This window comes from Zingiber officinale, chromosome 4B (genome assembly GCF_018446385.1).
Source record: "Zingiber officinale cultivar Zhangliang chromosome 4B, Zo_v1.1, whole genome shotgun sequence".
Lineage (NCBI taxonomy): Eukaryota > Viridiplantae > Streptophyta > Magnoliopsida > Zingiberales > Zingiberaceae > Zingiber > Zingiber officinale.
In genome coordinates, this window is record NC_055993.1 from 82,304,422 (window position 1) to 82,376,510 (window position 72,089).

Consider the following 72,089-nt stretch of genomic DNA (forward strand, 5'->3'; position numbering starts at 1 on the left):
AATTAGTTACCTACCGATCATACTAAGTCTTGGGCAATTTAACCAAAGCTAACTCAAGGCGTAGTATGATGTGGATCTTGTCCCACTTGAATTATAGAATTCAGTGGGAGCATCATTTAATTAAAGGTCTAATTAGATGATTAAGTGGAATATGATATTTATTTTTCTGCATTTTTCTGTTGTAGATTACCATGTCGTCAAACACGAACTCCTTCTCCCTGCGTTCTGTCCTCGATAAGGACAAGCTCAATGGAGCTAACTTCCTGGACTGGTACAGGAACCTGAGAATAATTCTCACATAGGAACGAAAACTGTACGTCCTGGAGCAGCCCATTCCTGAGGCACCTCCTGCCACTGCCACGCGAGATGATCGTGATGCTTACAAGAAGCATCAAGATGACGCATTAGATGTGTCATGTCTTATACTCGCGACCATGAACTCTGAACTTCAGAAGCAACACGAGTTAATGGGCGCTTATGATATGGTTGAACATCTTCGTCAACTATATCAAGGATAAGCGAGGCACGAGAGATTCGAGATCTCTAAGGCACTGTTTCAGTGCAAGATGCAAGATGGGACTCCCGTAGGCCCATATGTACTCAAAATGATTGGGTACATAGAAAACCTACAGAGGTTGAGATTCCCACTTGGCCAAGAGCTGGCCACTGACCTGATCTTGTAATCCTTGCCAGATAGTTATAGTCAATTTGTTCTAAATTATAACATGAATGAAATTGACAAGCCACTGTCCGAGCTGCTTAGCATGTTAAGAACTGCTGAGCTCAACCTTAAGAAAGTTAAACCCAACTCTATTCTGATGGTACACTGGCCAAGGGCAAGGGCAAGTCCAAAGGTAAGGGAAAGTCCCAAGCCAAGGGTAAAGGCAAGGCACTAAAACCCAAAGGAGGGGTTGCTAAGGATGCTACCTGCTTCCATTGCGGTCAGACCGGGCACTGGAAGAGGAACTGCAAAGTGTACCTGGAAGATCTTAAGAAGAAGAAAAGTGAGACTTCCACTTCAGGTATATATGTTATAGAAGTCAATCTATCTATTTCTTCATCATGGGTATTAGATACCGGATGTGCTTCTCACATTTATATTAATGTGCACTGAGAAATAGCAGGGCATTGACGAAGGGTGAGGTGGACCTACACGTAGGCAATGGAGCACGAGTTGCTGCTATTGCTGTAGGAACTTATTCTCTATCTCTACCCTCTGGGTTTGTACTAGAATTGGATGATTGTTGTTATGTGTCAGCTTTGACTAAGAACATTATATCAATTTCTTGTTTAGACAAGAAAGGCTTTTCATTTATAATAAAGAACAAATGTTGTTCAGTTTATTTAAATGATATGTTCTATTGTAGTGCACCTCTGATGAACGGACTCTATATTCTAGACCTTGAAAACCCTATCTATAACATAAGTACCAAGAGGTTCAAGTCAAATGACATGAACCAAACCTATATCTGGCACTGTCGCTTAGGTCATGTAAATGACAAACGCTTATCCCATCTCCATAAGGTTGGTTTGCTAGACTCATTTGATTTTGAATCATATAAGACATGCGAGTCATGCCTACTGGGCAAGATGACCAAGATTCCCTTTAGTGGACACAGCGAGAGAGCGACTGACTTGTTAGGACTTATACATAGTGATGTATGTGGACCTTTCAATGTCGCTGCTAGGGGTGGTTATAGGTACTTCATTACATTTACTGATGATTTCAGTAGATATGGTTATGTGTATATGATGACACATAAGTCAGAATCCTTTGAAAAGTTCAAAGAATTCAAGAATGAAGTACAAAACCAGCTTGGCAAGAGTATTAAGATACTTCGATCAAATCGAGGTGGAGAATACCTTAGCCATAAGTTTCGTGACTATCTAGCTGAGTGTGGGATCCTATCTCAACTCACTCCTCCTGGAACACCACAGTGGAATGCTGTATCCGAAAGGAGAAATCACACCTTATTAGATATGGTACAGTCTATGATGAGTCTCATAGATCTTCCCATGTATCTTTGGGGCTATGCTCTAGACACAGCAGCCTTCATTCTCAGCCGAGTTCCATCTAAGGCTGTAATAAAGACACCATATAGGATATGGACCGGGAGAGATGCCCAGGTGTCTTTTATGAGGATTTGGGGTTGTGAGGCTTACGTTCGACGTCAAGTCTTGGATAAATTGGGACCCAAATCCGATAAGTGTTATTTTATTGGATATCCTAAGGAAACGAAGGGATATTACTTCTACATTCCCAGTCAACACAAGATAGTTGTGGCTAAGACTGGGGTATTTCTAGAAAGGGATTTTGTTTCTAGAAAGACTAGTGGGAGTACATTTGATCTTGAAGAAGTTCAAGATGTGGACCATAGCACTGAAGCCTCGATGGAAGTTGAACTGGAACCACAAAGTATTGTGGATGATGTTGTTCCATAAGGAGTTGAGGAACCACAACCAGTTCAAGTAGACCTACCTCTTCGCAGATCTCATAGGGTATGTCGTCAGCCTAAGAGATACTCATTTCTCTTGTCTGATCATGATGACGTTGTGCTCATTGAGGAAGAGCCTACCTCCTATCAGGAAGATGTGATGAGACCAGATTCCGAGAAATGGCTAGAGGCCATGAGATCCGAGATGGAATCCATGTACACTAACCAAGTCTGGACTTTGGTTGATCCACCTGAAGGGGTCAAACCCATTGGATGTAAGTGGGTCTTTAAGAGAAAGACTGACATGGATGGACTTATTTATAAGGGTCGCTTGGTAGCTAAAGGTTTTAAGCAAATTCATGGTATTGACTATGATGAAACCTTTTCTCCAATAGCGATGTTTAAATCCATTCGGATCATGCTTGCTATTGCAGCGTACCACAATTATGAGATCTGGCAGATGGATGTTAAAACCACGTTTCTGAATGAAAACTTGCTCGAGGATGTGTACATGACACAACCTGAGGGTTTTGTAGATCCACAGCATACTGGCAGAGTATGCAAGCTGCATAGGTCCATTTATGGACTAAAGCAAACTTCTCAGAGCTGGAATCTTCGATTCGATGATGTAATCAAACAGTTTGGTTTCATCAAGAATGAAGATGAACCTTGTGTCTACAAGAAGGTTGTTGGGAGCACAGTTGTCTTCCTTATATTGTATGTGGATGACATACTATTCATTGGGAAAGACATCTCTTCGCTGCAGTCTGTCAAGACTTGGCTAGGGACTTGTTTCTCAATGAAGGACTTAGGTGAAGCATCCGACATTCTAGGCATACAGATCTATAGAGATAGATCTAAGAGATTGCTTGGCCTAAGTCAGAGTACATACATTGACAAGGTATTACTTCGGTTTGCCATGCAGAACTCCAAGAAGGGATTTCTGTCGATGCCACATGGTGTGAGTCTTTCGAAGACTCAAAGTCCCTCTTCTAGAGAGGAGAGAGACCGCATGGATCAGATCCCTTATGCTTCGACCATAGGACCTATCATGTATGCCATGTTATGTACTCGTCCTGATGTCTCGTATGCTTTGAGCATGACGAGCAGATACCAGTCAGATCCAGGTGAAAGTCACTGGATAGCGGTCAAGAATATTCTTAAGTACTTGAGAAGGACTAAAGAATATTTCTTGATATATGGAGGCGATGACGAGCTTGCTGTAAAGGGTTACAGTGATGCTAGCTTCCAAACTGACCAGGATGATTATCGATTGCAGTCTGGGTTCGTGTTTTGCATAAATGGTGGTGTTGTGAGATAGAAGAGTTCAAAGAAGGACACAGTCACTGATTCTACAACAGAGGCCGAGTATATTGCTGCATCAGAAGCAGCAAAGGAGGTAGTTTGGATCCACAAGTTCATTACTGAACTTGGGGTGGTTCCTAGCATAGCTGATCCCATAGAGCTCTATTGTGACAACAATGGAGCAATAGCACAGGCTAAGGAACCTCACTCACACCAGCGGACCAAACACATAATACGGCGCTTCCATCTCATTCAAGAGATCATCGATAGAGGAGATGTGAAGATTTACAGAGTACCCACTGAGGCTAACATCACAGATCCCTTGACCAAGGCTTTGACACAAAGAAAGCATAATGGTCATACTAGGTCATTAGGCCTTAGAGCCTATACTGATTGGCACTAGTGCTAGTGGGAGATTGTTAGTTAGAGCCCTCGATCCAATCATTTGATGATTGTTATATGGACTCATTGTATCATATTTCTTATGTATATAACGACATTTGTTTATGGTTATTATGCTTACTTGTATTGGTGCCAAATAACTAAGTATAATAGCGTCCTTGAGTAGAAGGTTCTTACCTATATCAATCGATTGGTTGAATCGATAGTGAGATGATATAGGGAGCACTACTCTTAATCATTCCTAGTCAAGACTTAACATTCAGGGACAATGTTAATACGACGAGACTAGCATGTAGGTCAACTCGATGACTTGATCTCACAAGTCATGGATATGGAGATATCAAGTTGACACATGAGTATACATTGGAGAATGTATACTGAATGACCCGCCATGAGAAAGTATCATGGATCCTTATATGAGTGTCATATACTTTCTCATGTGGCTATTAGTATGACTATTAGTCCTTAGACCTGAAGTCACCATGGTTCCCTACATAATGAGTTACATACTTTGGCTTCGTCAAACGTCACCCGTAACTAGGTGGACTATAAAGGTGATTACTGGGTATGTAACAAATTATACGGAGGGATGTGAATGATGTAGATGGGATCTATCCCTCCTATATGATGGGAGTGACATCATTATTCTTGATAGAGTGAGACCACTAAGTGCATGGTCATGCCCAAATGAGTTAATATGAGATGTTGAGCTCATTTGATTGAGTGAGTCTACTTGGAGTTCAAGATTTAGATTGATTAGAGGATGACACGGTCTATGCCTCACATTGATCAATCTAGATGTCTAGGATAGAAGGACATTATCATATATTGTGAAGAGTCACAATTAGTAGTCACAAGGTGATGTTGGATCTCAACATTCTTGTAACTTGGGTAATGATGTATTGCTAGATACCGCTCATTGCTTATGCTTCTAAAAGGGTTTAGGAGCATTGCCAACGTTACAAGAACCTATAGGGTCACACACAAAGGGCAATTAGATGGAGATTAGGTTCATTTGATGAACCAAGAGGATTAGGTTCATGTGATGAATCAAATTGGATTAAGAGTAATCCAAAGTAAACTAATTGAGTTGGACTCAATTTGGTTCATGTGTTAAATGAGTCTAATTTGGACTTAGACTCATTGAGCCAATTTAATTCAATGAAAAGAGATTCATTAAATTAAAATTGACTTGAACCAATGGTTAGATTTGATCAACCATGGGAGAGAAGTGGTCAAGTTTGACTTGACTTGAGAGGAAGATAAAAGGTCGAGTTTGACTTGACCATTGCCACCTCATTTGTGAGTTGACATTAAGTGGGCCAATGATGATGTTCAACATCATCAAGGTTGGCTTATGTGTGTGCCACATCATGAGGGAGATCAAGAGTTGTGACTTTTGATATCCCATGGAGGTATATAACCTCATTTCAATGTGGCCGGCCATTTTATGTCATTGTGGGAGTTTCATTTTGTGTGTGTAACCTCCTTCTTCTTCCTCTCTACCTTTCTTCTCTCCCTCTCCTCCACCATTGCTGATCCTCTAAGGTTGCTAGCACATCTTTAGAGGTTCTCTCCATTGACTTGTTCGTGTGGATACACATAGAGGGTTGTACACTTGACAACCTTGAGATCCGGCAAACCTTGGATGAGCGAGATACGCGAAGGGCTTCACTACAAAGGTATAAGTCTCTTCCTTGTAGATCTAGGCTAGAAAACATGTACACGAAGTTTTTACAAAATTTTATAACTTCGCACGGATCCGGTGGCATGGGATTCGGGGTTTTCTCAACGTAAAAAGCGGTTTTTGCGGCCCGAAAAACCCAACACCTCTTCCCCTTCCTAGATCTATGAAAGATGGCTTCTTTTTTGTGGACGGAGGAGGTTGTGCTACGGTGTTGCGGCAGCAAGCGTTTCGCCAAGGAGCTCACCTCCGCCTCACCGTTTTCCGACTCCACCATGCAATCCAGTCCTCCTGCGGGATCAGGTTCAACAAGGTCGCACCTTTGCTCCCCTCTTCTCTACTCTCGATCACCCTCGCTGACCCCTTTCCTTATCTTCTAATTCTTCAGATCGACGTCGCTGGATGGCTCGAGGCCTTCGCGGCTCACCGGCCGATCGGATCCATCTCTCCCTCCGTTTCGCAGCCACTTTTCTTCCAATCCCTCTCATTCCTTTTTCTATTATGGAATTCTTTTAACTTTTTATTGTTGGCCGGATTAGGTGGTCCAAGGAAGAACAATCTGCTGCAATGGCTACTGCCAATGATACCACATTGCAGGTGGATCTGATCATGTTCCCCTCTTTATTTTAGAGATCATTCTTTTAATTTGAGATTTGAATTCTTTTTCTTTCTTCAAACTGTAGGAATTGGTGGACTGGAATATCCGTTACCAAGAGAAGTTTGGGTTGGTGTTCCTCATCTGCGCCTCTGGAAAGGGCACGCTGGAGATCCTTGTTGAATTGAAGATAAATTGCTAAAAGAATAAGTTTAGTTTGGTCATCTCTTGTTCATGCCTCACGTTTCAACTTCAGAAAAATGGTTTGGTTTCACATTTACTCTTCAAACACAGTAGATTTGAATGTCGGGTAAGACTATGGTTGTATCTTAAGGTTGAAGCTCTTATAATATCTTAATCTTCACAATATAATTGTTATCTTAATAACAAGATATATATTACATGTAAGCCATGATGATTATGAGTCTAGCTCACCTCCTATTGTCCATTTTACCATCTTGGAGAATCGACTAACTAAATTTAGATATCAAACGATGCAGACTTCGTCAAGCTTTGCATAGAAATTGGAAATCGTGACTGAGAGAAGCACCTTCTTGATGTTATAAATCAGCACAATATGCTTATTTTTCTGGCTGGCTAGATCATCTTCTTAACATTATCATGCTATATGTAAGCCATGATCGACGCCCCTTCCTCTTCCCCTTCCTAGATCGACGCCGCCACCACTTTCCTCCTCGCCGCTGGCATTTCGGTAATTTTTCCTTTATCCATCGTCGCTACTGAAGTCCTTCCTCATCTTCGACAGTTTCATCTTCTTGATCTCTTGATTGTAAGTATTAATTGATTGATACATATAATGTGTTTGATGAATTTCCTCAAACACTACCCTGAGTTGATTTTATCATTTTTGTTTGCTAGATTGAGGAGTTGTTATTTCCTGTTGCTAAGTTGGTTTTATGTATTCCTTGAACTATCAAGTTTCTTTTATGTATATGGTAATTTTTTTCACTGATATGCCATGTTTTCTGGTTTATAAATTTACCTCTTTTTGTTGTTGTTGTTTCTATAGGATTTGTGTGTTGGGCTTCTTAGACGCGCTACATATACAACTTAAAGGCTTTGATTATTAAGTGAGTATTTTCTTTTAACCTTCTTGATAAATTGATTCATGACCAACTTAATTATGATCATTAAGGATTCGCCAGCCTCTCCCTCAGCCGCGGCGGCTCTAGCCGGGACCACGGATGGGCCTGCCAATGACGAAGGGAATCTCTCCTATGCCAAAGGGCTTGCCAAGGAAGCTGCTTTCTTGTTCCAGAACCGACGGTTCCAGGAGTGCGTTGAAATATTGAGCCAGATTTTTGATAAAAAGAGAGGTGATGTGAAGGTGCGTCTAATTTATCTTTCGTTATACTGTGATTCTGTTGTCTGGTACATTTCTGGTTAGGGGGATTCTGAATACTAATTCTCAATGGAAAGTGCTGCTCAAATGACGACTTAACCGTTTGTAGAATAGATAACTGAAGAAGACAAGTCTCTCTTGTCCAATAATTACTTCAAGCATTTATACCAATCTTCTAGCATATGTAGATGCTACTACATATCCAAGCTATGAGCAAACGAAAGGTCCTTTATGATGAAAAATATATAAGATTTTGGGGCTTAAAAAATGGTGAAAAGATGAACAGAGCTTGCACATGGCTTAATGACCTAAGGATATCTTTTATGAAATTGCAGCAAATGCATGACAGCTGTAATTCTACGGTGAAACCAACAAGTAAGAGCAACAGGATTTTAACTTTCTCTATGGTCAACCTTGCATAACGAAACTTGTAGATTCCTACTCTGTGTTGTTTGCTATGAAGAAGAGTGTACTGTAATCATGTGTGAACTGTGGATATTGTTGATTTCAGAGTCAAAGTCATCAGCCTGCATTAACTTTAGCGTCCAAATATTAGATGCTAAGTTGTTAAGATTAAACCTCAAGGGGCCCTCCTCACCTTTTCTCGCACCTGACCTTTCATAAGACTTCAACTCCTAGTGTGTTTAGCATTTGCATTCCAGATTCATTACATTTCATGTGCAACAAGCTTAGATTCTTTACCACAAATAAATTCTTAGATTTAGTGTTTTTAGAATGTTTAGGTTCTGTGAACTGTTGTGATAATGGAACCTGTTGTCTAGTTTATTTCTTCACTTTGATTATCATTTATCATTGATTTAATCTGTATTTTAGTTGAAATATAATTCAACATCAACTCTTAAGGATTTTACACTGACTATATTTTACTTAGTTCTTCTCCATACGAAAATCAGTTGACCAGTTATTATACAAATCAAGAATGTAAATTCCTCAAATTTGTTCTATTTTAATTGAAATCTCATTGCTTCCCAAAGATGACAGTGATCTAATGATTCTTTGCTGGGTTTGATATGAAAGAAGAAATTGCATATTTGGTATCCACACTTCTATTTTTTATGCGAAGGCTTTTACACTGTTTGTCTTTAGGTCTCCCTAATAGTTGCAACTCAGGGTTTGATGTTGTTTCTCCATGTCAAAATGTATTAATTGGCTGCTATATGAAACATGTCTATTTTTTCCTCTAATTATTTCTATTTTAACTAATATCTTACTCATTTTTAAAGTACATGATGATTTGTTGTTGACTTGTATACAAAAGAAGAGAAGTTTATTTACTATGTGTAGTTCTTGTTTGTGTGAACCTTAATCATTTTCTTTTTATTTCAGGTTCTTCATAACATTGTTGTTGCAGAATACTTTTGAGATGGTTGCACTGATCCTAGGAATCTCCTTGATGCATTAAACAAGGTTAAAGTAAGTTTACTGAATCACAGGTACTTGGTTTTTTGAATTAATTTATGAAGATAAGTTCTCATCTTCATACTGACATTCTTGAGGAAACAAATTATTAAACATTAAAGCTATAATCATATTAAACATATGATATTATATGACATGATTATACTTAACATGTATGATAAGGTTAAACATGATCTTTAGAATCATCCATTCTTTTATAGCAGAAAAGTCTGCTGTTCCTTGGGAATCATGTCTTCTCCAAATCATGGTATTTTGAATATTGCTAATATTTTATTATCTATTTCATGTAATTTCACCATTTTCTCTATCTTTTTTTTAAAGTTGGAAATAATTTAATCCATGTTTATCCATTCAGTCAATATTCTATGATTTCTTAAACTAGCATTGTTCTTGCAACTGAAAAGATATTTTACATGCACTCTTTGATTAATAACTATATTGGTTATAGGAGCAGAGTGAAGAGCTTGCACATACTTTTGTGGACCAGATTGACTCTGAGAATAGCTGCCTAAGCTATATGGTTTCAGGGTCTAAAGCTAATAGTGCTTCAATTCATCAAAGTGCTGATATAAATAGCGGTAGAGTTGTCCGTGCCCAAGAGTTTGATGTTTCAGTAACAATGTTGAATATTGTATGAAGTTTAACGCATTTTGTCAAAAAATTTCTTTCCATAATTAGTGAATGAGTTAATAAATTGCTCTCTCCTTAGTATTTTTGTTAATTTGGTTCTTCACAGGCAATCATTCTCTACCATATCCATGAGTATGCATAGTCATTATCTGTTCTCAAAAAGCTGTTCCAGAATATCGAGCCAATTGAAGAGGTATGCCTTAATTTAATCATCTTATGAGTTATTGATAAGATGATTCTTTTTATTCTGCCTTGCTATTTTTTCCTATGCAGCAAATAGCTCTCCATGCATGCCTTCTTCTACTGGATGTTGCATTAGCTTGTGAAGATATTTTACAAGTCTCAGTAAGTTTCTTTGTAATCAACATCTTTTACTTTTTTATTTTCCTCAATGATGTCTCTTTTATTTTTTTTTAAATTCACAAAATGAAAGTGCTACAATATTTGTTTTTATGTGTTGTTACAATTTATAAATCTCAAGTACTCCAGAGTTGAAATTGATGAAGTACGGTTTGAGTGGGCTGAATATAGAGCCGTCAATTTGGGTTGGGCCTATTGGGTTGGCCCGCCCCGCCAAACAATTTAAGCAGGTTGGGTTGGAATTTTATCAACCCAAGTCCGTCGTGGGCCGACCCGCCTAGGCCCGCGACCCGCGCGGGTCGGCCCGCTCGGGCTTGGGTTGGCCCGTGGGTTGAAAAACACATGTAAGCTAAGTTTTAGGCCAATTTATTATCTTTCTTTGTTATAATTTTGAAATAAAAATAGTACTTTTCATCCAACATAAGTACTCGTTTGTGTTTATTTATATTTAAAATACATGTTTATGTATACATTTAATTGTAGAAAACTTTTTTGAAGTAAAATGTTGAAGATATGAAATATTTTTTAATTTTTTAAAAAATTTTTGATGGGCCTGCGGGTTGGCCCGCCAAACCCCCAACCCGCCTTAGAATGGGTTGGGTTGGAAATTTCCCAACCCGCCAAGTTGGCGGGTTGGCCCGCCCCGCCCTGCCAAATGGTTAACCCGCCACGGGTTGACCCACCCCGCCACAGGTCGACCCGCCCCGCCACGGGTTGACCCGTTTGACATCTCTAGCTGAATGCATGCTAGATTACATTTGAGTAGGAAAGGTATTTGATTTTTGAAAACTTTAGATGATGCATGCATTTGCATGGAATGTAAATTGCGGATGCTACCTTGATGTATAAAATATCTATTACCTTTTGATATTGTAAAAAGAATATTTGTGTAATTTATGGATACTAACTTGATGTGTACAATATCTATTACCTTTTGATGTTGTAAGAAGAATATTTGTGTAATTTGTAGATACGGACTTGATGTGCACAATATCTATTATCTTTTAATGTTGTAAGAGTAATATTTATGTGTTGGTTACATGGATATTGACTTGGTGTGTTTAGATACACCGATGTATAATAATATTAACTAAATTTTGTACTATTAAAATGTTGTATAATATTGGGGTTTCACTGTTTCAGAAATTGAATCGGTGTTGTTAAACAATACTGATATTACATCGGTTTTCCACCACTGCCAAAACCTGTGTCATTAATTGATATTACTCAGTTTTACATCGTTGATGGAATTGGTGTTGTTAATATTACATCGGTTGTAAACCGCTGCCAAAACTGGTGTTATTAACATATATTACATCGGTTTTACACCGTTGCTGAACCGATGTCATTAAGTGATACTACACCGGTTCATAACCGATTCGAAAACCAGTGTCGTTAAGTGATACTACATCGGTTATAGCCCGATGTCTAAAATGGCAGACCTTTTACATCGCCTTCATAGACATCGGTCGATTTTGTAATAGACAGCGGTGGAAAACCGTGTCTATAAGGGTTTTTCTTGTAGTGAAGCCTTGGGAGCTTGGTTAAGGTTGATGAAATTGGACTTGGTTAAAGTCTAATTAGTAGTCAACAAGTGATCAAGAGTTCTTTGTGTTCCAAGAGGTCTTGGTGAGTATTGTGGTGTGATTTCTCCACTCATAAGGAGGCTTCAGCTAGCCGGAGGTTCCGAGGACTAATCCACCGACTGATTGAGGGATCGTCCATCTTATGGACAGCCGTGGAGTAGAAGCAAGTTAGATCAGGTTTGGGATACCGATCTAATGTCTCCAATGCTAAGGGAAAGTCTTATGCTAGGGTTGCATATGACTATAGAGAAGTCAATAAATGGCAAGGGAAAGTCATTTAAAGATAAGGAGAAACTAACCAAGGAAAAAGTGTCTAGGGTTAAGAAGATTAGGTTTGTAGGCCAAGTGTCACCGGAGGTGCACCGATGTGGCCTAGCAATTGTGGAGGAGTCACCTAGGGAGGTGACCAAGGTTAAGAGCTCTAGAGGGAGTTCAAAGAGTCAATTTGGGACCCATGACAAATGGATCTCAAGTGGATTTTACTTGGGAGTTTAGATTGAGTCATGAAATGTGCTAACAGGTTTGAAGATGGATTTGAGTCTCAACCTTAGGGAATTGACACAATTGGGTTGTGTTTCATGCAAGGAAATATGACATTGGAGTCATATTGCATGATAATTAGTTTTGGATGTATAAATGTCATATAAACCAATGCTATGGATGCATTGTGGTTTAGTATGAGCAAATGCATCAATAGGAAGTCAAAACTAGGACATTAGGTCAAGATCCTTATCGCCGAAGAAGTCAAATTCTATCCATCGGAAGGCGCCTTCCATAGCACCGAAGGCGCCTTCCATGAACAGTATGAAGGTGTTCCTTCCAATACTTAAAGGTACCTCCAGTACTATTCACTCAAGGCTTCATTTTCTTCTTTTACCCTGCAAGTTAGGTTAGTCCAACAAACTAAATAATAACCTGCAAGACAATATTAGTACAGTAATAAGCAATAATAATTAGTTCATATCTTCTCAGGACCAAGAACTAGTCAATGTCTTAGTTTAGGAATCTAAAATAGACCTAAATTGGACCGACGCCTACTGTCCCTCAATCGGGATGCATCCTCACCGAGTCACTCTCCTCTAGTGACTTACCTTCACTTACCAACTTGTAGTCGGTTGACTAGCCTCTCTACCCACCAAGTCTTCATGCTAGTTGTCAGGTCCGCAGATCCAACTGGATTTCGGCTAACTGTCAAGCCCCACAAATCTAGCTATACTCCCTGCCAGATATCAGGTTGACCCTTTGACATATCTAGGCTTCGTACCAGCTATCGGGTCCTGCACACTTAGTTGAATTTTAGTCTAGTGTCAGGTCCTCTAGACCCATCAACTCCTACATACTTTGTAAAGAAATTAGACCACAATAACATCTAACTTAAATCAATTATCATTCATCAAAACTTTAGTTAGACCGTTGTCCAAATTGCACCAACAGAGGGGTCCCACTAAAGGTAGGTTAAATCAAGGAAGATCGATTGACGCGGAGGCCAGGGGTCAAAAATGGTCAAAGGTCGGGTTGGTCGGCCGAACCGGATGACTGGACGAGCGGGAAGCCTGATCTGTCAAGCAAGGATGCCGAATGACTCGTCCAATGACGGTAGATGGAGTCGAGAGGTAAACGATGATCCGCAACGAGTTGGTCTTGCCGACTGGGTGATATGTCTATTTGTATGAAGGTAACCAATGACAGTCGGGAAGTAGGGAAAGAGACGAGCCAGGAGATCCGAAGGGCATGACTGAGTGGGGGTGTCTTGGCTGAGTGACTTCCATTCGGCCTACAACAGGACCTACCTGCGTATCTCGTCGTATACTTTTGGAGGTTTGCACCACTCACAAAGGAGCATGTTCCGAAGGTAAATGGTACTTTGGAAGCTTTCAAACTATCACATCAGCGATGGGCATGTTCTCTTAAGGAAAGGTGTCAGGGGCACTTTTTGCCTTGTCTTTTCATAGGACACTTGGAAAAATGTGCACATGCTTTGAGATGCTTGCATAAACACTACAGTGGTGCTATAAAAGGGAGGTTCCCATCTACAAGCGAAGGTATGCATAACTTCATCATCCTACACACTCTTTACTACGACATTCTTGCCACTTTCTATATCGTCGAAAACTGACTTGAGCGTCGGAGGGCCAACGCTGGGAATCCCTTCCCAGCCCGACACTGATGCTTTTGTGTTGCAGGACTATGCAGAGTCTTTGCTTCATCAACCTTCAAGCCACATTCTTAGCTTATCATATTCTCTGCTTTCGGACAAAATCATCTGCTAAACCAGACGATGACCCTAGTGACAATATGAGAAATACGATATTGAACTCAGATCAAGCAACATAAACATTGATGCAATATAAAACTACTGCTCATAACAATTGATGTGTATATATGCATGTACATATGAACATATTAAACAAAATTCAAGGATTCGACTAGGAAATACAACCATTAATAAAGGCAGCAAAAAATAAATCACATGAATAGAAATCTGAACTTGAGTGGGACCGGTAGCCAGGAACTCTGAGTGATACAACACATGAAGCAGAGTCTTTGCTTCATCAACCTTCAAGCCACATTCTTAGCTTATCATCTTCTCCGCTTTCGGACATAATCATCTGCTAAACCAGACGATGACCCTAGTGACAATATGAGAAATACGATATTGAACTCAGATCAAGCAACATAAACATTGATGCAATATAAAACTACTGCTCATAACAACTGATGTGTATATATGCATGTATATATGAACATATTAAACAAAATTCAAGGATTCGACTAGGAAATACAACCATTAATAAAGGCAGCAAAAAATAAATCACATGAATAGAAATCTGAACTTGAGTGGGACCGGTAGCCAGAAACTCTGAGCGATATAACACATCCTCTACCTCTAACCTAGGAATAGAGAAAAAAAAAAGATAGCGAGTACAACAAATTAGTGGGTATAAGAAGATAGTGACACGAGACATCCTCTGCCATAACCTCTACTATAACCAACAACGTAATTCTTCACTGACCTGCTCCACCAAGTATAGCCGATAAATCAGTAGTACATACAGTACATCCAAAAACCACATGCATAAACTTAACAAAAAAAGCATATAACAAGTACTGACTGATCAGGAGAGATCCTGACCGATCAGGAGAGATCCTGACCGATCAGGGAACCTCCTGATCGGTCAGGGAATACCCTGATCGGTCGGTGGACCGATCAGGGAACCTCCTGATCGGTCCCTGGACCGATCAGTAAACAAACAGAGAGTTCTGGATCGGTCGACAGACCGATCCAGCCTCTCCTGATCGGGCTGTAGACCAATCAGTGTCTGACAAATTGAAGATTCTCCATTCAGTAACTGAAATTCGTAGAAGTTTTCTATCAAAAATTCTGAAGATTCAGAACTCAAGAAGTTCAGAAACTTCCAAATTCAGAACCTAGAACCTGAAGAATCTACAAACATAAATATTTCCGAAAGATGAGCTCTTACGGTCTGAAATTGTTCAGAACCGGAAGGTTCCAAACATTAAAAAAAAAAAAAAAACTCAGACCAACTTCAAACGCATAGAGTTCAGGCGTTTTGAACTTTAAGGTTTCAAAACCAGAAAAACTTCTGAAACTATCATCTATAGTGAACCAAGGTATTAATCAAGACTCAGGCTATTTATTACCTGGTTCAAAACACATCCTTGCTATGATCAGTTTCGAGTTTGTTAAAATATATCCAAATTGCTATCATTACTTCAACAACTTGTCCTATTTTCAATCAAAATCATGAAAGGTATCGATCAAAGGTATCAATCAACACATCAACCAAAGTTAGATAATTTCTAGGTAAAGGTCCAACCAAGTTTCCTTGGTTGGAATATATGAGTAAGATCTAGGAACCAAATACACATGAATTATGTAATGGTCTTCCCCATACTCGATTTATGTCTCTTCAACCTAATTATTCAAGGGATGCATGATACATTTTGAATAATTTGGCTGATCCTAGCATCTCACCCCATTTCTAGCAAACAAAAATAATTTGTTAAACCTTATAGTTTGTGTGAGATGTCCCCAAGTTGCCCAAATCAATTTCCCAATTTCTCTTGTCGTTTTAATTGTCCTTATTGATCATGATGAAGTCCTAATGGCCTATTGAGCCAAACACATTCCCAATTCTCTCCTTAAATGACTAAATTCATTTTCCGGAAGGGGTTTGGTGAAAATATCGGCTAGGTTTGATTTTGACTCAACATATGTGAGCGCAATGTCTCCCCTAGCTACGTGATCTCTAATGAAGTGATGACACACTTCAATGTGTTTAGTCCTTGAAAGATGGACTGGATTTTTCATTAGGTTTATTGTGCTGATGTTGTCACACAACACTTGCACTCCCTTATACGAAAGCCCATAATCTTCTAGGGTGTAGATCATCCACAACAATTGTGATACACTCTCTCCCATGGCAATGTATTCAGCCTCGGTCGTGGAGAGAGCAATGCAATGTTGCTTCCGACTTGACCAACTAACCAATGATGAACCTAAAAATTGGCAACCCCCACTAGTGCTTTTTCGATCCAATTTGCACCCAGCATAATCAGAGTCGGTATTGTAGGACCGTTAGATTCGATAGAGGGGCGGGATGAATATCGATTCGAAAAATACAGAGTATAAGCGCAGCGGAAAAGTAAATGAACACAGTTGTTTTTACTTCGTTCGGAGCCTGTGACGACTCCTACTCGAAGGCCCGTGGTCCTTGACCACTTTCGTTGGGCAATCACTAGCAATTCGAATATAATTACAAGATGAATACAGGAAATGTTAATGAAACAAAGTAATACCGACAAGGAAATTAACTAAAAACTGAAGGAGCACTTTGTCGGAGCTTTGTTGGCGTCGCAGCAGAGCAGCAGGACCAGTAGTAGAAGAGTTCTCAGATTGATGATTGATTCTCTGAAGCTCCTGCCTGGGGCTTCTTTTATATGTTGTTCCTGGCGCCTGGATTCCTTCCGGGCACCTGGAATGTGACGTAGCTGCTCAAACCGTGATGCTCCACGTGGTGACGACTTGGCTGGATATAATTTGCCTTCCAGGCGCCCGGATCCCTTCCGGGCGCCCGGACCACCTTGTTCCAGAAAACTCCCTTTTCCTGCAAAACAAAGTTAGTCCGAGGCAATATATAACCTGCAACATAGATTGTTAGCACATTTTATAATAGTATTAATTAGCACAAATAGTATGACTTAGATTCCGTCTTTCCGAGACCGGAATCTAGTCACGATCTCGACTTAGATATCCGAAATTGATCTAAGCCGGATCGACGCCTAATGTTCCCTTCCCGGGAACGCGTCCTCGCAGTCACTCCCCTCCAGTGACTTACCTCACTTACCTGCCAGACGTCCGGTCAGCCCGTCGACCCGTCTGGACTTCTCGCCAAGCGTCCGGTCAGCCCGTCGACCCGCTTGGACTTCTCGCCAGCTATCCGGTCAGCCCGTCGACCTAGCTGGACTTCGTGCCAGACATCCGGTCAGCCCGTCGACCTGTCTGGACTTCTCTTGCACACTCGATCAAAGTGTCAGACAACAACAAAACTAACTTAACCTATTTGTCATTCATCAAAACCTAGGTTAGACCGTTAGTGCTACCCGCACCAACAATCTCCCCCCTTTTTGATGGAATGACAACCTGGTTAAGTTAGAGAAAGAACGCAAAAACAGGTACATCGGTTTTAAAGTTAGTTTTAGTGTTTTCAATTTGGTTTATCTAACTTAACCGCCTAACCCTCCCCCTTTGGCATTCATAAAAAAAAACAAGGGTAAACATAGTGTAGAGTTACTATAAAACAGCTGATTTTAAAAAATATCTGAGTTTGGTTCAAAATTCAGAGAAAAAGATAAAAAATCCAAGTAAAAGAAATCAAGTTGACTTGGGGGAGACAAGTTGAAATTTTGAAAAGTATAAATTTAAAGTTAATCAAGTTTTAACTTTTCAAGCGTGTAAAATTTTTAAATCATGTTTTTCAACTTTTCAAAAGGTAAATTTTCTTTTCAGGTTTAAGTAACATTTACTTTTCAAAAGGTAAATTTTCAACTTCAATTTTTCAAAACAAAGCAAAAATTAATTAAGATTAAATTTGCCAAAATAAATTTTAAGGCTAATTTGATAAAAGTTAAATTTGGAAAGTTTAATTTTCAATAGTCAACTTTTTAAATCAGGTTTGAAAATTAGGTGGAATTAAACTTCCAAGTTTTTTCAAACACTTAGTTAAATTTAACTTTTTGTAAACTAATGTTCAAACATAAATTAGTTTTAAGACGCATTTTTCAAACACACAAAATTTTAATTAATTTCTCCCCCTGAACTTGATACTTAAATTTAACCAGCTGTCTAACCAATTAGGTACTAACTAACTATCAGAAGATAGTAGCTTTCACTTGGTTAGTCAGATTAAGTTGATTATAAGCAGTCAGTGTTTGACTTGACTGATGAACTTAATCTGATTAATATCTGAGTTGTATTTAACGTCCAGACTTATGCTGATGCATTGAAATAAGCATCTTAAGTCCAGATAGTTGGCCTATGCATCTCACCCCTTTCTATGTTTGTCAAACACAAGCAAGGTAAAACCTAAGGTGTTGGTGAGATGCTCAAAAACTAGGCCTATGGGTACATACTTTCTAAGGATTCAAAACTAGTCTAAGGCCAAAACTGTTTTTGAAAATCTAAAAATGGAAAGCTTTGAAAACAAACAAGTTTAACTTATAAATTGATAAAACCATTTTTGAAAGTATTTTTTTGAAAAATCCTAGTCTATTAAGATAGAACATAATCAATGTAAGTATGAAATATCACTAGATAGATCCAAAATATTTTACAGGTAGTGTAGCTACAGAAGTGAGTCATAACTAGATCTACTGAGATGATGAAGGGGGTGGTCCAGATCCCAAGGATCGGAGAAGGGCCATCAGCTCAGTGTGTCGGGTATCCCCGGCAGATCGTAACTCGGCAACCTCTCGCCGAATGTCCCGATGAAAATCAGAGTTCTCCTGCTGGAGACTCGCCATAGCTCTCTCTAGTCCGGTCATACAGTCGGCTAGAGTGCGGGGAGCGTGACGTGGTGCACGAGCTCAGGGCGGTGGTGGAGCCGGTGCGGCTTCCTCTGGAAATAGTGCGAGCATGAACTCGTCCACCTGTGCGTCTGGATCAGGCTGGTGCTATGCCCCCCTCCGCCAAGACATAGTCCCGTCATTTCTATCTATCTGGACACCAGCTAGGGAGAAGTTCTGAGCTGCTATAACATCGAACTCGGTCATATGGGCAATGTCTCCTCTAGTGACATCAATGTGCAACGAGGACATATAGGCTGTCAGAATGTGACCAAATGGCATATGGACTCGTCTATCTGTAACGAATCCAGCCGAGTAGATAATGGTGGAGAAGATATGTAGGCTGATGTCAATATCTAACCTATGACTCAGGGCATAGAGTAAGAACGAATGGAATGGGCGCATCACAGCGATGTCCCGAGTAGTCAGTGGTAAAATGCAAAGGACTAAAACCCTATAAAGAGCGTAGTCCTAGACTCGAAGTTCTACCGACCTAAACTGTGTCACAGTGGGATCTCGCTCTCCTCCAAAAAAATACGAATAAATCGTATCGAGAGTAATATGTGAGTAGGGATCTCCGAATGGTAGATCCCTGGGAGGATAGCATAAAAAGGAACAAGTATATGGACGCAACTCTAAAAACTCTCGAATAGTCGTAGGGGAAAATGTGATATCAGTGCCCGCTGCCCTAGTGGTATAGGTGAGATCGTCTACTTTCACTAGGTTATTGCAAAATTCGGCACACAGACTTATGTTTATTGAACTGGTACATTCGACAAGGTTCTTTAAGTTATAGTGGTCTATAACCTCTAAAACGGAGGGACATGACCCTAGAAAGAACGATCTATCTATGCAGCTAGTCCTAATGACCTTATAAATGGTTGACTCAAACTTAATCCTTAGTTCTTCTGTGGGAAACCTAGGGTCAGTGCTAGCATTAGAGGGTCCAACACCAGTATTTGTTTGTTTCCTACTGTATATATACAAGAAATATTCTAAAAAATTTGAGAAGTTAAATTCTAAAAACTTTTAAAAAGGGGAAGAGATTTTACCGAGGAGCCATCGACAAATATAGATCTGACGACCTCGGTTGAATCGCAGCAGCATTCACCGCAAGAAAATTTTGATTTAAAGTACTTTCGCACTGAGGTTCGGAGTGAACCTTGGCAAAAGTGAGAATTTGTGGGGCAAAGGTTGGGGGCGCCTGCTGCCCCTTATTTATAGGGGACTCCGGGCGCCCGGGGTTGATTTAGGGCGGGGCGCCCGGATCCCCATCCAGGCGCCGCGGAGGGGAATACCAGGGGCAAGCGCCCCAGGTTTTTGACCTTTTTTTTTTTTTTTTTTTTTTTTTTTAAGATTAGGTTTGAAGTTAAGTTTTGAAATAGTTTTTTTTTTAAGTTTAAAATTTTGAAATTAATTTTTAAGTTTAAAATTAAAATTTTGAAATTAATTTTTAAGTTTAAAATTAAAATTTTGAAATTAAATTTTTTTTTTTTTGGTTTAAAATTAAAATTTTGAAATTAATTTTTAAGTTTGAAATTAATTTTTAAGTTTAAAATTAAAATTTTGAAATTAATTTTTACGTTTAAAATTAAAAATTTGAAATTAATTTTTAAGTTTAAAATTAAAATTTTAAAATTAATTTTTAAGTTTAAAATTAAAATTTTGAAATTAATTTTTTTTAGTTTAAAAATTAAAATTTTGAAATTAATTTTTATGTTTAAAATTAAAATTTTGAAATTAATTTTTAAGTTTAAAATTAAAATTTTGAAATTAATTTTTAAGTTTAAAATTAAAATTTTGAAATTAATTTTTAAGTTTAAAATTTAAAATTTTGAAATTAATTTTTAAGTTTAAAATTAAAATTTTGAAATTAATTTTTAAGTTTAAAATTAAAATTTTGAAATTAATTTTTAAGTTTAAAATGGAAATTTTGAAATTAATTTTTTAAGTTTAAAATTAAAATTTTGAAATTAATTTTTAAGTTTAAAATTAAAATTTTGAAATTAATTTTTAAGTTTAAAATTAAAATTTTGAAATTAATTTTTAAGTTTAAAATTAAAAATTTTAAGTTTAAAATTAAAATTTTTAAGTTTAAAAAAAAATTTTGAAATTAATTTTTAAGTTTAAAATTAAAATTTTGAAATTAATTTTTAAGTTTAAAATTAAAATTTTTAAGTTTAAAAGTAAAATTTTGAAATTAATTTTTAAGTTTAAAATTAAAATTTTGAAATTAATTTTTAAGTTTAAAATTAAAAATTTTGAAAATAATTTTTAAGTTTAAAATTAAAATTTTGAAATTAATTTTTAAGTTTAAAATTAAAATTTTTAAGTTTAAAATTAAAATTTTGAAATTAATTTTTAAGTTTAAAATTAAAATTTTGAAATTAATTTTTAAGTTTAAAATTAAAATTTTGAAATTAATTTTTAAGTTTAAAAATTTTAGCCTTATTCATCTCACCCGATCTATATTATCAATCAGGGAATCCTATGATTTTGTGAGATGAAATTGGTTTGGTTACAGAGTTTGGTTTAACTAGCATTAGATTCAGGTTTAGTTTTGGTCTCTACAAACAGGCATTCTTCGGATAAACTTCTAAGCTTGGTGAGTCACATGGACGTCATTAGAAGTAACCAACCTTTCGAGGTTTTCCGAATAGTCCTATCCACGGAGCTTAGTACTCAACCTTGGTCTAACTGATTAGGATCCATTTAAGGGTAGCTTCGGTCAGTTCCACTTGGCCAAATGCACCAGATCGAAGCCATATCTTTCTAGACATGCGATGCCCAAGCTTCCCTAACGTACTATCATCCAAAAATTTCACCAGTACCATGATTCAAGTTAAACTTGGTCTCTAATCCTAATTACCCTGCCGGGTTAGTTTGTTTTGGGTTACCCTGTCGGGTAAGTTAGTTTTGGAGGTGCCAGCTATTCTGGAGCCTCCCCCTGAATTATTGGCCATTAATTTTGGTTTTAGGTTTGTGTCGATTCTTTTTATAGTTATGGTTAACTTGGTGATAATTTTGTTGATTTTTAAAGTGTTTAGATTTTGAATTTGATTTAGGTTTGTATTTTGGAGTTTGGTTTGGTTTATTCGATTTTATATAATGTATTTTTTTCTTTAGGTATATAATATTGATTAAGTCCTATTTGCGTGGTTAAGCACGCTTTCGGAACCCAAGCTAGATTGGTTGATTTGTGTTGAGTTATTAATGATTTGAAGGTTTTATTTGAATTCGACTTATATCCTAGTCCGGTTTTATTATAGCATGCTTTTTGATTATTTAGGATTAAGTCTAGATTTTTTGATCTTGTTGTGAATTTTTCTAACATTTCTTTTAAATTGTTAATCTCATTTTTTAGTGATAAATTCTCCTCCTCAAGTGTTAGATCTTGAGTTGGATTTGAATTTTTGATTTGTTCCTTGAGGTTTTGATTTTCCTCAAGAAGTGATTTGTTTTCATTTTCTATTTTAGTTAATTTACTATTTAAACAGGAAATAATTCTAAAATTTTTTTTGTTTAAATTAAAATATACCTCATTCGGGTCTTCGGAAACGAGTACGGACTCGTGGCTTGTTTCGGTTCGACTGCCTTCATCTTCCGACTGCCTTGCTTGCTCATGAGCCATGCTGTGTGGCTCGATGTTTCGCCTTCTTCCTCCGATTCGTCCGAGGAGTCGTCCCATGTTGCTTTGAGTGCCTTCTTTTGGTTGGCTTTGGTTTGTCGAACTTCGGTTTTGGGCATTTGCTCTTGTAGTGTCCCTTTTATTGCAGCAAGTCACGTTCTTTTGTTCCGAGGAGAACTGTCTTTTGAAGATCCTTTTGCTGAAGCTCCTTTTCTCTGGTGAACATTTTTCTTACCAAGTTCACTGGGTGTTCTTCGTCTTGAGAATCTGGTCGGAATCTTCTTCAAATTCAGGCTTGCTTTTCTTTTCTTTGGTGGAACTGCAAATAAGGCTATACCTTTCTCGCCTCCAAGATTAGTTTGTTCATGTAATTCTAATTCACGGAAAAACTCATCTAACTTTAACTTGAAAGATTTTTAGAAATTTTGTAGGCATCCACTATTGATGCCCACAAACTATTACGTGGAAAAGCATTTAATGCGTACCTTATTAAGTCTCTATTTTCCATCCGTGGCCTATCGCATGAAGCCCGTTGAGGATATCCTTGATCCTTGCGTGGAGCTGATTCGCCTCACCTTCCCGCATTTTATATTAAAAATTTTATTTAATAGCAAGTCTCGTTTGGTTACCTTAGCGTCGCTGGTCCATCAATTTGTCCCACAGCTCTTTAGCGTTTTTGTGTGGACCGACTCTGTTTAGTTCTTCTCTTGTTAATCCGCACTGTAGAGTGTTGATTGCTTTATTTTCTGTTGACGCCTTCTTCTTCAAATCAGCTATCCAGTCTTCAGGATCCAGTATATTCCCGGAAGTGTCTGCTGGAATTTTGTAGGGTCTCGTAAAGCTCATCCACTGGTCGAAGTCTGTTTTGAGGTAGACCTCCATGCGCTTCTTCCAGTATGGAAAATCGTCCCCGTTGAAGAGTGGAGGTCATACTGTGCTGAAGCCTTCTTGTTGGGACATCCTGTACACAAATAAATAACCGAAAAAAATCCCAAGACTTGGTCTTGGATTAGTAGTGCGGGAAGAGAAAATAGAAGAAAAATCTAGATTGGTGTTGCACCAATTTAGATTTAATTGCAACAAAAAAATATAAAAAAAAATGATAAACCAGTTTTGAGTTTTAAGTGTAAAACTGAAGACCGAGAAAAAAAAAGGAAACAAAAAATTTCACCCCAGTCTGATTGGTGGTTGCACCAAATCAGAGCGGTACCTGCTCTGATACCACTTGTAGGACCGTTAGATTCGATAGAGGGGGGGTGAATATCGATTCGAAAAATACAGAGTATAAGCGCAGCGGAAAAGTAAATGAACACAGTTGTTTTTACTTCGTTCGGAGCCTGTGACGACTCCTACTCGAAGGCCCGTGGTCCTTGACCACTTTCTGTCACGCCCCCAGGTAGTCCCTGTCCGAAGAAATTTCGGCAACATCTCCCCTGTACGGCGGACAATATGAAGCTCAGTATACATATATCTCTATACCTCGGCCACACACGGCCGGAATAATACAATACAAATAAGAAACAAACCACGCAGTTTATATCAACATTCCACACAGATATAATATATGATCAATCCACGCAGTTTAATAAGGAAAGACGGTATAGAACCTCGAAGATATATGTAAACAGCCTACTCCACTACAACGAAGAAACAAATCCACGAAGTAATGGAAATACAACCGCAGCGGAAAACAAAAGTAGCAAACCCGAATGTTCAATGTAAAGTCCACAATACCAACCCACAATACAAGTATATAAGATGCAAAAGCAAAATATACTCCGACAAAGAAAATCCTCGCGATAATGGGGCTAGCGACTGGAATCTCTCCTGACGGCCTCAACCTGAAAAGTAGTAACAACGGGGTGAGTTCAAAGAACTCAGCTGGTAATCCAATAGACATGTACAGCAATATATAACTACCAGTAATATCTTAAGGTACAGTCTCCTAAACCATAGGATCAATAGTACAATTCTCTAACCATACAACCTACGGTATAGTCTCCTAACAGTTCAACAGATATGCAGAGCTGAAACAAACTGTAGTAACCCACAATATGCATAAATCACAATCTATAGCAAGAATAATAAGGAACTGCATAACTGTAATAAACTGTACTCACCTGCGAGGCTTGGGCGAATGACTGTGGACATACACAGATAAAGATAGTCAGAACAAATACGCATGTATCCTGTATGCATGTCAATCATATGCCACCCAAGTGCATCATCCAATATGCAACAATCACAATAAATGCAACTGCATATGATGCGATATGACATGGTCACCCGACGCTAGTCACCGCCCCACACGCTGGCGGCAGATCGAGTAGGTAGGGTGACACTGCACTCGTCGTCACTACCCCGATGAGTGACCGAGTGGACGGGATGTCGGAGTACACCTATCCTCCTACCTCAAACATAGTGAGGGAGCGAACGCCTCAACTCCCGACGCAATGACGGGAGGGATCCCTGTCCGCTACCACCGCAACACACTACCCATGAGCGAACCACGGAGCACCGAACAAGCGCCATACACACCCTGGTGCCGTGCCACTACCCATGCAGTGGTCACGTGTGTAGGCCCATGTAGCCGGCCGACGAGCTCAACAATAATGGAGTCGTCAATCGCCCAGCATGCAATCATGCGGGATGGTGCATGATGCTACAGTATGTCATACCTGAACATAGCCTCCTCCATATATGTGTGTGCCCAAAAGGTAAACGCATATATATAACCATGATATAAACAGCATAAACCCAAAGACATCACATATAACAATGATGTAAGTATCATGAATCCAAGAGCATGTATCACACATGTAAAGCAACTAATCCAGTAGAGTAGAGCACTATAAATATACATCTCTATGAACATATATATACATGGCAAGAGATAAAATATCCAATCCTGAAGTAAAGCAACTAGTAGATGAAGTATGTGATAGGTATCAACTAACCCTAAATCCAGGGGAAGTGTTGAACTACCAATCACTAGTAACCGTCTACAAGTATCGAATAACCTATAACCAGGGAAGTGCTAAATCTACCAATCACTAGCAAGTATATATAAACTGCACATATCAAAAGACACTATCAAGAGATAAGTCAAAGGGTACCCGCCTCAAATAGAAGGTACAATCCAGTCCTAATCCAATGTCGAGATGCTCGTCTCGAATCAGAGTCCTGTGTAAATAAATACATTTACATTTATTTAGCTAAAACACAAACAAATAGATAAATAAATCCTAAACAGAAATTTAGGGACAAACCCTAACCACACAACCTCAATCTACATAATTAAATCTAATGGTTAATTAGGATTAGTTACCTAATCTCTAATCACCAATTAGATTAGAAATCCAATGGTTGACTAGGGTTAATTACCTTAACCCTAATCATCCCATTAGATTAATATAAAGAAATAAATCTAAACATAATCACTAACCATCCAGTAATCATGTAATCCAAATCATACCTAACTCTACACCTAAACCTAATTCAATTCTACACATGATCAAGTAATACAACATAATCCACATGTATCAAAATCCCTTCACATACCTCGATCCATAGCCCTGTTGATTGCTGGATCAAGGAATGCTGCTGGAATTCACCTCACTAATCCAAAACCTTTGTCAACAACACAGCAACAGAACCTCACTGCTTTAATCAAGTTACTGTTGAAACAAGATGCTGCTGGAGGAAGGTTCTGCCGAAACCCAAGAGAGATGCTGGATCAAAGAAACCATAGAACACAGATTGAAATCCACAAAACAAATCCTCACTGGATTCAGTCGGATCAAGAAGGAATCAAATTGATCAAGAAAGATCAAAAGATCCCAGATCAAATAGGAGATCAAACAATGGAAATCAAAGATCACACATCCTAATCTTACCTCAACAGATTAGCCAGCAGCAAGGAAGAAGAAATCACCCAATCGGAAGATCATCACTGATCAATTACAAACCAAGCAAAATAGAACAGAACCTCCTCTCTGTCCCGTTCGAGCTGCTGTCCACCAACCCCACAACACAACCTACGGGAAACCATCTCATGGCTTGAATCAAGCATAGAAGATCCAAATTCATCAAGGCAACCTAAAGAAAAACCTAGGAAGATCTCTTACCTTCAATATTCCGCTAGGGCACCCTTGTGCACCTCGCCGTCAGCCAGAGAAGAGATCGGGGAATCACAGGCAATGCTAGGGCACAGATCGGAGAAATAGAAGGGATAGGGTTCGAATTGCTTACCCTTGAAGCCCTAATTGCTCTTCCACATCAGCGACCGAGTGGATCTCGCTTGATTCAATGGCCTCAGTGATCGGCGCAAGAAGACGCGAATGTCTGTAGCCCGGAGATGAAAGGCGTCGGCCGAATCTGAGCTCAATCCAGCAGCTTCCTCCTCAAGTGACACCAACGATCGCCGGAGCTGGAGCCCTAATCTTGTCAGCGTCAGCGTCGGCTGTCCGCAAGAGAGAACAGAGAGAAGGGAGGGGATTCGGCTTCGAGTAGGGGGAAGATCGGGGAAGGAGTTTGGGATCGGCGTTTTTGGGGAGAAAATAAAAAGAAAAGGAATGTATATAATAAAAATATTTCCTCACTTAAACGGGTATCCCAAACAAGCTTTATCTGTACCCGGAATTAATCCCCTCAAAACTCGTCGTACGAGCTCCGATAAATTCCCAGAAAATTTCTAAAAATTCTGGAAAAATATTGTAAGACTATTTCTGAAATAACCCTATCTATTTAAATTTTCCGAGATCTCACATCCTCCCCTACTAATAAAAATTTGGTCCCCAAATTTCGCTATAACTAACAGCAAACACTAAAATATCACCAAACAGTATAAATGCTGAAAGGAACTCTAACCCACATACCTCAAGTAAAAAGATGAGGGTATCGAGCTCGGATCGTATCCTCCAGCTCCCACGTAGCCTCCTCGTCAGAATGATGCTGCCATCCGACTTTAACCAGTCGGACAGTCTTGTTCCGCAGCTGACGCTCTCTACGGTCCAGAATCCGTACAGGAACCTCCTCGTAAGTAACATCAGGCTGAATAGGAACAGATATATCTGACCGAACATGTGCCGGATCGGATACGTATCTCCTCAGCATAGATACATGGAATACATCGTGAATGCCAGCTAGAGATGGTGGTAGCGCCAGACGGTAAGCTACTGCTCCAATCCTCTCCAAGATCTGGAATGGTCCAATATATCGGGGAGCTAGCTTACCTCGGAGACCAAATCTCTTCACCCCTTTCGTGGGTGAAACTCTAAGAAATACGTGATCACCAATGGAGAACTCCAGGGGTCTCCGTCTCTGATCAGCATAACTCTTCTGACGGTCCTCCGTCTGATAGTGCGAACCAGCTCTGCATCCTGCTGAGCTCTCTGAGGTCCTACCAACTGAGCCTCCCCAACCTCTTCCCAGAGGATGGGTGTCCGACAAGGCCTACCATACAACGCCTCAAACGGTGCCATCTGGATAGCCGAATGATAGCTGTTGTTGTAGGCGAACTCCACTAATGGCAGGTGGTCCTCCCAACTGCCTCCGAAGTCCATGACACAAGACCTCAGCAAGTCCTCCAATGTCTGAATAGTCCGCTCTGACTGCCCATCTGTCTGCGGATGGAATGCCGTACTGAAACGAAGCTGTGTGCCCAAGGCCTGCTGCAGACTCTGCCAGAATCGAGACGTGAACCGTGGGTCTCTATCTGATATGATGCTCAACGGAACTCCATGCAATCTGATAATCTCTCGACAATATAACTCTGCTAATCGATCCAGAGAATCAGTCTTCCGAACGAAGTGTGCCGATTTGGTTAATCGATCAACGATTACCCAATCGCATCATGGCCTCGCCGAGTCCTAGGTAGTCCTACCGTAAAATCCATAGTAATATGCTCCCACTTCCACCGGAATAGGATCCTCAAGTAAACCAAAGATATCTCGTGCTCACCTTCACCGACGCACAAGACATCTAGCTACAAAATCTGCGATGTCTTTCTTCATGCCGCTCCACCAATAGGAACGTCTCAAATCGCGATACATACGAGTCCCACAGGTGGATAGCAAATCTAGAACGATGAGCCTCAAGTAACTCCTCCATGACCGGTGAGACCGAGGTACACAACCGCCTCGAAATAAACAATACCCTCGCCATCTCGTAAACTCACCGTCCGAAGCTATCCGTCGCTAATGAATCAGAATGCCTTGATCTCCGCCCGGGCCTCTCGAATCCTCATCCCGATCGACGATGAGCAACCATGGTAACGAATACCTCGCTCTGTCCGTCCCTGCTCCTCAAGGCCCAGCTCGGAGAATCCCTGAATCAAGTCTGTGACTAAAACTCGATGACAAGCTAAAGTCCCTTTGGACTTCCTGCTAAGTGCATCAGCAACCACATTAGCTTTACCCGGATGGTAGCTAATAGTACAATCATAATCCTTCAGGAACTCCATCCATCTCCTCTGTCGGAGATTGAGTTCCTTATGGGTGAAAATTATTTGAGACTCTTATGATCAGTAAGAATCTCAAAAGTAATACCATAAAGATGATGTCGCTAAAGCTTCAAAGCAAAGATAATAGCAGCTAGCTCTAAATCATGTACTGGATAGTTCTTCTCATGCTCCTTCAACTGACGAGGAGCATAGGAGACTACCCTACCGTGCTGCATCAAAACAGCGCCCAAGCCCTGAAGAGATGCGTCTGTGTAAAGTACGAATCCGTCATCACCAGAAGGTAAAACCAAAACTGGTGCTGATACTAATCTCCGCTTCAGCTCCTGGAAGCTGGTCTCACAAGCCTCTGACCACGTGAACTTCACGTCTTTCCTAGTCAGACGTGTCAATGGCATAGCAATACTGGAGAAACCCTCTACGAATCGTCTGTAATATCCAGCCAGTCCCAAGAAACTGCGGATCTCCTGGACTGACTTCGGCTGCTCCCAGCTAGTGATAGCCTCGATCTTCTGTGGATCTACTGAAATACCTCGGCTAGACACCACATGTCCCAGAAAACCAACTGAGGATAGCCAAAATGCACATTTGCTGAACTTCGCATACAGATGATGTCGTCGAAGAGTCTCCAAGACTATGCGAAGGTGCTGCGCATGTTCCTCCTCGGAACGTGAATAGATCAATATGTCATCGATAAACACAATCACAAACTGATCTAAATACTCCAAAAAGATACGGTTCATCAAATCCATAAATACTGCAGGAGCAATGGTAAGCCCAAATGGCATTACCAAAAACTCGTAATGTCCGTATCTGGTGCGGAATGCTGTCTTCTGACTCTCAGCTGATGATATCCAGACCGCAAATCAATCTTGGAATACACTGATGTATCTCTAAGCTGATCAAATAAATCCTCAATCCGTGGCAAGGGGTACTTATTTCTGATAGTCCCTGCATTCAGCTGTCTATAATCGATGCACAACCTCAGAGTACCATCCTTCTTCTTGACGAATAGTACAGGAGAACACTAAGGCGGAATACTGTGGGGTTCTCCACAAGGACATTGGAATGCTCCTGCACGTGCATGCCATATGCAGCTGCTACATGGGGAGCTGTCCTCTGCTGACGATGCGAAGATTGAGCTTTCGGCCCACCTCGCTAAGTCCCGGACTGACCAAACTGTCCTCCCGGAACAGAAATCCCGGGAGCTACATGCTGAGCCTTCAGCGAACAGTCTCGGCTCAAGTGCCCAGGCAGTTTGCAATAATAGCAAACTGACTGTCCTAAGGTGCATGCAGAGGTGATGTGATCTCGGGATCCGCATCGGGTGCAGTGCGAGTCATCGATGGACTGTTTCCGGTTCTGCTAAGAGGACCGGGAACGTCCAGATGAAGATCGTCCTGACTTCCGGGGTCATCCCGATGACCTCGAAGTTCTCTGACCCGTCTGAGTGCGACTGCTCTGCTGCTGTCCCGTAGTCTGTGGCTGCTGGATCTGTCCGGAAGTCCGATCAGTCTGCTTCCTCTTCTTATCTGCATTCACTCTCTGATGAGTAGACTCAATCATGAGAGCTCTATCCAGTGTCTCAGTGTATGATGACGTACTAAAACCAGACATCTTCAGCTGAAGATGCCCGTCCAGTCCCTGGACAAACTGAAGCATACGAGATCTGTCATCGGCCACTAACTCAGGACAGAATCTGGCCAACCGATTAAATCCGGCATTATACTCCATCACTGAGCGATTATTCTGCCGAAGACTCAGAAAATCCTGCCGACGTGTCATCTGATACGCTCGGGGAAAATACTGACTCTCGAATGCCTCCCTAAATCTCGTCCAGGTAATATGTTGTTCACCTATAATCGAGCGCTGCGTGTCCCACCAGATCTCCGCCCCGTCTCGTAAGTGGTAAGCAGCCAGTTCAACCTTCTCCCACTCGGAGCAGCCCTGTAAAAGAATGTTCACTCCATAGACTCTATCCAAGATTGAGCCACGCTCGGATAAGTCTCCCAGCGAAATAGCGTAAATCGATCTTTTCACCGACTTCGCTAAGGCTGGGATCCGTGCCAGTGCCGCAACCATATCCGTAGATATCGCTACGGAACTGGACAGAACCACTGGAGCTGATCCTATGGGTGGTACTACTGGATAAGTTGGAGGAGGTACTACTGGTGCTGCCGCATAAACTGGGGTGGGTACTGCTGGTGGAACTACAGGGTAGACATAAGTACTAAAAGTATGGTGGGCAGTATCGGGTAAGAAGTAACCGGTACTACCAGTGTGGGTGCCTAGTATATAGTAACCGACAAAGGTATCTGTAGTAATACCGAGTACGCAGTAACAGGCATGGCTAGAGATGGTGCCGAGTATACCGCGAGTACTACTGATGGGGGAGGTGCCGGATATGCCGACGGTGGTACCACTGGTGGTACAGTCGAGGTAGGTACCTCTGAAGTCTGAACCGTTGAGGTCTTATAATCCGACGTGCCTATAATATCCTGACGAGTCTGTCCCTGACGGACAGGCTCGACCCTAGCAGATCTCTCTGGAGACTCTGTCCCCGGAGAATCTATCGCACTCATACGTGGCCGCCCACGTCTCGGTGCCGGTACACGTGTAGGTAGCATATCTGTAAAGAAATGTTACCCAAATATCACTACAGGTATAAGAACTGAAATTTTTTACCTAATTTACCAAATTGCCGTCTGGAGATATCCTGTCGCTGCTTAGCCCCAAATAGATCCAATAAAACTTCGTCAAAATACCTCGGAATTCCGAAACGAGTAAGTCGACGAAAATCCATACAAATCCAAAATACCGAGAAATGCTCACGAAAGTAAGCCTCGTAAATCCGAAACCCGACAAGTAGGTACCGCAAAACTTTGCTCTGATACCAAATAAATTGGTATCAGAAAAACCTCGAAAATCCAAAACGAAGAGCAAGTATCGTGAACCTGGCTCTGATACCAAATAAATTGTCAAGCCCCCAGGTAGTCCCTGTCCGAAGAAATTTCGGCAACATCTCCCCTGTACGGCGGACAATATGAAGCTCAGTATACATATATCTCTATACCTCGGCCACACACGGCCGGAATAATACAATACAAATAAGAAACAAACCACGCAGTTTATATCAACATTCCACACAGATATAATATATGATCAATCCACGCAGTTTAATAAGGAAAGACGGTATAGAACCTCGAAGATATATGTAAACAGCCTACTCCACTACAACGAAGAAACAAATCCACGAAGTAATGGAAATACAACCGCAGCGGAAAACAAAAGTAGCAAACCCGAATGTTCAATGTAAAGTCCACAATACCAACCCACAATACAAGTATATAAGATGCAAAAGCAAAATATACTCCGACAAAGAAAATCCTCGCGATAATGGGGCTAGCGACTGGAATCTCTCCTGACGGCCTCAACCTGAAAAGTAGTAACAACGGGGTGAGTTCAAAGAACTCAGCTGGTAATCCAATAGACATGTACAGCAATATATAACTACCAGTAATATCTTAAGGTACAGTCTCCTAAACCATAGGATCAATAGTACAATTCTCTAACCATACAACCTACGGTATAGTCTCCTAACAGTTCAACAGATATGCAGAACTGAAACAAACTGTAGTAACCCACAATATGCATAAATCACAATCTATAGCAAGAATAATAAGGAACTGCATAACTGTAATAAACTGTACTCACCTGCGAGGCTTGGGCGAATGACTGTGGACATACACAGATAAAGATAGTCAGAACAAATATGCATGTATCCTGTATGCATGTCAATCATATGCAGTCACCCAAGTGCATCATCCAATATGCAACAATCACAATAAATGCAATATGTGCATATGATGCGATATGACATGGTCACCCCTGACGCTAGTCAGCCGTCTCACACGCGATGGCGAGACCGAGTAGGTAGGGCTGTGACACCGTGCACTCTGACGTCACTACCCCTGATGAGTGACCGAGTGGACGGGATGCTGTCGGAGTACACCTATCCTCCTACCTCAAACATAGTGAGGGAGCGTAACGCTCTCAACTCCCGGTACGCAATGACGGGGAGGGATCCCTGTCCGCTACCACGCTGCAGTCACACTACCCATGAGCGAACCAGCGGAGCACTACAGAGCAACTGCCATACACACCCTGGGTGCTGTGCCACTACCCATGCAGTGGTCACGTTGTGTGCAGGCCCATGTAGCCGGCCGACGAGCTCAACAATAATGGAGTCGTCAATCGCCCAGCATGCAATCATGCGGGATGGTGCATGATGCTACAGTATGTCATACCTGAACATAGCCTCCTCCATATATGTGTGTGCCCAAAAGGTAAACGCATATATATAACCATGATATAAACAGCATAAACCCAAAGACATCACATATAACAATGATGTAAGTATCATGAATCCAAGAGCATGTATCACACATGTAAAGCAACTAATCCAGTAGAGTAGAGCACTATAAATATACATCTCTATGAACATATATATACATGGCAAGAGATAAAATATCCAATCCTGAAGTAAAGCAACTAGTAGATGAAGTATGTGATAGGTATCAACTAACCCTAAATCCAGGGGAAGTGTTGAACTACCAATCACTAGTAACCGTCTACAAGTATCGAATAACCTATGACCAGGGAAGTGCTAAATCTACCAATCACTAGCAAGTATATATAAACTGCACATATCAAAAGACACTATCAAGAGATAAGTCAAAGGGTACCCGCCTCAAATAGAAGGTACAATCCAGTCCTAATCCAATGTCGAGATGCTCGTCTCGAATCAGAGTCCTGTGTAAATAAATACATTTACATTTATTTAGCTAAAACACAAACAAATAGCTAAATAAATCCTAAACAGAAATTTAGGGACAAACCCTAACCACACAACCTCAATCTACATAATTAAATCTAATGGTTAATTAGGATTAGTTACCTAATCTCTAATCACCAATTAGATTAGAAATCCAACGGTTGACTAGGGTTAATTACCTTAACCCTAATCATCCCATTAGATTAATATAAACAAATAAATCTAAACATAATCACTAACCATCCAGTAATCATGTAATCCAAATCATACCTAACTCTACACCTAAACCTAATTCAATTCTACACATGATCAAGTAATACAACATAATCCACATGTATCAAAATCCCTTCACATACCTTGATCCACAGCCCTGTTGATTGCTGGATCAAGGAATGCTGCTGGAATTCACCTCACTAATCCAAAACCTTTGTCAACAACACAGCAACAGAACCTCACTGCTTTAATCAAGTTACTGTTGAAACAAGATGCTGCTGGAGGAAGGTTCTGCCGAAACCCAAGAGAGATGCTGGATCAAAGAAACCACAGAACACAGATTGAAATCCACAAAACAAATCCTCACTGGAATCAGTCGGATCAAGAAGGAATCAAATTGATCAAGAAAGATCAAAAGATCCCAGATCAAATAGGAGATCAAACAATGGAAATCAAAGATCACACATCCTAATCTTACCTCAACAGATTAGCCAGCAGCAAGGAAGAAGAAATCACCCAATCGGAAGATCATCACTGATCAATTACAAACCAAGCAAAATAGAACAGAACCTCCTCTCTGTCCCGTTCGAGCTGCTGTCCACCAACCCCACAACACAACCTACGGGAAACCATCTCATGGCTTGAATCAAGCATAGAAGATCCAAATTCATCAAGGCAACCTAAAGAAAAACCTAGGAAGATCTCTTACCTTCAATATTCCACTAGGGCACCCTTGTGCACCTCGCCGTCAGCCAGAGAAGAGATCGGGGAATCACAGGCAATGCTAGGGCACAGATCGGAGAAATAGAAGGGATAGGGTTCGAATTGCTTACCCTTGAAGCCCTAATTGCTCTTCCACATCGGCGACCGAGTGGATCTCGCTCGATTCAATGGCCTCAGTGATCGGCGCAAGAAGACGCGAATGTCTGTAGCCCGGAGATGAAAGGCGTCGGCCGAATCTGAGCTCAATCCAGCAGCTTCCTCCTCAAGTGACACCAACGATCGCCGGAGCTGGAGCCCTAATCTTGTCAGCGTCAGCGTCGGCTGTCCGCAAGAGAGAACAGAGAGAAGGGAGGGGATTCGGCTTCGAGCAGGGGGAAGATCGGGGAAGGAGTTTGGGATCGGCGTTTTTGGGGAGAAAATAAAAAGAAAAGGAATGTATATAATAAAAATATTTCCTCACTTAAACGGGTATCCCAAACAGGCTTTATCTGTACCCGGAATTAATCCCCTCAAAACTCGTCGTACGAGCTCCGATAAATTCCCAGAAAATTTCTAAAAATTCTGGAAAAATATTGTAAGACTATTTCTGAAATAACCCTATCTATTTAAATTTTCCGAGATCTCACACTTTCGTTGGGCAATCACTAGCAATTCGAATATAATTACAAGATGAATACAAGAAATGCTAATGAAACAAAGTAATACTGACAAGGAAATTAACTAAAAACCGAAGGAGCACTTTGTCGGAGCTTTGTTGGCGTCGCAGCAGAGCAGCAGGACCAGCAGTAGAAGAGTTCTCAGATTGATGATTGATTCTCTGAAGCTCCTGCCTGGGGCTTCTTTTATATGTTGTTCCGGGCGCCTGGATTCCTTCCGGGCGCCTGGAATGTGACGTAGCTGCTCAAACCGTGATGCTCCACGTGGCGACGACTTGGCTGGATATAATTTACCTTCCGGGCGCCCGGACCTCCGGGCGCCCGAATCCCCTCCGGGCGCTCGGACCACCTTGTTCCAGAAAACTCCCTTTTCCTGCAAAACAAAGTTAGTCCAAGGCAATATATAACCTGCAACATAGATTGTTAGCACATTTTATAATAGTATGAATTAGCACAAATAGTATGACTTAGATTCCGTCTTTCCGAAACCGGAATCTAGTCACGATCTCGACTTAGATATCCGAAATGGATCTAAGTCGGATCGACGCCTAATGTTCCCTTCCCGGGAACGTGTCCTCGCAGTCACTCCCCTCCAGTGACTTACTATCGACGCCTAATGTTCCCTTCCCGGGAACGTGTCCTCGCAGTCACTCCCCTCCAGTGACTTACCTCACTTACCTGCTAGACGTCCGGTCAGCCCGTCGACCCGCTTGGACTTCTCGCCAAGCGTCCGGTCAGCCCGTCGACCCGCTTGGACTTCTCGCCAGCTATCCGGTCAGCCCGTCGACCTAGCTGGACTTCGTGCCAGACATCCGGTCAGCCCGTCGACTTGTCTGGACTTCTCCTGCACACTCGATCATAGTGTCAAACAACAACAAAACTAACTTAACCTATTTGTCATTCATCAAAACCTAGGTTAGACCGTTAGTGCTACCTGCACCAACATGTATAACCTATCAAATCAAAAGACTTAGTACGAGGGTACCAGAGACCTACTCTAATTGTGCCCTTAAGGTATCTCAGGATTCTCTTAACTGCAATTAAATGAGATTCCTTGGCACATACTTGATATCTAGCGCACATGCCCACAGCAAAAAGTATGTATGGTCGACTAGCTGTGAGATATAGAAGACTACCGATCATGCTTCTATATTGCGTTAGATCAACTGGTTTTCCATTCTCATCATTGTCAAGGCGAGTGTTTGTCGCCATTGGAGTGGATACTTCCTTAGAGTCACTCATTTTGATTTCTTGAGCATCTCTTGAGTGTATTTTGTCTGATGGACATAAATGTCATCTCGAGTTTGTTTGATTTCAAGTCTAAGGAAGAATGTCAATTCTCCCACCAGACTCATCTCAAACTCACTTTCCATGTGAGTGATAAATTCATTCAAATAGCCCTTGTTATTTGAGCCACAAATTATGTCATCGACATACACCTGGGCTACAAATATGTTTTCACCATCTCTACGCAAAAATAGTGTTGGATCTATTTGACCTCTTACAAAACCCTTTTCTAGTAAGTAAGTTGACAACCTTTCGTACCAAGTCGAGGTGCTTGTTTAAGCCCATAAAGAGCTTTCTTGAGCTTGTACACGTGGTTTGGAGCTTCGGTATTCACAAACCCCGGTGGTTGTTCAACAAAGACCTCTTCTTTAATGAAACCGTTTAAGAAGGCCGATTTAACGTCCATTTGATAGAGCTTGAAGCCTCTATGTGCAGCAAAAGCTAGCATTAAACGAATGGACTCTAATCGGGCCACGGGAGCATAAATCTCATCATAATCGAGGCCTTCGACTTGACTATAGCCCTTGGCTACAAGTCTTGCCTTGTTTCTTACAACTTCTCCCTTTTGGTTTAACTTATTTTTGAAGACCCATTTGGTTCCAATAACGGTGGTCTTCTTAGGTCTAGGAACTAAGTCCCACACTTGGCTCCTTTCAAATTGACCTAACTCATCTTGCATAGCTATGATCCAGTCAGGATCGTGCAATGTCTCACCAACTAATTTTGGTTCGATTTCTGAGATCAAGGCGACCTCATTAGACTCATTTCTAAAGAATGATCTAGTCCTAACCCCTTGTTGGATGTCTCCAACAATCTGGTCTTGGGGATGACTAGACGCTATCCTAGATTGCCTTGGTGTTGGCGGTGTCTCATGAGTGGTCTCACTAGGTACAGGCAAGGACTCAGTATCAGGCAAGAGATCAGCCTGAGCCCTTTGTTGCCTTTGCTCATCATCATCGAAGTCAACTTCAACTCTTTCTATGTTTTGATCATTCAAACTTAGACTTCTAAATTCAAATTGAGTTTCTCCTACATCCCTCGATTGATCATTTGATTTAGGGATTTCTTCAAATGCTACATCCGAGGATTCTTCAATCAATTTAGTCCTATTGTTGTAAACTCGATAGACTTTGCTGATGAGAGAGTACCCGACCAGTATCCCTTTATCAGCCTTAGCCGTGAACTTTCCAAGATGATTCTTAGTGTTCAAGATAAACACCTTACAACCAAACACCCTAAGATGTTTAATTGTAGGGGGACTTCCCAAAGAAAAGTTCATGGGGAGTCTTTCCTAAAAACCTATGTATCAAGACTCGATTTTGCACATAGCAAGCTGTATTTACAGCTTCAGCCCATAAGTAGCTCGGTAGTGAGTACTCATTGAGCATGCTTCGTGCAGCCTCTTGCAAGACTCGGTTCTTTCTCTCCACAACCCCATTTTACTGTGGGGTCCTTGGAGTAGAGAACTCATGCCTATATCCTTTTTCTTGACAAAATTCTAAAAATATATGGTTTTGAAATTCTCCACCATGATCACTTCTAATTGTTTTAATTGTTGTTTATTTTTCATTTTCAATTCTTCTACAAAAAGAAACAAAAATATCTATGGTTTGATCCTTATTTTTCAAAAAGAAAGTCCATGTATATCTAGTAAAATCATCAATGATCACTAAGCAGTATCTACTTCCATTCAATGAAATGACATTACTGCAATCAAATAAATCCATATGCAATAAATCTAAAGCAGTAGATGTACTTACAGTGCTTTTACCTTTATGAGACGCTTTTGTTTGCTTACCCTTTTGACATGCATCACATAATTTTGTCTTTTGGTACTTGATGCTTGGTAGGCCTCGCACTAATCCTTTGTTGGCCAGCTTTCAAATATTCTTCATGTTCACATGGGCCAACTTCCTATGCCAAAGCCATGATTCTTCTTCTTTTGACATGAAACACTTAGCAGAGGCATTAGTAGCACTTTTAAAAGATACTTGATAAATGTTATCTACCCTTGTGCCTACTAGTACCGTGTCAAGTGTGTTAATGTGTTTGACCAAACATTGACTTGAATGAAACTCAATTGTGTAACCCGTATCACACAATTGGCTGACACTTAGGAGATTAAAGGTCATCCCCTTGATTAGAAGGGCATTCTTGATTTGGAGACATTCGGATATATGAATGTCTCCAACTCCTATAACCTTAAGGCTACCATTATTATCAAACGACACATTACCTCTATTTTTGTTTTGAAGGGTAGTAAAGAGTGACTTGTCCCCGGTCATGTGCTTGGAGCATCCACTATCAACGAACCAAGTTGATAGATGCTCCCCCTTGACCAATGCCTACAAGACACGAAAGATAGACGTTTTAGGTACCCAAATCTTGGGACCTAATGCATCTACAATGAGTGACCTAGGAACCCATGCCTTGGTCACAACCTTCCTAGTCTCATGAACCCTAGAAGCATGTGATCTATGAAATTGGGTTCTAGACACTAGCGAAATGAAACTAGACTCCTTAGGTTGATATCCTAACCCAGCCTTATTGTAGACCGCCCTTTGGGCATTTAGAATCATATCTAAGGTCTTAGAGCTAGTTGAGAATTTTTCAAGCATTTTCTTGAGTTTCTCAACTTCATCCTTTAAGGCTTTGTTTTCATCCTCAAGGGCCTCTTGATGTAGGTCATCAACCTCATCTTCCCTAAGGGTCCTCAAGTGCTCTACTTCATCTTTTAATGATTTAATTTGAGTTTTTGATTTCTTAAGTAAAGTAGATAAATGTGCAATGGTTTTATAACATTTTTCTAAATGAGGAGAAGTTACCTCTTCATCATCCGAAGATGATGAACCCGCGGCTGAGGTATCACTCGTGTCACCATCACTCCCGGAATCCGATTCCTCCCTTGCCATGAACGCTAATTGACGTGTGCTTTTCTCCTTCTTCTCTTCCTCCGATGAGCTTGAGGAGGATTCATCCCAAGTAGCTTTGAGAGCTTTCTTCTTCTTGGCCCTTTCCTCTTTCTTCTTGAGTTTTGGACACTCACTCCAATAGTGTCCTTTCTTGCTACACTCAAAACAAGTGACATTAGTTTTATCAACATTTTGATCGATAGATTTACCTTTCCCTTTGTATCTCCGACTCCTTCTCATGATTCTCCTTACAAAGTTGGCCATCTCGCTTGATGATGATCCACCTTCATCATCGGACTCGGAGGAGGATGAGGATGAGGATGAAGGAATCTCTTTTTCCTTCTTCTTTTCTTTCTTCCTTCTTCCATCTTTGCTCTTTTCTCCTGCAACTAAGGCAATACCTTTCTCTTTTTGACCCTTGTTAGCAAATTCATGGAGTTCCATTTCACAAAAAAAATCATCTAATTTAACAATTGAAAGGTCCTTGGAGACCTTGTAGGCATCTACCATAGATGACCACAAGGCATTCCTCGGAAAGGCTTTGAGAGCATACCTTATAAGATCACAATTCTCTACGCGTTCATCTACGGAATGAAGACCATTGATAATTTCTTTGAACCTTCCATGTAGTTCACTTACCGTCTCGTTCTCCTTCATGGTGAGGTTTTGTAATTGATTTAAGAATAAATCTCTCTTGGCGATCCGAGAGTCTCGAGTTCCTTCTTGGAGCTTGATGAGCTTGTTCCACAAGTCTTTTGAGCTCATGAATGGACCTACCTTGACGAGTTGATCCTTGGCTATCCCACATTGTAGAGTGACCACTGCCTTGGGATCGGCTTGTCCTTTGCGAGTTTGCTCGGCGGACCACCTTGATGAGTCTAGTTCCTTGCCTTCTTCGTCCTTCGGAGGTGTAAACCCATCCTTGACGGAGAACCACATTGAGATGTCGGTCTTGAGATAATATTCCATGCGGCTCTTCCAATATTGAAAGTCCGCTCCATCGAAGTAGGGTGGATGATTGGTGCTAAACCCTTCCTTCATAGCCATCTTCTTGCTCTTTAGGGTGTTAATCCGAATGAAGAGAACCTTGCTCTGATACCACTTGTTAGGATCTTCGGATGGCTAGAGAGGGGGGGGTGTGAATAGCCTCCTCTAAAATCTTAAAGAATTTCTTCCTACAAGTCGTTAGCGCAGCGGAAATATGCAAACGAAAATATAATACAAGAAAGAGAGACAAACACCACTAACACCAGTATGTACGAGGTTCGGGGATAACTTGCCCCTACTCCTCGGCGTGTCCGTAAGGTGAACGATCCCTTGATCTTTTGGTAGATCACACCCCGGATAGATTCCGGCTAAAGATTTCCTCCTTCTCGGTGGAGTAACCTCTCCATAAAGTCTCAGAAGATATGTAAATAAAGCACGAGACTTACAATGATCAGTGGCTAAAGAGAATGAAGAATATGCTCACAGCCACGCGAAGACGATAGTGAAAGTAGAGAACAAGAAGGAAGCAGCTTCTCAGCCAAGAGCTCAAAGCTTAGCACACTCGCTTGATCGACAGAGAGTTTTTTTTTCCTTTTTTTTTCGAACATCTCTTCATCCTTCTTCTTATGCCTCTGCTTTTCCACTGCGTTCAGCCTGTACCGAATCGCTGTCAACCTGCACCGAATCGCTATTGCAAGCTAAGGTATCGTCAATCACTCTTCCTCCTCATCTGGTTCTCTGAACTCACACCAATAGAACCCATGGTCTTCACAGGTGTCTCTGAGCTCGAACCAATAAGCAGGAGTCAAGCTGATTGCCAGCTTATCGCAGCCAGTAAACGTTGATGCTCCAATTGCACCATTTGCAGCGAAACACATTAGAAAGAACACTTTGTCTTATTCTTCTGATGGAGCTTGATTTGAATTTAAGCATTGGCATGATACCTGCAACCTGCAGATTTAAAAAGCTCACAGCAGATGGTTAAATCAGACGAATCAGAAGTTGCAGAGAAATAGTAGAAACTACAGACATTATTGTGGATCGGTCAGCAGACCGATCCACAGCCTTTTTGACCGATCAGGCTACACCCTGATCGGTCCAGGAGGGCTCTGATCGGTCTGTGGACCGATCAGGCTATAGGTGGATCGGTCCACAGACCGATCCCCTATCCTTTCTCCCGAACTCCGTTGCCTCCTGATCGATCTACAGACCGATCAGTAATTCTCGGTGAGTTCATAGAGAGTTACTGATTGGTTACTGATCGGTCTAGTGACCGATCAGATAACCATAGTATCACTGGATCGGTCAACAGACCGATCCAATGCCTATGTAGGTTTAGAGCTTCCCAGCCCTAAACCCTAAAGCCTTCCTAGTCTAGAGAACGAGCTATCGAGCCCTCTCTGACCTAATCCAGAGAACGAGCTACTGAGCCCTCTCCAACTTCGTCCGGTCCAGAGAATGAGCTACCGAGCCCTCTCCGACTTCGTCCGGTCTAGAGAACGAGCTACCGAGCCCTCTCCGACTTCGCGTGCCAAGTTTCCATACTTGGACTTTTCCCTTCCACCTGATCAACCTTGACCAGTAATCAATCTAAGTTTAATTAATATCTGATACAAACTTAAATCAGTGTCAATATCAAAACAACAGCCAGGTCAGACTGTATCAACAATAAACTCTATCCGATGGAAGACGCCTTGGAGCTTTTTGAAGGCACCTTCAAGCTATGGATAACATTTTTTAGGGGCTATAAAAAGACCCCTGGACCTAGGAAATATTTAACAACTCTTGTATTCATTTCCTAGCACATTTCTAAACATTCAACGAGTGTAAGAGGCTTCTCTGCCTACACAAAGGAGACTTTTTTTTAGTACTTCCTTTTACCTTGGATTAACAACCACCTAAGTTATAACCAAGTAATTCCTTAGCCTCTTTTATTTTATTAGTTGTTCAAAATTTAATTGTGCTACTAATTGAGTTGAAAGATCGAGAAGAGTTTAACTTTATTTTATACAAGCAATTCACTCTCCTCTTGTCAACCCCATTGTACCAACATTTTCCTCCTCTGGGTATGTGGCACAGCTGGGCCTTTTTTCTTCGTTTGTTCTCTGAGTCATTTACTAGCGTCATTTTGCTCCAAAAGTGAATCCTATCAATCAAAACAAGCAAAAAGTAGATCTCCGAATAAAATAATATAAATACGACATAATAATTAAATAGGGTGCAATAAATATAGATTATGCTCATGAAATATAAGTAGATGTGCGTTAAAGTATGCATAAAAATATATATAATATATGCACATCACAAGTCACTCTAATGAACTAGTTACCATAACTAGCATTCACATTTAACTCTCAACATTTCAATGTCTCCAGTTAGTGAGTAATAGCTGCTTGGTTAGATTATGGAGTATAACTCGTGCTAGTCTAATAGAATTGATGATGTCCAAATACATCAATTCATTGACTAGTGAATGTTTTAATACTTTTACAATTACACATGTAGAGACTCTCACTAGTTGTGATTTAATTACAAGTTCTCTGATGCTATGAATCATATTGTGGATATTTAGTAAATGAGTTTAAGACCATTCAAACATATAAGTAAAGTGCAATCAAATAGTGAATCTATATTTATCATAATAAATAGTATAAACCATAAGACGATTGTCTTAGGACACCTCTCAAACATAACACATAAATAACAAGATCAGACGGATCAGATCAGAGCAAACAAGGAAAGGCGTAGGGTTCAATCGATGAAGAGGATGATCATTCAACCAAAAGATCTAGTCGACAGAATGATTTTTCAGTCGGCTAAACGATGCATATAAAAGAAGCCCTTGGGGGTATGAGCCTATGCAACAATTAATTCTGTGCTCATTCTTATCTCTATTATTGCTCATGCAAGCTACTGCTTCTATTACTACTACGCCGGAAGGCCCTCCGACAACCTACGCTAAAGCTTCAATCCTTTGTTGTCGATATATTCTTTTTTAGTACTTGCATTTACTTACAAGGAATAGTTTCATGTTACTATCCTTCTTTCATGCTTGTACGAATCTGCTTCTTTCAAAGAATTATATTAGATTGGCCATCGAAAGTGATCAAGGATCACGTGCCTTGGATTAGCAATCACTAGACCATGAACCAAGTAAAATCGACCGTGTCTCTGAGTTTTTTGCTTTTACTTTATTCCGTTGTAAATTTAGTTTTATGAAGATGACATAGAAAAGGTTTTAAAATGATCAAGATTCACCCCCCCCCCCCCTTCTTGACTTCTATGATCCTATATCAAAGCGAATTTGCTTTTAAATAGCTTAATGGTTGTTTGAGCCTTTAATCTTCTCTTTATGCTTTGAAAAAGTTTCCTTTTTACTCTTTTTCTATAGTATTTTTTTTCATTACTTTACTAACCCCAAGACAAAGTCTTGAAAATTCTTTATTGTTTATATATTTGTGTAAGAATGCCAAGTTCCCACCAAGAGATTTATAGCACTGTCCATTCGCCACTCTTCAACGAATATGACTTTAGCTACTAGAAATGAAGGATGGAATGTTTTCTAAAATCTAACATTGATGTGTAGTTTAGCATCAAAAAAGGCCACGCGCCATCGAGCGAAAATGGAGAACCGCTAGATCTAGAAAAGTGGACTTCGAAAATGAAGCAGAAGGCCCAAGTAGACTATAAGGCTATGAACACCCTCCAATGTGATCTAACAAAGGAGGAGCTCAACCGAGTCGGGCCTTCCAAAAATTCCAAAGAACTTTGGGACCGACTGTTATGAAGCTGCAAGTGTACGACTACGTCGTTAGTAATAAAAATATCAATCTCACAGGGACTGTTGATTAAACACTAATTAAGTTCGCACGATGAGTTATCTAGACAATCGAATGTTGGCTCACGAACACTTAAAGGAGAAAGAGAAGGGAAGAGAGTGTGGAGAGTAGAGAGAGGATAAGAGTAGGTGAGTGAAGGATGATAGATTCTAGAATTTTAGTTTTACTATGATGCTAGTTAATATCCCTATGCATTATTCATCTTCTTATCTTCGTCCTTATTCACATGTAAGAAGTTAGATTCATTATCAACTCTTCCCTGCAGTGGTCAATCCGGAATGCTATCTTGATCCATTTCCTATGCTACTAGATGGTAATGATTTATATGAAGTCCGATAATGGGATATACCTGTCACTAGCGTCTCTTGGTCATAAATCATAAGAACATACTAATACTCAATAACATAGAGATAGAAATAACAATTATATCTAATTCCCTACTTTCTTGTGGAGAATTATCCTCCCTTTCAAGGCAATGTCCTAGATGTCTGGAAACAGGATACCCTTGTCACTAGGGCTCCTCGATCATACAATCTAGGGAATTCCTCCTATGGGGTGAATAATTAATCCACATCTACATGTTTGCACCATTCATATATTTCATCAAACACATAGAAGGCACAACATACATAGAACATGACATAAACACTTCATTGAATAAAAAAATGTCCAAATACATAATTTATATGTCACATCACATTATAGTTACTTCTTACATCCTAAATCTAGAGAATCTACTCCATTACAAAGGATTACAATCGAAGATGAAGAAATAAGTAAACTACAACTCAATACATGGAGATAGAGAGAAGAAATGCTTATCTTTGAAATGTAGTGTCCTTGGGAGCGCTCCCTCGCTCCGGAGATAGACAGATCTTGAAGAATAAGAGCTTTAATTAGGGTTTCCCCCTAAGGGGAGAACCTTTCCCCCAAGGAGAGGGATGAAGTCCTAAACCCTAGATGAGTCAAAGAATGATACCTCCTCCAAACTGTCCAAAAAAAACTAGATTACAGGGTCCTGTAAACTATGTTTTTCACCCACTAAACCTAGTTTTCTCATAATTCACCTTGAACCAAAGTTATAGACTTTAAAATTATCTACAATCTAATATTTGTATTGAGCCCTAGCTTTAACTAATCCGAAAGTTATGGTGGTTCAAAGTTTTGTCTGCAGTCTGGGTAGAAGTCCTAATGAAGCCGCGGTTGGGAGGCACAGACATGCCTTTTAGCATAGCTAGACTCTGTTATATCTCTATTGAACTTGAAGCAAAGTTGTAGATCTTGAAGTTAGCTATGTTTCGGTATAAATAATAGATTATAAATCCAATCGAGCACAAAGTTATGACTATTTTACAATCAGTCTACAATCTGCCCAGAATTCAACATGGCTTCGTTTTGGCGTGACATGCCCTCAGCTTCTCTGCCACAGGGCCATGTCAAAAGACACGATCGTGGCATGCATAGTCTCGGCCAGAGAGGCACGACCGTGTGGATTCACACGACCACAGTTAGCTCATACTCTAAAAATTTCACACTGTCGTGTAGATCCACACAATCGAGGTCTGCTCTGCCTCTGGAATATGGCACGACCGTGTGAAATTCACACGGTTGAGGTCTGCTCTGCCTCTGGAATGTGGTGCAGTTGTGCCATTTGGCATGCCCACGCCTTTCTTCACTTCTGGATGGCTACATGGCGATGTGCTTTCACACGACTTGAGCTTGATTTCTTCTATAGTTGCTCCCATATGCATTTTTTGCTCCATTTTCGCTTCAAATAGCGTCCTATTAATAAGAAAAAAAAATACAAAGAGAAGATCTCCAACAAAGGAATGGAAATATGATATTACAATGAAATAGAGTGCAATAAACATAAATTATGCTTATGAAATATAAGTAGATGTGCGTTAAAACATGCATAAAAGTGTAAATAATCTACGCACATCACACCCCCAGACTTAAACCTTTGCTTGTCCTTAAGTAAAAACTGCATCTAAACTCATGTGGTTAAATAGTATATCATAATCTCTAGTAAGTCAATCTAATCCTATCAAATAATTTTATTGATGAACAAGATACAAAAGTTATTTGAGTACTATATAAGTTATAGTTCTCCGTGCTTAGTGCAATAGTGGCCTAAATTTTTTAAGTTTCAATTCCTAAGCTTAGTCAAATTATCATAAAACTGTAATCCGTATTCTTCTGGCGATAGACACTTACTTGCCACACACATGGTTTATATCTCTAAAACTACACAAGGTCTCAAAGGATTACTAAGAATCAAGAAAAACATAACATTTATTTTCTCAGTAATCTAACTCGATCTCAAAGGGGTAAATTATTAATTTTCACTCATGATAACTATTTTTTTATCCCTAATTCATTTGATTTTTCTTTTCCACTATTTTTTTCTTTTTAGTGCTATAAAGGTGTAGCACTAACACAAATGCAAATATGTAAATGAAAATATAGGGGTTTTGATTTTTTCCAAGTGAGTTGCCATTATCTGAGATCATCTAGTAACCAAAATGTAATTAAGAGGTCACTTTAGAAACATAGTGCAGTTCTATGAATCATGATTATTTTCAGAGTTATCTATTATCAAAACTAGGTATAATGTATAGAGATCCTAAAATAAGGTCAATACTCAAACTTCTACAGTAAAATTATTGCTCACTTTATGCTATCATAGATAGAAAAAGATAGATCACTAAATATACTATTATCATAAGTAACCAATAAACCACATGAAATCTAGAACAAATATGCTAGTATTTTGTATTAAGGAACAAGTAATAATGATGTGATAAATGATGCGACTAAAAAAATTTTATTACGTAAAAATAAATGTATAAAAACTAAGAAATATGGCAAACACTAAACTAAACCCAAACATTTTTCCAGACGTAAACTTTTCATTATCCCAATGAAAACTAGAAATGTAAATATGGAGGAGGTTTTGAAGTTAGAGAAGTTACCAAGTGATTAACTCCAAGGCTATGCCATATACTTGGAAATACTCCTCTATCTAATGCTCACATTCCTCTACAACTTTGAATCCTATAAAACAAAGATAAACAAGAAAAATTAAGTAGAGGACTTGGGCTTATTATGAAGAAAGAAATGAAAACAAGAAAGAACTAAAGACATAAAGAAAATAAGAAAGGAGAACTTGGGTTGCCTGCCAAGAAGCGTTTGTTTAAGGTCATTAGCTCAACCACCTCATTAGATTCATCGATATTTCAACACCCTCTTACCAAGGGATCTTATTATGGAGGGAGCTTTCATCAGAGGATATATAAAGTGAAGTATCACTTTCTTCATCTTCATCTTCTTAGAAGTTCTTTTAGGTGGTCGAAGACGGTTCAGACTGAACTTCCAATTTTTATCCCAAGTGAACTATGACACCCAAAAGAAAAACAAATCTCCCACAAGCATGTTATATAAGATAGAACTAGAACCATATCAAGTTAAGATGAATAAGTAATACAAATTAAATTACATCTAACAAAGTCAATTATAGATACCTCTATAAAGTTTTCTAATGATCACAATAATTATTAACCTTGCATTATTAAAAGGTACCTGGAAGTTCCAAACTAGTGGATGTGGCTTCTTCTTCTGGATCTTGTAGTGGCTCTAGCTCTGACTCAAGTAGTGGTGCTTCTTAAAGTGGTGATTCTTGGGGCTTTGCTTCTATTGCACAAGTCCCTACACATTTATCATCAACCAATTCTATTCTTATAACTTCCATAGTGTCAATTGGTTGTGTCATCAAAAGAAGTGATTCTTGGAATATTTCCTTCATAATACATGTCTCTACACTTTTATCTACAACATCAATAGCTTTAGAAGCAGTGAAGAGTGCACTAATATCAATATCATCAATATAATGATCAACAACATTATTAGAAATTTATTGTAATATTCTTAGAACTAGGATCCTTCATTGCACCATTAGCTCTTTAGAATCTTGTGGTGTGGTCTTCATCTGACTGGGAGCAGGAGTATTTGGGTCTTGGGAGTCCTCCCAATCAGTCAGCTCATCTGGTTGTGAATAATGTAGTCCGTCTAATGATGAATCATCTTGAAACTCCGACGAACTCTGATTTACTTGTGAAGTATGTTCAACATTTTATATGCAGTTGTAGTCCAAATTTTGATGATCCATCCAAAATTGATTGTAATGTTGAGGCGGGATCTACTGCTAGGATAGTGACTGCTCACTCTACTCTAGAATTAGCTGGGGTTGAAGGTTCTGAATTTGATGATCTCCTTAGTCATAGCCATAAGTATTAGGAACTTCCTCATATGTATCTTGATGTTGAGGTTAAACCAAATACTCAAGTTCCGGAGTATTAGCAGCTTTTGGAAGAAGTGACAAATAGCAGTTAGATGAGACGTGCTACCACACACTCTATAATGGAACTTAAATTAATCATCATTTGAATCATAATTTTTGTCAATGGGAGATCTTGCTCTTGCGCTCATTGGTATAAAAAATTCTCTTGAAGCTTTGCTTGACATATTAGTGTTCATGATATCTAAAAACATTATAAGGAAAACTAAAAATACAGAATTAAATATAAGAAATAAAATACATAATAAAAACAAAAAATAAAATACAAAAGGAAAAAGAAAAATGTCTAGAGTAACTCATATGTTAATCAACTAACGTTAATACGAACAGTCCCTAGCAACGACGTCAAAAATTTATTACGAAGTTGCAAGTACACGACTATATTGTCAGTAATAAAAATATCGATCTCACAGGGACTATTGATTAAACACTAATTAGCTTTGTATGATGAGTTATCTAGATAATCGAATGTTGGCTCACAAACACTTAAAGGGGAAAGAGAAGGGAAGAGAAAGAGTGGAGAGTAGAGAGAGAGAATATGAGTAGGTGAGTGAATGATGATAAATTCTAGGATTTTGATTTCACTATAATGCTAATTAATGTTCCTATACATTATTCGTCTTTTTACCTCTGTCCTTGTACATATATATAGGAAGTTAGATTCAAAGAGCTCTCAGTCGAGTCCTCTCCTCCCTTCCGAGAGAGAGAAGCTCTCCCTTCTCTCTACGAAGGAGTAGCTGGTTCTTGCCGGCAGGAGCTCCAACAAGGCAGCAAAGGTGGCGGTGAGGGAGGGGAATTTCCCCTCCCCCACTGGCAGTGGACTAGCAGTCACCGGCGCCGGCGAAGGTCTCCAATAAGGCTCTCTGGCTACTTATAAAGGAGAGAAAGAGGAGTCTTAAGGAAACTGCCAAAAGGTCTTCACCGGTGCAATAGAAGGGGGAAGTTCTGGGGTCCGACCTCCTTTGGTCATGCAAGGGCACTGCCATCCCACACCACCATCAACTAGGAGTCATGTTCGAGTATGATTGGAGGACTTGTCTTGAGGCGAAGGCAAGCTGCAAAGGTAACAAAGGTAACTCCGGCGGCTGGAAGAAAGGAAGGCATGGCAGTTACTCAGCAAGTATAGCAACGAAGTGCTTCAGTGTTCAACATACATCTAGAAGGATTTCAACCAGCCACAGGTCCCGACAGTTCGCAAGATTTGTGTCGAAGCCCGCGTGGAGCGGTCGCCAGAACTGGATCTTCAATAGCATCTCCCTGTCAAAGGTAGTCGGCTGTCTCGTTGGGTGAATGGAGGAACGGGAGAGTGAAGGCCATGGAAGTGCCATGGTGCTTAGGCAGTGGAGAAGGCAGGGAATCAAGCAACATGTGCGGTGGCGACAACATTCAGGTGACCAACAGCTTCTTGGGCACTGTTCTGGTGTAACTAGTGGTGGAGCTAACCTTGGGTGTAATCTGGCAGAGGTAGACAACTGGCATTGGAGTGGGAGTTTTCAAAATTCAAATTTTGAATTGGGGCAGAAACAAAGAGGGAGTTTGGAACTGGATTTAAAAGCTGGGATTCAAATTTCAAACCTCCCACCCATTCTGTTTCTTGGGAGGGAAACTAAGGAGGAAAATAGGCTTTTGATCCTGAGTTATTGGGTTTAGGGTTGCCTCCTAGATCCATAACCTATGAAGCCAAAAAGACAACCTCACCTAGAGACGCCACCTTCTTCAGTGATGGCAATGATGACAACCAACCTCCCAGCCAGCACCGGAGCTACTCAGGAGGCGAAGAAGCATCCCTTGCTCAGCCTGGTCACGCTCACAACCTCCCATTGGTCATGGGAGCTCACATGGAGAGGGAAGGCAAAGGCAGCTGGTTGGTAGATGATCCGACATGGCGGACAGTGTGGAGGAGAGGGAAGGGAGGTTGCTGCAACAAGCAAGAAGAGATATGGGTGTTGCTATGATTTGGGATTCATGAAGGTGGGAGTCAATTGACTCACTGATCGATTACACAAGGCGTAATCGAATGGTGAGACTCTTGGATCGATTCGGTGATTCGCGAGCACTGTGCGCGTTATTTTCACTATTCACTATTTTCTCAATCGATTGGCGCGTGCGACGTAATTAATTCAGCCAGAGGTGGGTACTGTGCACCTCAAGCCACTATTTCTCTATAGGTTTTAGTCAATTGGTGAGGGAGTTGGATCGATTCAAAGACATTTGGGCTTCATGGAGGACTGTTGGTTCACATGCCACTGAGCTAACCTCTTCTCCATTCAACATAGAGTCACTCTCTTGCCTTGGCCGGTGATGTTGGAGAAATCTGGGTACCCTAGGTTTTGATATTTGAGCAAGATTTAAGTTAGATTTATTATTGTATTTGATATGCATTGTGAGGGTGCAGGATACAGGTACAACAAGGAAAGTCCAAGTGTGATCTTGGCAAAGGAGGAAAGTCCAAGGATGAGTCTTGGTGGTGTAAGTCCAAGCATGTAGTCTTGACAACGTAAGTCCAAGTGTGACTTGGCAATGGATGAAGTCCCGGGCGACCTCTTGGCAAAGGAAGACCCAACAACAATGACAAGGCCGAAGGAAGCTCCAGAAGATAAGACGTAAAGGATGGGGAGACATCCGAGGAGCATGAGGCTGATGGAGAAGGCTAGGTCTAGGTTGGTCGGGCGAGGACAATTGTTGAGTGATTGTACTCAGGGTAAAATCCTATGGTTTTAAGAGTTACTGTAGCAGCATTGTAGCGACACTGTAGTAGTACTACTGTAGCAGCATTGTAGCGACACTGTAGCAATACTATTGTGACACTATAGTAGTACCGTAACAGTCGACTGGTACGCTGTAGTAGTCGACTGGTACACTGTAGCAGTCGACTGATAGCTGACCGTTGGGTGACTACTACAAATTGAGGCTAAGACATTACCCCTAAAGTGTTGTTTTTAGCCATATAAATGTTGCATTATACCTAAGGTAACGTTTTTCATTCTATCTTATCAGGTCCTGTCATGTTAGATATAACGCAACGCTTTTGCCATTTAATGCAATACTTTTTTGAACTATCGCGATATATAGCAAAGGCAACGCTTCTTTATATGCAACACTTTTTTCTTTCAACAGCAACACTTATTCTTTTGTTACTCTTAAACAATTGCAACACTTTTAACTATTAATAGCAACACTTTTTTACAATTTTTTAACCCAATAATGCAACACTTTTTTCATTAAATGCATCACTTTTTATTGAAATTTTCACCTAACACTTTTACCCATTAATAGTAACACTTATTTTTTCACCAATATATTATTGATAATGCAATTTTATTATCCAATCAAACACATTTGTATAAAAATAGATTATTCAAAATATGATCATTATATTTCAAAAGTTGTACCACATTATATTCTGCTTAAGAATTTTACAATAATCCAACAATTGACATCTACAAATATATCACCAACTAAAGCACTATACAAAAGTCACCAATTAATACCTTCATGAATCTCCCCCAAAAGGCAACCATACATTTACAAAAAGCCAACTATACAAACTCTTTGCTTGCCTTAAAAAAAATCACATAGGTATCCAAAATGTAACACTCATTCCCATTCCCAACTATAACAACTGCTTAGCTATCCAAAATGCTTGCTGCCTACCAGAAAAGCATCACAATATGTACAATAAAAGTAAGAATAGAGATTTGATCATGTAGCAAAAGTAATAACCTTTGTGCTCAACTGACAATATATCTAAATACACCTTATCCAACCACCATCCTTCAGCTGAAAAATAACATCTACTAAATTTAGTATGAGAATACTCAAATTTGGTGGTACACACTGCAATGAGAGTTAAAAATGATAGCATATCAAAATAAGCAACAGCAAAGAAGTACCAAACCTCATAGCACAACTAGGAACCAACAATATAAAGAATGATAAACTAAGTACTATTAAATGAGAAAAATGCATGCAAAAGCACATTGGTCTTAGAAATTCTAGAAAAAAAAGGAAATAGTAGTGAAATGGGTGTTAGCGAAGAGCAAGAGGTAAAACATATACAAACACAATGAAAGAGTCACATGTTACTAATCCAAGTAATCTCCCATGCTACAAATTTGCAATTGGATGATAAACTTATCATAATTCAGAGCAAAAAATTATATAATTGAACATCAAACTTGCAAAGTCAATTATATAATTGAGCATTAAACTTGCAAAGTCAATAGCAATAATAAATAGCTATCAACAAAACCACATCAGGAAGAACTAAACCTCAAGCATCAAATTGCAGCAAGTGGGTAAGTTCCATAGTCAAAATGAAATGCTTTTCTATGATTAATGGAAGTAAGGACTGGGGATTTAGTTAATTTAAACTTACATGGCAAACATTCACAACCACTTCCAAGTGAACATACAAAGTTCCAAGTGTCTTTTCAAATAATTTTATTGCCCATGTAATTCATACATAAATAAAAATAAGTTAATTTAAACTTACATGGCAAACATTCAACCACTTCCAACCATTAAGAGTTCAACCACTGAAAAAAATAAAAATAAGTTTTATACATAACAGGTGGATAAAAGAAAGGGATAGTTCAACATTTAAGAGCTACTCATATTGTTGAAGGATAAAATTTAGTTCATAGATGGATTGAAAAGTAGCAGGTGATGACAATTCCAAGAGAACATTAGTTAAAGCTACCTTCAAGCAACTAAATCATAGCATTCTTTCATGATGAAAACATACCGAATTCATCAACATAGCCACTGCTATCCAAACAATCACCTCAAATCAGTAATGTATCCATATCCATACATCCGAGAAATAAGAATTCCCTGAATCAAATACTAAGCACAACCTAACCACATTCATAATCAAATAACCAATCTCATATAGAGATGAGAAAACAACCTCTGTTCGTTACATCCACGCCAAGGCACAAAGCTTCGTTCTGCCCAGCTGCCCTCACCATCATAGGGAATCGTTGGCCAGCAAAGAGTGGACATGACCCAATACAGAATGGGAAGTCATCGCGGTTATTGATCTGCTATCCAGAACACATAGCTCTGGTTACAATATGCCAGTGATCGGACAAGTAAAGAAACACCCTTAAACGTTACCACCTGCCTTCTTGTGGTCGGAACCATGCTGTTCGGCCATTATAGGGCAGTTGGGGGATCTTGGCCGGGAGCTTCATGACGGCAGCAAGGGGAGAGGAAGGGCTTGACACTGGACGGTGGTCGGAGAGGGTGGCGGCGTCAGGCGGTGGTGCGCGGCTTGGGAGGGAAGAGGAGATCGGGGCGGCGATGAGAAGGTGGTGATCGCACTAGGGCAGAGGCACGCGGAGGCTGGTGTTGCTCCTTCCTTCCGGCGACAGCTGCACTCGGCGACGACTGCACTCGGCGACGGCGGAGACCACAGAGGAAGAGGGTCGGCGATGAAGAGATTGGGAGAGCTCGTCAGTTGGCATCGCGTGGGAAGAGACGGTGCTACAGCTCCGAGGTCACGAGAACATTGCCGGCTGAGGACTTCACCGGCGACGATCAGGTGGGGAGAGAGAGGTCAGCGGCCGCGCGAAGAGGAGAGGGGAGGAGCGGCGTCGGGTTAGGGCAAGGGAGAAACGAAGGAAAAGAAAAAAGAAAAGAAATAGAACATACGAGTGACGTCGGGTCAGGGCAAGGGAAATTAATCATTTCCTCGTTTAAATACGATAGTTTAAATAGACTTTTCCGTATCCCAATAATTAATCCCCTTAATCTACATCATACGTTCGTTTAAATCTCAGAAAATTTCTAAAAATTCTTAAAAATTCTAATAAGACTATTTCTCAAATAACCTTATTATTTAATTATTATTTGAGCACTGTATCTTACATAATTATTATCCAAACAAGATTTCTCTCTTTGTAATTGAAACATATCTTACAAACTTTATTTAAATCTTTAAAAATTTCTAATTTTTTTTTTAAAATTCTATAAGTTTATTTCTTTAATAACGCTGATTATTTAATTATTATATAGTGTAATCATTCATTAATGTTTTCATGCATTCTTGGAACATCGTCATCTAAATCTCTTGTAGTTTTCAATGAGAATGGATCCTCTCTCCATGAAAAATCCACAAATCATAATTTTCCACAAACCCCTCACTTTTCATACGATTATACACCTGAGGAAAATGTTCAATTTGCTAGAGACGTTTGTGGAGAGGGCTTCGGTAGAGGTGTTCAGCGGAGAAAGAGTTTAGGTTGGCGTGCAACAGAGAAATTTTGTCGAGGGAGCATGAGGAGGAGGTTGCGAGTTTAGGGTTAGAGCAGAGAAGTTCGATGGAGGGAGGGGAGGAACTCACGATTCTAGGGTTTGCGTGAGGGAGGTTGCGGGTTTAGGTTCGCGTGAGGGAGGTCGCAAGTTTAGGGAGGGAGTTCACGAGTTTTGTTCACGCACGGGAGCTCTGTTTGGCGAAAATAGTTGTTGGCAATTTATGAAAAATAAACATGTCATTTCTTCCGATTGCAGCAAATATTACTACTACCGCAACACATTTAAAAAGTGTTACATATTCCTACACTATTACAACACTTTTACAAAAGTGTTGCCTTTTCTAATATCAACTGCAACACTTCTAAAAAATGTGTTGCATTTTAGTTATAATGCAACACTTATTGAAAGTGTTGCATGTTTTTTCCAAAATTTGATATATGACAACAATTTACTAAAGTGTTGCTCCCAAAGTGATACCTTAGGCTCATTTTGTAGTAGTGGGTAATGGTCGGCTTCACTTAAAGGACCAGTCGACTGGTGCATACAAGTCGACTGGTAGCGGAAAAATAGCTTAGTATTTTCCTCTCGAGCTCTATTTAATAGAGCTCAGGGTTCTTGGGTATGGTTGACAAAATAGAGGTGGTTAACCCCTATTAGTAGTCTTCCAAAGCCTCCAAGCTCTTCTTGTGATCTAAGAGTGTTTGGATCAAGGTTGCGGCAAGGTTTCTCTATCAAGAAGGAGGTTTAAGCTAGTCAGAGGTATCTGGGGAGTCATCCACCGACGGATTGGGATCGTCCACCTTATGGACAGTCGTGGAGTAGGAGCCCTAATCTTCGAACCACGTAAATGCCTTGTGTTACAGTTTGTTTTGGTTTATTATCTTTCCTTATTGTTTATAGGGTTTAGCTTTCTTCTTGTTAGTTTATATTTTATTTTTCGTTGCGTACTAACAAGTGTAGGAGGTGACGATTTGGGTGAGACGCTATTCACCCTCCCCCTCTAGTGGGCGTCAAGGTTCCAATAATTGATATCAGAGCGGGTCACTCTTCTATGGACTAATCACTTAGGGAGCAAAGCGCTAGAGGAAGATAGAGTCCGAAGGACCTCTAGGATGGGATATCCGAATCCCACCTCCATACAATTGAGATGATTTCGAGTATTGGAGGAAGCGGTTGGAGACTTGGCTCTAAATGGATTGGAACCAACGGATTGTGTTGGAGGAACCATTTGAAGCTCTAACGGATAAGAAGGGAAAGCGCCTCCGGCCTCAGTATTGGATCGAGGAGTAAAGGGAGCAATCGGAGGCGAACAAGGCGGTAACTAGAATTTTGATTAATTTATTAGCTCTTAATTTGGTATTGAATGTAGGTGAATACAAGAACTCAAACAACCTTTGGAAAAAAGGTAATTGTGCTTCATGAGGATCCTACAAAACTCCAAGTAGTGGAGGAGCCCAAGGAGAAGGGTGTTAGGACCTTCGGACGCGGCTAGAGGGGGGGTGTGAATATCCGACCCCAAATTCACATTTCTTCCTACAATTTGAGTTAGCGCAGCGGAAATAAAAGATAGAAACGAAAATGGAGAAGATCAAACCTCAAACGCGACGATATAACGAGGTTCGGAGATGATACTCCTACTCCTCGGCGTGTCCGTAAGGTGGACGAATCCTATCAATCCGTCGGTGGATGAGACCCCGGAGAACCGGCTAATAAAAACTCCTTCTGGGTGGAGAAATCTCGCCACAATCTCTCTTGCAACAGCAAGATCGAAGTACAAGAAATACAGCAAGAAGCCAAGAATAATATAAATATAAAAACACTAGTTTGCTTGCCTTCTCATCGACTGGTGATGAAGCAACCACTCCACGCCAACAACAGCAGCAACTGATCAGTTGGAGTCCAGCCGAGGGAAGCTCACACGAAGCTTCAGTAATGGAGAGCTCAGCAAAGCTCTGATCGCAAGGAACAAGAAGGAGCAAGAAGAAGTCAACCACTGTCGAGTGCCTCCACCTCTTGATTCTCTTGATTTATATGAACCTGTGAAGAAGAAGACACAGAAATCTAGCCGTTGTGTCTCAACGGCTAGGCCTGGAGCGATCAGGATCCACCCTGATCGGTTCAGGATGGCTCTGATCGGTCAGGGGACCGATCAGGCCCTAGGCTGATCGGTCCCCAGACCGATCACAACTCTCACAGAGAGTTGGTTTAGGGCCCTGATCGGTCTGTGGACCGATCAGGCCCTAGGCTGATCGGTCCCCAGACCGATCCTAACTCTCACAGAGAGTTGGTTGCGAGCCCTGATCGGTCTGTGGACCGATCAGGCCATTCCTTCTCCAAATCTGTTTGGTTACTGATCGGTCACCAGATCGATCAGATGACCAAGTGTATCACTGGATCGGTCAGCAGACTGATCCAGATACCCATAGTATCACTGGATCGGTCAGCAGACCGATCCAATTTCCCAGCCTTAAACCTAAAGCCTTCCTGATCTAGAAAACGAGCTACCGAGCCCTCTCTGACCTAGTCCGGAGAACGAGCTACCGAGCCCTCTCTGACTTCCACGTCCGGTCCAGAGAACGAGCTACCGAGCCCTCTCGGCCTGGTCAGGAGGCGAGCTACCGAGCCCTCTCCACTCCATCCGATCCGAGAGCGAGCTAGAGCCCTCTCGGCCTAGTCCGAGCAGAGCTACCGAGCCCTCTCCAACTTTGTCCGGTCCGGGAACGAGCTCACGAGCCCTCTCGGCCTAGTCCAGGAACGAGCTACCGAACCCTCTCCGACTCCATCCGGTCCGGAGCGAGCTGAGCCCTCTCGACCTAGTCAGGAGGCAGTGCCAAGCCCTCTCCGACTTCGTCTGGTCCAGAGAACGAGCTACCGAGCCCTCTCTGACCTAGTCCGGAGAACGAGCTACCGAGCCCTCTCCGACTTCCCATGCCAAGCTTCCATACTTGGACTTTTCCCCGTGCCCAGCTCCCTGCTTGGACTTTTCCCATGCCAAGCTCCCTGCTTGGACTTTTCCGTGCCAAGTCTCCATACTTGGACTTTTCCCGTGCCAAGCTCCCTGCTTGGACCTTTCCCGTGCCAAGCTCCCTGCTTGGACCTTTCCGTGCCAAGTCTCCATACTTGGACTTTTCCCGAATCAGGTCAACTCAAGTCGGGTCAACCAGGTCAACCTTGACCAAAGGTTGCACCCACAATCCCCCAAGTTCCTATTCTTGTCAAACATCAAAATATAACTATTCTATTCTTGTCAAACATCAAAATATACCTCGAGTCAGGTCAACTCGAGTCGGGTCACCCAGGTCAACCTTGACCTAAGGTTGCACCAACAATCTCTCCCTTTTTGATGTTTGACAAAAACCATAATCAAGTTAGGTTAACCCGATAACCTAACTTAGGTTTTCCAATAGTTCTCCAATGTTCTTCCTCGAACATTCTCTGAACATTCTCCCCAAACTCCAATGTTCTTCCTTGAACATTCTTTGGACATTCTCCCCCTTTTTGACACACATCAAAAAGAGTGAATCAAGGTCAAGAGTTTCTTCCTAATGAAAGTCTCATACCTTTCATTGAAACCCTTAATTTCCCCCTTGATACTAAAATCCACAATCAACTTAGTGATAATCACTTATCAAAAAAAACTTGACGAGCTAAAATTCCCCCTAAAAGTCAACTCCCCCTTGACCATTAGGTAAAACTCCCCCTAAAGGTCAACTCCTCCTTGACCATTGCACCAACAATGTCTTGGAGAGTTTCAACCCTTTAGAAATCTAAAGCACCAACTTCCATAGCTGAAATTTCAGACAATAGTCGAAAATCAGCACTTTGGCACGCTCTGATCGGTCACCAGACCGATCAGGACTCCACTAGATCGGTCACGGCAGTCGATCCACATTTTGGATCGGTCTGATCGGTCACCAGACCGATCAAAATCTTCTCTGATAGGTCCACAATTCTCTGATAAGAATTTCTGATTTTTCTCCCGAAATTCAGAAACCCCTAAAAAATTACAGAAAATTCCAAAAATTGTAAAATTTTGAGGATACATTCCTCATAACATATATTATCACGGAAAAATAGTTTTCTATGAAAATAACTCCCATTTTTTAATCTTGATACAAAGTTCGAAAGACTTTGAAATAGCTCAAGGTTAATCCATCTTTGTATCAACTTGCTCAATGATGAATGCTATCACTAGAAAAACTTCATCAAGGTTTTTCAAATCAATTTTGAAATGATCTTAAACCATTCAATTTAGTACCACAATCTTAGGACTAAATGTACAGGACTTGTACACAAGTTTTCCCTATGATCCTCAAATTCGAATTAGGCTCATCTAGGTACAAGAACTATGCACCTTGATCCTAACTCATAATCCTAATATCTCACACACATCTAAGGTGTATCAAACACATCCAAGTCAATTTTGATGTGAGATATGGGTTTAGGTCATCATAAGCTAAGTTCTCATGCATTTTCTAAACAACAATTTGATCTCCATATCAAATTGTGATTCTATCCTTAAATCAAATTAATTGATCAAAAATGCAAGAGATGATGACATGACATAAAATAATATCATAAGTGGAAACATGTGCCAATGTCATGATGTCATGTCATCAAGTATGAAACTTAAATAAGGCATGACATATAACTAACCTAAGCATTATCATGACATTTCAAATGATAATAAAATAAATATGATATCATGACATGGCATATGACAAACAATGTATGGCAAATAACATATAAAGGTATAGAAAATACCTACTTCTAGCCTTAGTTGCCATTTTTGATAATTTTGATCATTTTACCATAAATTCTATATTCCTAAGTGTAATAGACCTAAAATCATATACTAAAGATTTTTAGATCACTATGTGCCAATTAGATTGACCCTAGAAAACTCCTCAAATGTGGTTGGCACATCCTAATCACCTTAGGAATAATTTTTAATTTCATTTTCAAGGCTTGATTACACCTTGAAACTTCCTAAAATGTCACCTTTTGCCATGAGTAGGTTAACTACCTATCCAATTAAGGTTGGCACACCCTAAACCATCTAGTGTGAAGGAATCACGCTCCTAGGAACCCAATACCTATTTGAGCTCATTGGGTTCACTAAATATTCACTAGGGATGACTTCCCTAGCAACCCTCCTAATGACCCTCCTAGGCTTTAAAGCCTTGGTCATTTGGGACTCATCAAGATCAACTCTAGGGGAGACTCCTCTTGTGACCTTGGTGATGGTCTTCTTAGCCCTAGGTCTTGTTCCATAATCGAATGGAACATTATGATAAGCGGGCTTGACCACTTGAGACTTAGGTTTGTGACCCAAACCTCTCATGTCCTTGGGCTTTGATTTTTGACCCTTAGACCCTAGAGTTGACTTCTCCAAATTCTTAAGAGTCTTTTCTAAAGTGTCAAGTCTTGACCTCAAGACTTGATTTTCCTTCTTTAATATCTCAAGCTTTAATTTTCCATTTTTCTTTGAGGTATTCCTAGGCATATGTCTAGTTGTTTTGGGATTCCTATCTAGGTTTTCCTTAACCTTAGATGAGTTAACTCTAGGGTTGGCATTTCTAGCATTGTCCTTATCTAGGCTAACATGTTTGGCACCTAAGCACATGTATCGGTTTCTATGGTTATCATGCTTATCATTATTGACAATTGCAATAAAACTACTAGCATGTGTCTTATTAGAATTGCAAGAATGTGCCTTAAAGGATACCTTAGGGTTTGCCTTAGCTCCCCCCATAGATGTGCTTGGTCTCTTGTCCTTGTGAGGTTGCCTCCCCCTTGGACATTGACTCCTATAATGTCCCCTTTGCTTGCATTGGAAGCACACCACGTGCTCCTTGCCCTTGCATATCGGGACTCCGGCTTCCTTGGCTTTTGGTGCCAGTGGAGTCTTCCTAATCCTCTTTGGATATTTACTTTTGTAATGCTCATATTCCCTACACTCAAAGCACATTATATGTAATTTACTTGAAATTAAGTTGCTTGAGTTACCTAGGGTTGAGGATGGATATAAGCTCTCTCCTTCATCCCTTTCGGAGGTAGAGGCTTCTTCTTCTTGCTCCAGTCTTGAAGAAGAACTCTCCTCCTCTTCTTCCTTAGATGTTGAGTAGCCCTCAACTTCTAATTCCATATCTCCATGATGTGAGCTACTTGGCTCACTTGACTCCTCTTCATGACTTGAATTGAAGCTCTCCTCATGGAACTTAGCCAAGTTGTTCCACAACTCCTTGGCATTGTTGTATCTATCTATCTTACACAAGATATCATTAGGTAATGAAAATTTAAAGATTTTCGTTACCTCGTCGTTGATTATGGATTGGTGGATTTGTTCCTTCGTCCACTTCTTCTTCTCGAGAGGTTCTCCTTCTTTATCCACCGGAGGAATAAAACCTACTTGTACACAATTCCAATTTACTAGGTTAGTCATAAGAAAATACTTCATTCTTACCTTCCAATACGCGAAGTCATCGCAATCGTAGAAGGGTGGAATCGTGACGTCTTCTCCAAGTTGATCCATTCTCTAGCTCGTGCTTCCCCGGGTGTTAATCCGACGAAGAGCCACCTCGCTCTAATACCACTTGTTAGGACCTTCAGACGCGGCTAGAGAGGGGGGGTGTGAATAGCCGACCCCAAATTCACGTTTCTTCCTACAATTTGAGTTAGCACAGTGGAAATAAAAGATAGAAACGAAAATGGAGAAGATCAAACCTCAAACGCGACGATATAACGAGGTTCGGAGATGATACTCCTACTCCTCGGCGTGTCCGTAAGGTGGACGAATCCTATCAATCCGTCGATGGATGAGACCCCGAAGAACCGGCTAATAAAAACTCCTTCTGGGTGGAGAAACCTCGCCACAATCTCTCTTGCAACAGCAAGATCGGAGTACAAGAAATACAGCAAGAAGCCAAGAGCAATATAAATATAAAAACACTAGTTTGCTTGCCTTCTCGTCGACTGGTGATGAAGCAACCACTTCACGCCAACAACAGCAGCAACTGATCAGTTGGAGTCCAGCCGAGGGAAGCTCACACGAAGCTTCAGTAATGGAGAGCTCAGCAAAGCTCTGATCGCAAGGAACAAGAAGGAGCAAGAAGAAGTCAACCACTGTCGAGTGCCTCCACCTCTTGATTCTCTTGATTTATATGAACCTGTGAAGAAGAAGACACAGAAATCTAGTTGTTGTATCTCAACGGCTAGGCCTGGACCGATCTGGCTCCACCCTGATCGGTCCAGGATGGCTCTGATCGGTCAGGGGACCGATCAGGCCCTAGGATGATCGGTCCCCAGACCGATCACAACTCTCACAGAGAGTTGGTTTAGGGCCCTGATCGGTCTGTGGACCGATCAGGCCCTAGGCTGATCGGTCCCCAGACCTATCCCAACTCTCACAGAGAGTTGGTTGCGAGCCCTGATCGGTCTGTGGACCGATCAGGCCATTCCTTCTCCCAATCTGTTTGGTTACTGATCGGTCACCAGATCGATCAGATAACCCAGTGTATCACTGGATCGGTCAGCAGACCGATCCAGATACCCATAGTATCACTGGATCGGTCAGCAGACCGATCCAATTTCCCAGCCTTAAACCTAAAGCCTTCCTGATCTAGAGAACGAGCTACCGAGCCCTTTCTGACCTAGTCCGGAGAACGATCTACCGAGCCCTCTCTGACTTCCACGTTGTTGGTTGCTACTCGGAAAGCCTATAGGTTCCACTGTACAAAAATTTTGTACAAAGGTCTGAACCTTTTCCTAGCTACCATGTGTTCTTTTAAATTAAATTTTGGATCTCCTGCGGAACTTAACACGTTTGATCCAAAACTTAATCTATTTATTCTTTTAGGTTTTGACTTGGATCTCCTGCGGAACTTAACACGTTCGACCCAAGTCTCCTTAAGTTATTAATTCCATTAAATATCAATTTCCATAAAAGGTTCCCAGTACTGACGTGGCGAGGCACATGACCTTCTTGGATATGGGAGCAACCACCACCGACTAGACAAAACCTTTAATAGAAAGCTAATATTTAATTTCCTAAAATAACTTTAGGTTAACCAAAGAGAATAATCAAATCACAAGGAAAAGAAAGAAACAAAAGAACACAACTTCGAAAAACCATATTCGAAATACTAGAACGTAAGCCTCTTGTATTTGGTATTATTTCCATAAATAACTAGCATGATGCGGAAATAGAAATTACTAGTTATACCTTGTAGAAAAACCTCTTGATCTTCTACCGTATTCCTCTTCTAACCTCGGACGTTGTGTGGGCAGCGATCTTCCAAGATGAGAAACCACCAACCACCTTCTTCTCCTCCAGCAAGGTTCGTCCACAAAGGAAACTTCACCAAGGAGGAAAAACAAAATACTAACCAAGCTCCAAGAGATGCTAGCTTTCTCTCCTTCTTCTTCTTCTTCTCCGAGTAGTATCCGACCACCACAAGAACTCCAAGGGAGAGGGAGAGGTTCGGCCACCACAAGAGGAAGAGAAGGAGATGATGGCCGGCCACACCAAGGAGCAAAAGAGGGAGAGGAATAATAGATCTTGTGTCTTGTGAAGGCACCTCACCCCTTCTTTTATATTCCTTGGCCTAGGTAAATTAGGAAATTTAATTACAACAAATCTTCCTTAATTTCCTTGACATGATTTAATTGAGAAAAATAAAATAATATTTCCCAATTAAACAATGATGGCCGGCCACATCAAGAGGAAACAAATTGGACAAGTTTTAATCAACAATTAAAACTTTCCTTATTTGTTTCCAGAAATTTTAAAAAATAAAATTTCTCTTTAAAAATCTCTTCATGGTTAATAAAAGGAAATATCTATAATTTTAATTTTATTAACATGTGAATAATTTTAAAGAGAAAATAAAAACTCTCCAATCTACAAATAAGGAAAGAGATCTAATCTCTTTCTTTAATCTTTTGTAAAACTTTTACAAGAGAGATATTTTAATTTTAATTCTCTTTAAAATATATCTTCCACATAATAATAAAATCTAAAATTAAATTTCTTTTTAATTTAATTATGGCCGGCCCTACTAGCTTGGGTTCAAGCTAGGGCCGACCACCTTAAACAAGCTTAGGCCGGCCCTAGCTTGGTTCCCAAGCTAGCTTGGCCGGCCCCCTTAGGTGGGTATAGAAGGTGGGTATATGTGGGTATAGTACTCTATAAATAAGAGGCTACGATAGGGACCGAGAGGAGGAATTGGTTTGGTCTCTGATAAAATTAAGCATCCTATCATTGAACACACAACTTAATTTTATCAATGATAATTCATTCCACTAGAGAACTATCATTGAACTACCGCACCAATCCCAAATTACATTTTGGGCTCCTTCTTATTATGAGTGTGTTAGTCTCCGTGTTTAAGATATCGAATGTCCACTAATTAAGTGAGTTACTGACAACTCATTTAATTAATATCTAAGTCCAAGAGTAGTACCACTCAACCTTATTATCATGTCGGACTAAGTCCACTTGCAGGGTTTAACATGACAATCTTTATGAGCTCCTCTTGAGGACATTATCAACCTAGTATCACTAGGACACAGTTTCCTTCTATAATCAACAACACACACTATGAGTGATACCATTTCCCAACTTATCGGGTTTATTGATTCATCGAACTAAATCTCACCCATTGATAAATTAAAGAAATAAATATCAAACATATGTGCTTGTTATTATATTAGGATTAAGAGCACACACTTCCATAATAACTGAGGTCTTTGTTCCTTTACAAAGTCAGTATAAAAGAAACGACCTCAAATGGTCCTACTCAATACACTCTGAGTGTACTAGTGTAATTATATAGTCAAGATAAACTAATACCTAATTACACTACGACCTTCTAATGGTTTGTTCCTTTCCATTCTGGTCGTGAGCTACTGTTTATAATTTATAAGGTACTGATAACATCATCTTCTGTATGTGACACCACATACTATGTTATCTACAATATAAATTAAATGAACAACTACAAACAAATGTAGATAATTAGACCAAATGTGATTCTTTATTCATAATGAATGTTTACAAAGCTTAGGCTCTCAGTATACACTCCAACAATCTCCCACTACTAATGACTAAGTCATATCTTCTACCATACATCTGATTCCCATTCCCTCCACATGCCGATCGAAAGCTTTCGCCGGAAGGGCCTTAGTGAAAGGATCTGCCAGGTTATCCGCTGATGCAATCTTGGCGATGACAACTTCTCCTCGCTTCACGATATCTCTTATCAAGTGGTACTTGCGCTCTATATGTTTACTTGCCTTATGGGCTCGTGGTTCCTTCGAGTTTGCAACTGCACCGCTGTTATCACAATAAATTGTGATGATTTTGGGCAAACCAGGAATCACATCTAAGTCCATTAGAAAGTTCCTGAGCCATACTGCTTCTTTAGCTGCCTCAGAGGCTGCTACATACTCAGCTTCCATGGTTGAGTCCGAAACGCATTTCTGCTTAACACTCCTCCATGAAATGGCTCCACCTCCTAAAGTAAACACATAGCCGATGTAGACTTACTATTATCCCTATCTGATTGAATCCGTGTAACCCACGGAGCAAATCATCTGCTTGGTAAACTAGCATATAATCCCTAGTCCTTCTCGGTACTTTAATATATGCTTTACCCAATGTCCTTGTCGAGGTTACTCGATATTCTGACCATGCCTACAGCAAACAGATATCGGTCTCGTATATAACATTGCATACATTAGGCTTCCTCCAGCAGAAGGAACCGCTTTCATGTCCTCTATCTCTTTTGATGTCTTTGGAGACATCTCTTTAGATAGAGCTACTCCATGTCTAAAAGGTAAGAAACCTTTCTTGGAGTCTTGCATGCTAAAACGAGCAAGGATTGTATCTATATATGAAGCTTGGGATAGACACAACATTCTTTTCTTGCGATCCCTTATAACTTTGATCCCAAGAATGTGTGCACATTCTCCTAAGTCCTTCATATCAAATTGTTTGGACAACCATACCCTTACGCCCGATAATACCTTGACATTGTTGCCAATTAACAAAATATCATCTACGATAGTACAAGAAATACCACCACGTTTCCGTTACACTTCTTATATACACAAGACTCATCCGGACTTTGAATAAATCCATATGACTGGATTACTTCATTAAACCGGATGTTCCAAGATCAAGCTTGCTTGATCCATAAATGGACCGATTGAGCTTGCATACTAGATGCTCTTTGCCTTTTCAATAAATCCGTTGCTTCATATGGATGTTCTCTTCAAGACTTCCATTAAGGAAAGCTGTCTTGACATCCATTTGCCAAATCTCATAATCCATATGAGCAACAATGGATAAGAGTATCCGGATAGACTTAAGCATGGCTACCGGTGAAAAGGTTTCCTCATAATTTCCCTCTTTACGAGTGTACCCTTTCGCAACAAGCCTAGCTTTGAAGGTTTCTACCTTCCCGTCCGTCCCTCTTTTCCTTTTGTAAATCCACTTGCATCCAACGGCTTTTACACCATCGGTGGTTCTACAAGCTCCGACCTTATTAGAGTACATGGACTCTATTTGAAATTCATTGCCTTTTGCCAAGATCTCGATCTATATCTTGGAGTGCTTCATTATATGAGGGGATCAGGTTCATGTTTACAGGGATCAAGTCTCGAAGACTCTCCCAAAACATGAATCTTTCAGTGCATTCAACCCTCCCACTACGACGAGGCATCCGTGGTTGTGTATCATGTGTGACACGTGTTGCGTCTCTTGTGGTACTTCATCTTGTCTTGTTGGTACTGTGAAGTAGACATGTCCTCTCTAAGTTCTTCTAAAATAAGTTTACTATTGGGCTTGTGATCCATTATATAGTCTTCTTCTAAAAGCGGGCATTGGTGCTAACAATGACCTTACGGTCTTAGGACTATAAAATAAACCACCTTTCGTTCCTTTGGGATATCCTACAAACACGCGAACTTATGCGAGATTCTAACTTATCAAGATCTGGTTTCAACACATGTGCGGACTACCCCATATCCGAATATGTCTTAGGCCGGGTTTTCGCCCATTCCACAATTCTATGGGAGTAGAAGAACGATTTAGAAGGTACTAAGTTCGTAAGAGCATATCTTCTTGTTTCGAGCATATCCCCAAGCAATTTGGTAATTCGAATAACTCATCATTGATCTAACCATCTCCATAAGAGTCCTATTCCTTCGTTCTGCTACACCATTCTGTTGGGGTGTTCCAGGTGCAGACAATTGGGATTGAATCCCGGCCTCTGATAAATAATTCCTAAACTCTCCTAAGAGGTATTCGCCACCACGATCTGACCGTAGTGTCTTGATACTTTTACCTAGTCGTTTCTCCACATCAGCCTTGTATTCTTTGAACTTATCAAAGCACTCGGACTTGCGGCGCATTAGGTAAATGTATCCATATCTTGAATAATCGTCTATGAAAGAGACAAAATATTCAAAACCTCCTCTTGCCTGGACAGACATAGGACCACACAAATCAGAGTGAACCAACTCTAACACTTCTTTGGCTCTATACCCCTTGGCCTTGAACGGCCTCTTGGTCAGTGTACCTTCTAAGCAAGATTCACAAGTTGGAAAATTTTCCAACTCTAATGAACTTAAAAGTCCATCGGCTATAAGTCTCTGAATCCTACTTAAGTTAATATGACCAAGCCTTAGATGCCAAAGATATGCTTGGTTCATTTCTGAAGGTTCTTTTCTCTTATTAGAATTAGAAGATGAATTATAAATTTCCATGTTTTGCTTTGTGGAAGAATTTGGATTTAAAATATACAAATTGCCAACTAATGCACCAGAACAGATAATCACTTTATTTCTTTTAATAACTACATCGTTACTGAAAGAAACTGAATATCCATCTAAAAACAGTTTAGAAACTGAAATTAAATTCTTTCTAAACCGGGTACATAAAGACAATTTCTTAAAACCAAATTTCTATTTCTACTAAAAGATAAGTAGGCGTCTCCCATTGCAACAGTGCCACCTTAGTAGCATTGCCCATGTAGACAGTAATCTCCCTTCAGATAGTCTGGAACCCCTGCAAGGAATTGCAGACATGACGAGTGGCTCCCGTATCTACACACCAGGTCTTGGTAGATAACACCGCTAAACATGTTTCAACAACTAGAGTATGAGATATACCTTTGCTTTGGTTCTTACGAGGACAGTCCGCCTTCCAATGTCCTGCCTGCTTGCAGATGAAGCACTTGCCCTTCTGCATTCCAGCTTTAAATCCCGTACTCTGAGATTTATTCACTTTCTTTGCTGAACCATTTTGTTTCTTCTTCTTCTTACCTTTCGGTTTAGAAGTAGAACCATTTTCAACATAGTGAATTTGAGCATTGTGACGAAATAACCCTTCTCTGTCAATAGTTCCCCTAATGAATAAATCCTTTTATTCATATTATAGTTCAAAGGAACTGCTCAAAACTTCAGGTAGGGTTTGGAGGATCATATCGATCTGGGTTTCCCCATCAATTTCTCCTCCAAGGATCGTATCGTTCAGATAAGCCATCATGTTTAGGATATGATCCCTACAGGAGTACCCTCTTGCATGGTGGTGTCATTATCTTTCTCATAGCTTCTTGTCTAGAAGCCCTATCACGATGACCAAAGAGTTCCTTGAGATTGTTCATAATATCATAAGTCGTTGGTAAATCTTTATGCTGATGTTGCAATACATTTGACATTGAAGCCAAAATGTAACACCGCGCCATCTCATCTGCTTTTACCCATTTCCTATGATATTCAATCTCCTCTTGGGTAGATTCACCAGTGGGTGCATCAGGGCAATGCTCAGTCAGTACAAATTTATAGCTTTCAGCAGTAAGAACAATATCCAGGTTTCTTTTCCAATCTATGTAATTTGGTCCAGTAAGTCTATTTTGTTGAAGTATGATGGACAGTGGGTTGAAAGTCATCCTAAGAATCACAAATAACTTTTGGTCAGAACTCTAAATTTAGAATAATATTGATTCCTCAAACAATACTATTTTAAATTAACCAACACCTTAAACCACCGTGAATTTTGTATGCCACGTTAGTGTGGACGTATACAAATTCAACATTTGTAAAAGGAGGGTTTTAACCCATTAATTTTATTATCTTGTCAACCTAACTTTTTGACAAATAAAATTAATAGTTGGTATTATTTGGTCACACAAATAATAGCAGTGACTCCGTTGGGGAGGATACTATTAGATGTGTCTAAGTGTACACCATTACTTGACACTAAGTCCATTAATAAGATTATGCCCCTTCCGTTGGGGAAGATCACACGCTCTTAATTAACTTCCTATAGTCATCCATAAATGGAAGTCTGTTCTAGTGGTCCGCAAACAAGCTCATCCGTTATGGAGGAAGGCACTCAGAGCCAACGCGCAAGCTTGTTTGCATCACTTACAAACCAGTAATGGAGACCATGGGATTTACTTAAAAATCCCTCTCCCACTTAGTTATTTATAAATGAGGAATTTTAACTATGCTAGCCTACTAAACTTGTAAACTAACATGCACACACAGCACAATATAAAAGCAATAAATGGAAAATCTAATTTTCAACTATTATGGCTTTTATCTTTAATTGTCCTCCGTGTGTTGTCATCCGAAGCTGCTGCCATATTTGGCCACCGCCACCGGGTCTAACTGTCGCATCCATCTTGCTCCGAGTTCCGCTGCGCCTCTGGTCCTTAGAAGGTTCCACGCTTTGCAAGATTCGATCCGCGACATAAATAGAATTTTACATTTTGATCCTATATTCCATAAAAGGAATGTACATGTATCTAGATCAAAATAAAATCCTAATAAAACTAAATACAGCCTCCTGCTGTATTTTAATACAATCATGCACACACATATAAATTGCCCTTGACATGTCCAAGGGTCCAATCACACATAATTAACTAAAAGCCATAATAGTTGAATCCTGCATCCATAGAGTTAGCACATCCTACTATTAACCCACTGCTGCTATATGTATGACATGCATTAAACTAAATACCAATACAGAGGCAAAACCCCTAGATCGATACCTTGTTGGTTGCTACTCGGAAAGCCTATAGGTTCCACTGCATAAAAATTTTGTACAAAGGTCCGAACCTTTTCCTAGCTACCATGTGTTCTTTTAAATTAAATTTTGGATCTCTGCATGGAACTTAACACGTTTGATCCAAAACTTAATCTATTTATTCTTTTAGGTTTTGACTTGGATCTCCTGCGGAACTTAACACGTTCGACCCAAGTCTCCTTAAGTTATTAATTCCATTAAATATCAATTTCCATAAAAGGTTCCCAGTACTGACGTGGCGAGGCACATGGCCTTCTTGGATATGGGAGCAACCACCACCGACTAGACAAAACCTTTAATAGAAAGCTAATATTTAATTTCCTAAAATAACTTTAGGTTAACCAAAGAGAATAATCAAATCACAAGGAAAAGAAAGAAACAAAAGAACACAACTTCGAAAAACCATATTCGAAATACTAGAACGTAAGCCTCTTGTATTTGGTATTATTTCCATAAATAACTAGCATGATGCGGAAATAGAAATTACTAGTTATACCTTGTAGAAAAACCTCTTGATCTTCTACCGTATTCCTCTTCTAACCTCGGACGTTGTGTGGGCAACGATCTTCCAAGATGAGAAACCACCAACCACCTTCTTCTCCTCCAAGCAAGGTTCGGCCACAAAGGAAAACTTCACCAAGGAGGAAAACCAAAATACTAACCAAGCTCCAAGAGATGCTAGCTTTCTCTCCTTCTTCTTCTTCTTCTCCGAGTAGTATCCGACCACCACAAGAACTCCAAGGAGAGGGAGGTTCGGCCACCACAAGAGGAAGAGAAGGAGATGATGGCCGGCCACACCAAGGAGCAAAAGAGGGAGAGGAATAATAGATCTTGTGTCTTGTGAAGGCACCCTCACCCTTCTTTTATATTCCTTGGCCTAGGTAAATTAGGAAATTTAATTACAACAAATCTTCCTTAATTTCCTTGACATGATTTAATTGAGAAAAATAAAATAATATTTCCCAATTAAACAATGATGGCCGGCCACATCAAGAGGAAACAAATTGGACAAGTTTTAATCAACAATTAAAACTTTCCTTATTTGTTTCCAGAAATTTTAAAAAATAAAATTTCTCTTTAAAAATCTCTTCATGGTTAATAAAAGGAAATATCTATAATTTTAATTTTATTAACATGTGAATAATTTTAAAGAGAAAATAAAAACTCTCCAATCTACAAATAAGGAAAGAGATCTAATCTCTTTCTTTAATCTTTTGTAAAACTTTTACAAGAGAGATATTTTAATTTTAATTCTCTTTAAAATATATCTTCCACATAATAATAAAATCTAAAATTAAATTTCTTTTTAATTTAATTATGGCCGGCCCTACTAGCTTGGGTTCAAGCTAGGGCCGGCCACCTTAAACCCAAGCTTAGGCCGGCCCTAGCTTGGTTCCCAAGCTAGCTTGGCCGGCCCCCTTTAGGTGGGTATAGAAGGTGGGTATATGTGGGTATAGTACTCTATAAATAAGAGGCTACGATAGGGACCGAGAGGAGGAATTGGTTTTGGTCTCCTGATAAAATTAAGCATCCCATGTTCGCCCCGAACACACAACTTAATTTTATCAATGATAATTCATTCCACTAGAGAACTATCATTGAACTACCGCACCAATCCCAAATTACATTTTTGGGCTCCTTCTTATTATGAGTGTGTTAGTCTCCCTGTGTTTAAGATATCGAATGTCCACTAATTAAGTGAGTTACTGACAACTCATTTAATTAATATCTAAGTCCAAGAGTAGTACCACTCAACCTTATTATCATGTCGGACTAAGTCCACTGGGTTTAACATGACAATCTTTATGAGCTCCTCTTGAGGACATTATCAACCTAGCATCACTAGGACACAGTTTCCTTCTATAATCAACAACACACACTATGAGTGATACCATTTCCCAACTTATCGGGTTTATTGATTCATCGAACTAAATCTCACCCATTGA

The 72,089-nt window shown here is 40.3% G+C and overlaps 1 long non-coding RNA gene across 1 annotated transcript; it reads left to right on the top strand.

Moving 5' to 3' along the window:
• Positions 1 to 9,815: 9,815 nt before the first annotated feature.
• LOC121977652 lies at positions 9,816 to 10,214 on the top strand. The gene is made up of 3 exons (XR_006110990.1): positions 9,816 to 9,855; positions 9,961 to 10,047; positions 10,128 to 10,214. It is a non-coding gene; the product is annotated as an uncharacterized LOC121977652 (long non-coding RNA).
• Positions 10,215 to 72,089: the final 61,875 nt, after the last annotated feature.